Source organism: Plectropomus leopardus, chromosome 3 (assembly GCF_026936395.1).
Source record: "Plectropomus leopardus strain MGB_pleo_1.0 chromosome 3, ASM2693639v1, whole genome shotgun sequence".
NCBI lineage: Eukaryota > Metazoa > Chordata > Actinopteri > Perciformes > Serranidae > Plectropomus > Plectropomus leopardus.
This window is the reverse complement of record NC_142178.1, coordinates 20,912,388-20,984,476: the sequence shown is the minus strand read 5'-3', so window position 1 is coordinate 20,984,476 and position 72,089 is coordinate 20,912,388. Positions and strand designations below refer to the sequence as shown.

The 72,089-nt window shown below is 39.3% G+C and overlaps 2 protein-coding genes across 4 annotated transcripts; both read right to left on the bottom strand.

The window, feature by feature from the left end:
• Positions 1-42,606: 42,606 nt before the first annotated feature.
• cyp4v2a (cytochrome P450, family 4, subfamily V, member 2a) lies at positions 42,607-49,111 on the bottom strand. Of its 2 annotated transcripts, XM_042485541.2 has the most exons (11): positions 48,786-49,111; positions 48,556-48,668; positions 48,128-48,213; positions 47,305-47,495; positions 47,098-47,167; positions 46,860-46,986; positions 46,568-46,741; positions 45,143-45,245; positions 44,403-44,537; positions 43,475-43,654; positions 42,607-43,354 (listed from the first exon to the last, which is right to left on the bottom strand). In XM_042485541.2, exons 1-11 carry the CDS (start codon positions 48,976-48,978, stop codon positions 43,185-43,187), a joined length of 1,542 nt encoding a protein of 513 aa, XP_042341475.2. In that variant the 5' UTR covers positions 48,979-49,111; the 3' UTR covers positions 42,607-43,184. The 2 variants fall into 2 exon arrangements, with proteins under 2 accessions (XP_042341475.2, XP_087931987.1); XM_088075861.1 differs by lacking the exons at positions 48,556-48,668; positions 48,786-49,111 and adding an exon at positions 48,473-48,491.
• Positions 49,112-51,750: 2,639 nt separating this feature from the next.
• On the bottom strand, positions 51,751-57,869 carry tlr3 (toll-like receptor 3). Of its 2 annotated transcripts, none has more exons than XM_042485658.2 (6): positions 57,567-57,869; positions 56,345-56,468; positions 55,064-55,531; positions 54,735-54,929; positions 52,734-54,583; positions 51,751-52,566 (listed from the first exon to the last, which is right to left on the bottom strand). In XM_042485658.2, the coding sequence occupies exons 3-6, from the start codon at positions 55,517-55,519 to the stop codon at positions 52,335-52,337; spliced, it is 2,733 nt and encodes a 910-aa protein (XP_042341592.2). In that variant the 5' UTR covers positions 55,520-55,531; positions 56,345-56,468; positions 57,567-57,869; the 3' UTR covers positions 51,751-52,334. The 2 variants fall into 2 exon arrangements, with proteins under 2 accessions (XP_042341592.2, XP_042341593.2); XM_042485659.2 differs by lacking the exon at positions 57,567-57,869 and adding an exon at positions 56,616-56,755.
• Between the last annotated feature and the right edge of the window lie 14,220 nt (positions 57,870-72,089).

The following is a 72,089-nucleotide window of genomic DNA, read 5'->3' as shown; positions in this document are numbered from 1 at the left end:
TGATAACTGCAGAATGAAACAAGGCTTGTGTCAGTGTTAAAGATATAATCGAACGCTTAATACATGCGCACGCTCAGTCTATTTTTATTACAAACTGCTGCACGTATGCAACAAGGTAATTATTGCATTTTATCTAATCATACAAAAACAGGTTGAGGCTGTTTACACATACATTTGCTCATCATTAGATCATCACAAAAGATCATGTTGTATTTCTATGTACTATTTTACATTACTGTCTGAGCCTTTTCTTCTTCTTCTCCTTTTTCTCCTTCCTCTTCTTCTTCTTCTCTTTCTTCTTCTTCTAATTGTTAGCTGTGGAAACAGCTCAGTGCATTGTCTCTGAAAGGCAAACTACTGCATGTCCCGGTAGCATGCTAGAAACATTTTTAAAAAAAAAAAACAAACAGAATCCACTGACACCAACCATTACTGCTCAAAATATCTGACCAGTATATAGATGAGAGCACCAAACACCACATAGAGCATTTTGGGGTTTTGACCACACAAGTAAATAGGAAATAGACAATATGATGGTGTTGTGTGATGCTGCTGAAGGCAGAGAAATTGGGATTAAAGCATAAACATTGGTCAAACACTTGAATGGCAGAGTGCATCTCAAATCGCACATATGCTCTCTGTTAGATCAGCCCTAGGAATTCTGTTTGTGTTGGATGATTCAGCAGCACACAAATGCATGTCCAATGCCAACAGTCAGTGCCAATGTAGGAAGCATCTTTATGCAGTGGGGTGGAAAGTTAGGCCGTGGAGGTCGGGGTGGTGGAGGGGTGAGTGGAACGTCCAACTGTCATGCCAAAGAATGCAAATTGTGTCCCATCAAAAACAAACAGTTCATCCTCGCTTTTATTTTGTCCAACCTGTAGCTCTTGCTGATATGTGTCAGAAATTTGTATGCCTCCACGCTGACAGTAATGGCAGAGGCCAAGGGCGTTATGTTTTTGGGTTGTCCGTACGTACGTCTGGCATGTTCTTGTGAACGCCATATCTCAAGAAGTTCTTCAGGAATTTCTTAAGGAATTTCGTTAGATTTGACAAAAACATTCACTGCGACTACATGATGAGATGATTAGATTTTGATGGTCAAAGCTCAAGGTCCCTGTGACCTCATAAAAACATGTTTTTGGCCATAACTCAAGGACCTTGGGTACCATTTTGAAACTGTGCTGATTGTATAGATCTTCTGTGCTGCTGGACTGAAAATGTGTGTGAAGCATCCATGTTTTTTACAGACATGGATGTAAACTGCTAGTGTAACTTTTAACGTGACTGGTGCCCTGAGGCAAACATATATCTAGTTTTGTAAATAATTTCATCTGTGTCCTTTTCTATTTGTTTAGTTGGTATTTTGCCAATAATTGTGTTTTAATTTGACTTGTCAAGGGACTGCTCTGGGACAATACTTAAATTTTGATTATGTTTTTATGTATCTTGGACATAGTCTTGAAAAAAAGAAATTGATCTTTGCATGCCTTTCTTCATATTCAGCACAAGTGCTTGTAAAAGGCATCAACAAAATTGATTTCAATCCAAGTTCTAAGGGGTTGACCTTTTGAACGCATCCTACAAGGTACAAGGTAGATTTATTGTCATTTTTCTTAAACGTTGTTTAAGAAGAAACATAACCATCACATTAGACACTGCCACTTTTATGCAGCACCTACACTTGTGACACAAGAGGAAGTCTGACAGCATATCAGACATTGATATGATAACTTGGAAATGTGAAGTGGATAGTAATCAGGGTGGTCATTTTCTGCTAAGTTAAATTGGACGCACCCTTTGTTTCAACTTCCCTAACCCTTTGTTTGACCTTTCCCCATCCACGTAATGTACGAAAACTGTACAAATACTCTGAGAATTTGTTCTCTCTTCTACTGTCACGATCAGACCCCTGGTAATGCAGATGCCCTTTTACAAAAATCTGCTTTAACCCTTTAAAACCTTAGCAAATTTGCTTGATTTTGTTTTAAAAGATGAGGATGAAAGCAGTAAGGAACTTAAAAAGAAATTACCCCAAAATTAGCAAAAATGAATAAATAAAAGAATATACAAAAAAGCACAAGAAAATTTGATGAAAAATTAAAAAAAAAAAACAACAACAACAAAAAAGTAAAAAATAATTTTAAATCTATATTTATGAATAATAGAAGTACAACTATAGTTTTTTGGACATTTTTCCCTAGCTTAAAAGAAAGAATTCAAAGTATCCTAATTTTATGAAATTTGCAGAAAACGTCTTTCTAAGTTACTCAGATGTTTTTCCATGATTTATAAAGAAAGCAAACCAATTTGCTCAGGGTTCAAAGATTGAAATACTTGTGAAGGCATCTGAGTGCAGAACAAGAAAAGTGATGTCAATCCAGGTTTCAAAGGGTTATGAAAACTGACAAAGACATTTTCTGCTTTCTCACTTTCTTGATCTCTCCTTATAAATATATTCCTACAACTGTCAATACTGGAGGGAGTACCAGTCCACATGATGACTCTCTGTAAATCTGTGGTTGGAGTTGGAAACACATCAGGCTGTATCACTGTAGAGGCTCCTTGTGCAAAACTTAACACATTTCCCCTCAGCCACAAAAATATTCATTCCTCTTCTGTGCCTGTTTTAGTTTGTTTTTTCTCACACTTTTCACAAAAGTACCAGAGGGGTTATTAGTGGGTGTATCACAACCATGTTAACAGGATAATTGCCGGGGTTGTTTAGTTTGTGCACCTGTGTACAAGTATCACATACAGATAATCGCTGTGCTGAGAGTTGGACATTTGTACATGCAGACATGGCAACATAATTAATCACCGGAATACATTTTTAGTATTTTTTCTGTTGTGATCTAATGTAAGTCGTGGTTATTGTGTGGATAATTACATTTTACTGCTTCAACAAAAAACTGCAGTTACGGAATCATGAGCACTAATTATAAGCTTTACAAAGTAATTAGAAAAACAGACTACTAAACAACAAAGTTGAGTGCAGCTCACTGTTCTGCTTTGGCAGAATTGTCACTATATGCTCCTAATAACAGGCACTCACCATGCATGGACTGGCTGGAATATTTTCTGCAGTCTGCTGCTGTGAGGCTGCATGATATCACTTCAGATGTGACCTGCTCAGGTCTGCTTTTATGTACTGCAGCAGGATATAATTTACTCCCTCCTGTGGCCTGCACACACATTTGTGTACTGAAGGTAAAGAACATCAATTTACTTGTGAAACAAGGTTATATTGTTATGTCATCTTCTTCCATGAACATTTTAAATTAAAAGTGTTGACATAGTGTTTACTCCACGTACACCCTAAGTACAAAGTGCATCTTTGGTCTTTTAAACGTGCACCATAAACTTAATTAAACACTGTAGTAGTGTTAAAGATTAAGATGAATGTGGTTACAGTATTTGTGAATGGCGCTATGATGTATTAAAGTGTGGCTCATTGCACACCAGTAACAAAGTAATATCTCTAATGTATTAACGGGCATAATGCATCATCAGCTTTAGCTTAGAAACATCTGCCACACTTCCACTGTATGCCCTGATTGCTATCGTCTGTTGTCCATCTCACACACACACACACCTAACAGCAACCATTGCATAATGTGTTAGGTAACAAGCAGTGCCAGGCTTTTTTTTTTCATTATAGTTCATGCCAGTTTACCAAATCACTGTGGCTGTTATCTCATCTTGACTTATTGAAATGAATGACTCTTTTGTACACAAAATGCAATATCCAGCTATATAAACCTCACCTTATACAAATTACACAGTCTAAACTGGTCGGCGACAGTCTTATACTGTGTCTGTGACAGATGTGGTGAGCTAAGGGGAGACACTGCCTTCCATTCATTTTCTATGAGGAGCAGCGAATTACTGAAGCAAATCATGATGGGATTTTCACTGGTACAGTTGGGCTGGGCAGGAGGTAATGTTTAATTCAATAAACTGTGACCCCTGGGAGAAATGTGGCATGGTAACCAATTACACCTGAGATATGACATGTATTTTTTTTTTTTTTTTGGCATTTTAGCCTTTATTAGACAGGACAGATCAGCGGGCGTGAAAAGGGGAGAGAAAGGGAACAACATGCAGCAAACGGCCCAGAGCGGGAGTCGAACCCGAGGCAGCTGCGGCAAGGACACTGCCTTTATTCATGGGGCGCCCACCCCATGAGCTTACAGTATAGTAAGTGTTTCCTGTAGAAAAAGTGCTGGGAAAAACAATAGTAGCATTGCGAGGACAGAGGGAATTGGAGGAAAATGTGTGAGTTGTTAAATGAGGCTGAATTAATTTTTATGGATCTAGCCGTGGCCAGAGGCAGTTGTCTTTGGATTGTCCGTCCCATTCATATGCAGGCGATATCTCAAAAATTCCTTGAACACATTTCTTCAAATTTGGCACAAAGTTCCACTTGGACTCAACGATAACGGATTATATTTTGGTGGTCAAAGGTCAAGGTCACTGTGACCTTGCATCAGTGCCAGTTTTGTGAATGAGATATCTCAAGAACACTTTTGGAAAATTTCTTCAAACATCCACTTGGACTCAAGGATGAGCTCATTAGATTTTGGTGGTCAAAGGTCACTGTCACTCACATAACGCCTTTCGGCTGTAACTCAAAAATTATATGCTAACTAAAACAAAATTTCACACAAATGTCCAATAGAATAACATAATGATGTGATGATTATATGCAAAAGGTAAAAGGTCAACTTCATTCTGACATTATAATGTCTTTTGGCCAATATTCACAGACATTTTGCCAGATACTGAATTGATGACACTAACGTTGAAATTATGCTGATTGTGAAGTGCTTTTGTGCTGTGGGGTTGAAGATGTGTATGAAGTATCCATGTTTAGAATTTTCCATATTTCCAGTTCATGTTTGAGTTGAATTTTGGTTGTAGGCTGGCACAAAGTTGCAGATGTTTTATTTTACAAACGTTGTTTTTCGTTTTGTTTGCACTTGCAGGACACTGTTGAATTGACAAAAACATGGATCACTGTGCTCAAGCAGCTAGAGTGGAGTGGGAGGCTTGTTTGGTGATGAACCAAATGTACCGTCATCACTCATGGTGTTAGTTATGCTGACTAATACAGATTTATCTAAACAAGAATAAATCATTCAACTAAGCTTCAGCCTTCATGCATATCTGACTCGTCCATGTGAAAGATCACAGTGTGCTGACAGGAGGTCATTATATCAATTATAAGTATTTGTCCGTGTGCATACCGTGTTGTATGAGGTCATCGGATCATCTTCTGCATGTGAACCTCGGGGCCTAAATACTAATGCCGCTGGTTGAATTCCAGCTGTCAAAACATGATGTCACGCGCCTGTGCTCTGCAGTTAACACTCGGGCGCTTTCCCAAAACGGCTTCTGAGCCACAGACCCTTCACTATGGAGTGTTACTCAGTATGAAGTCAGACTTGCAGGTAGACTGTGGGATGAACTTGTCACGCTCTGTCACCAGGAAGAAACTCCTTGGATACCGTTACCCAATTTAACAAAAGTCAGCTTTTTCAGCTACTTTAGTTCATTTGCTTAAAAGTTTGAGCCCAAAAATCATCCAAAACTTTTGGCATGTGCAAAAATAGATTCTTTTATAAATGATTGATGGACTGAATAAGTATATTTTTGGTCTTGGCAACAGCAGCTGAAAAAACAATCTCACCTCATGCTTTTTTTTGTAAATTCTGAAATTTATTTTTGACAAGTCACAAACAGGAGTCATGGAAATACCTGTCCCGTTTTACTCTCTTCTCTTCTTTAACTTGACATCTTCCTCCTGCACTCCAGATCCTCTCATTTCACACCTGTTCACCAGTTTCCCTCCTTTGCCACTCACCTGTTCCTGCTCCTCCTTACCCAGCTAGCCCCATAAACCTGCCTGTTGACTGCAGTCACTTGCCACATTGCCTTTGTTGTAATGTGTCAAAAGTTCAAGCATGTGGTTCAACTTTGCATAGCCCTCTTGTTTGCCTGTTTAAGCATGAGTGCCAACTGCAGATTGGCCTGTTGACTTAGACAATAAGGCTGGTGTAATTTTTTAGTTTATTTCTATTTTCAACAAATCCTGAAACAACAATGTGTCAGTTCATTTCTCAGTACTTTTCTTCCCACTGTCTGTGGCAAGCAGCTTCGATTTTCTACTGAGCATGTTAATCCGGAAAGTCACAAAAACACAAAAGGAAATTCTGTTTTTAAACAGGCTCAGTACTTTTCCAAAGCAGCTGGGCACTAGTTTTTTAGCAAACCATACTTAAAACCTGGAGTAAATAGTGATTTGCTGGGGACTGTATTCACTCGTTGATTAAACGCATTTGCTAAGCAGGTGCTTGCGGCAGCTCACTGTTGTTTGTGTGGTCGGTTTAAAATAAACTAGAGTGGCGCCATCCTTTATAATGACAAAGCTTGTCTCTTGACTCACTGATGTGTTTTTGATTGTTTTTAGAATCAGCAGAGTTCTATGGCACTGAGAAGTAATTTATATCAGACTTTAGCTGCACAATACTTGACAGTATAAATTGGAAGTTGATTTGGTCTTTTCAAGATATATGATGACACCATTGGGTCAGATTTAAATTTATGGTACTCCTCCATTATCTGTACAAGGATGTTGCCCTGTTCAGTCTCCCCAGACTTCGTCACACTTGGCGCACACACTTTCACAGTTTTAATTCTGTCTTTCTGTGTTAATTAATCATTCATCTCTTATTATACACCAAATGTATGTTTAAAAAAATAAATATCAGAGTGTTTTCATAGCGGAATTCCTGTTTTTTCTCTCTCTTTGTAAAACCCAGGCCTCCAAGAAAGCCGCTCAGGCTTGTTTCCAATTTTTCCCAGCGGTCACTTGCAGTATTGCAGAAAAAAAAGCATTTTCCCCATAGGCCACCATTGTAAAAGGAATGTCTGTAAACTTGATTTTTTTTGTGTATACAACTTTCCTCAAGCTGAGAAAAGCATATAATTGAATAGATTCTATCTATGACAATACGCTGGGTAAAATGGTTTGAAATGTTTGATGAGCGTTTCTAAGAGGTTGTTCAATCAAGGAATGTCGCAGATAGCAGAGCAAATATGGAGAGAGACATGAGTTTGGATATTGTCACATGTTGAAGCTTTGTCAGTGGACTTACAAATCTACATATTACGAGTGTCTGCATCTGTTTTTTATGCTCCAGGACGCTGCTACCGTGATGTCAACAAATGCACATGGTGGGATGACGTGGCACATGGTTGTGTTTAGGCAACAACAGCACGTGCAACAACATCACAGATGGTTAGTTTTAGGGCAAGGAGGCACGTGGTAAGGTGTAGAAAAAAACATCACATTCTAACAGAAAGCAAACACCGAACTCCTGCATCAGAGTCCGGGTTAGTGGGCTCCCCTCCCCTCCCGCCCACCCTATATGACGTCAGCACTACAACCTGACGCGGTGCTGACAGATTCCATCTGGCGGCGTTTTCAAGTGATGCTGCCCGTGTGCATATCAGTTGGATGCAGCAGGTGCGCTTAAGCTATCTGCCCTTGATAATAACACCGGGACCCATTCTATCCAGTCACATTCTCAGCTGGAGCCGCCAAATGGCATTCGAAAAGTGCCTTGCACTAATGCCAAAAGCACTGACCGGTCTGTGCTATTTGATGAGTTCAGAATGATAACAGGCTGGGATATCAGTGGGCAAACCTTTGTTTTCATTTTCAGAACAGTGTGGCTGAGGGATTATTCATTCATCTCTCCTCCTGATGTAACAGCAAGGGAGGACTGTAGTCAACAGTCTGCTCAGCGTATCGCGCTAAACTCAGTACCCATTTTTTAGTAGTTAATGCAAAGGATTTGATTTAAATCCTCCCGTTAACGGCATACTGTTTTACTGGGAAATATGTCATGGTACAGAAGCTGAAAATGCACAAACTTTTTTTTCTAGGCACAGCAAACTCTCCCCACCAAACAGGCGAAGTGAATAAGATGAGTGTGTAGGCTAAATTGAGACAGTGCTGCAGATACAGAACAAAAGACATGTGCGGTTGCTCAGAGAAATGCATATATTTATTTTAATTTATTTATATATATGAACAGTCTTATTATTTTGCCTCCTTGAACATCTGTTAGGAGAAGGAACACCGTGTGCAAAACAAAAAGTTTCATATTCATGTGTTGTGCAGGCTTCAAGGAACATGGCATATGCAGATGATATCAATTGTGTGGCAAAGACACAGAGTGAGTGGAATTGGTAATGCGCTCATTAGAAAACGGGTGGCAGAAATCTCATTAGTTTTGACCATTTCATAATTAGACAGGGGATTTATTATTAATCAGGCCATTAAGCATGGAGAGGCTCAGTCTTGTCCCGTGCCCCTTCCCAGTCTCCATGCCACAGCTCCTGTTCATGGGCTTGATTGACATTGCCAGGGGTGTGACTGTATGAAAATGAGACCTCAGCTGCTTGACCTTGGTATAGGCAGAATACTAAAAGGACAAAATGCATGCGTGGAAATCCAACTTCCCTCACAATGACAAAGGGGAGATATGCTTACAAGAAGTTTACCTGGAGGTTACCTGCCTGTTTTCAGAGCGAACAAGCTGTCAGCTCAGTTGCTGTCATCATATTTATATTTCAACACTCATGCAAGGACACATAAGCCGGCAGCTTTACAGCAGCCTGCCTCCTCAACTCTGTTTTAGGTCTTTATCCGAAGGCCTGTGCTGTTATCCAGTTACACCACATTATGAATTAATCCTCCTCAGCTGTCTGACCCAGAATCTTCCCTCCGCTGTGCCAGTGTGCACGCTGCTTTCTGAGCCTGGTCATTTGTTTTATCAGTGACCCTTATTAGCCTAAGTGGCCTTTCACTTTACAGGGATGCAAAAAATTCTCTCTCGCTTTTCCAAACATCCATCTATTGTAACTGTGCCACACTCCCGGGTCAGCAGCTCATGTAAGCAGACATACTTCCACTCCTTGCATTGTTTGGTCTTCTCTGCACCCTCTGAATAGATCTTTATTTTCCCTCCTTCAGCTTTGTTTACTCTTTCTGTCACTCAGTTACCCAGGCTGTTCTCTGGCGTACCTTTTTACAAATACACTCACTTCTCTTCACAGCAACATCTGCTCTTGAACTGCTGGATCGATAGATGACTTCAAGAAAATCCTGTGACCGCTGTACAGTTCAGCTTTGTTACAGCTTGTCTCAGTCAAGTGATCCCTGTTCTATTTGTTAATTCAGGGCAGTTCAGAGTCAACATTGTGGAGATTTAGCACCATCCAATTCCCGTGTGTTGTAGATTATAAAGTAACTGACACTGCCAGAATATAAAATGTTAATAGTGCAGTAAAAGCGCTGAACGAGCCCTGCGGACACACGCTCAGGAAGCCCAACAGTGGCAGTAGTCCCTGATGCTGGCTCAAATGCTGCATCATGTTAGTTGTACTATTTGTGTAGTTCAGCACCCTCGTGCAATATTTGCAATATTTTTGTCTTTTCTGTTATCTTCCTGGCTTTATTTCTTTATTACTTGAGAAAGCTCAAATGCTACAACACCCCTTATTTAAAACTGGAGGGTGCATCTTCTCTTTCAGTATAACGCCTGTCGCACAGCCTTTGTTTCGTCTTATTTACGTTGGTGAGTTGTCTCTAGTCTTGGACATGATGTAGGACGTTGAACAAGTAGTGATGTCGAGCAAGCGAAGTTCAAAAAAAGTATTGCGGTTCATTTGTCATTTCACCTATTTGAATCTCATATATTTTGTATTGATTTTTAACTGCCTTGTAATTCATCGTTACATCCTTACTTGAAAGAGATTTAAAATTACCACAAAGAGAGGAAAAATTACAACAAAGAAACATAAAATGACTTCAAACAGACAGAGACAGAAATACAAAAAAGAGATTTAAATTTATCACAAAGATATGAGATAAAACATCTGAATAGATTTAAAACAACTGTAAAAACACAAAGAAAATACCACAAATAAATTCAAAATGACTACAAAACAGAGGCAAAAAGATGGAAAGCAACCATAAAAAGTTGCTAATGATTACAAAAATAGGGGAAAAACCCATAAAAGACAAAACAGACCAAAAACCACACAGAGATGCATAACGGCTACAAAAAAAAAATGACAACAAAAAGAGGCTAGATAACTTTAAAAATCTGTTTGTCTTTGCTCAATAGTAGGAGAGGCGGTGGAGCCATCTGTATTTCTGACCATTTCTGACCATAAATCATGCATGCAAATAAGGTTTTGCTGTGTATAAGAACAAACTGTACAGAAGAAATTCAAGCAGAAACACGATTCATTTAGTTTCATTAAAATGTTCATGCTGTTTTCTTCATTTTCTTTCTTGCTTTCTTTTCTGATAACGTATAGAGTGCATTCATTACAGCTTCCTCCAGGGTCACATTGTTGTTTATGCCATGTTCACCAAAGCAAACATCCAGGCGCCTTCCTGATTGGGCATCAGTAATCAGATGCGCCATTAGCGCCGTTCATAAAATAAGGTCCCCTCAATGAAAATGAAAATTATGTGCATGTGCGTGACTGGACAAAGTAAATTAGTGAGGCTGTGCATTTGCCATGAATCAATTCCTGCAACAGTGTCATATGATATTACATCTCGGGGGCATTATAAACGTTTCCGTCCTACACAAAGTGGCTGCAAAAATCTCCTTTAAATAACAGTAAAAAAAAAAAAAAATGTTAAAGCTGGATTTCTGAAGATAAATGCACTTTATTTACTTTGAGGGATAATCAGCGCGTCATTTGCATTGCAGTTTCCCTTTCCATTTAATTTCCAGAAGCATTTCCTAAACTGTGCTTATCACAACAGGATGTTGTTTACTGTAAAAACTATGATGACCAGCCAGTTCTCAAAGCAGGAAAAGACAGCCTTTGTTTTTTTTTAAATGTGCAGTACTCATCGGAGAAGAAGCTCATCCTCTGCAGCTGCTGAATAGAGATCTGTATTAGTTGCCTTTGTGATCACCGCGGCTGTTTTTCAAGTGTTCTGTTTTTGTTTGTCTGTCAGCTTTTCAATGTATATAAAAGGACCTCCAATGACAAACTGTGTTCGAGTGGGGAGGCCATTACAATGGTACGTGTCAAAGGGTTACTGTGCTGCACTGAACCTTGTGCTGAGTGTTTTTTATTATCGGCATGTCATGTACTTTGGAGGATTCATGATATGCTGTTCTCTCATCAACATAAATACATGGGGGGGGGGGGGGTCTCAATGGGGCCACTGAAAATCTTGGAGTGAAACATCCAAACCAAAAACCATAACTGAATTTTAGGCTGTATATAGGCAATATTAGAGTCAATGAATCACATACTGATGTACTTTGGTGTCTATTTTTACAGTTAATGTTACTAATTATCTGATGTGCAGAGACTAATATAGGTGCGTGATAATCCTGTTTTAATGAGTTATGCATCTGAACATGTTGTGCAATTCATTGTTGTTCAGATAGGCCGGTTGTTCCTTTCCTCAAAAAGACAAATCCAGTCATACATTTAGAAAATGTAATCATTTGACAGCCTTATTATAAACCAATAAAAGTAGAATTAGAAAAAAGAGAAAATGATGATGACAGTTCTTTTCATGTGCACCAAAATACCATGTCAGTTTTGTCAGTGACTTTTCCAACTTTCAGCCAACTTGAATACTTTCTTTAAGAGTTAGCAAAAGGGCATTGTTGAACTATCTTGAAATGTTTTCCAAAAGAACCGTGACATTTGCATTTCCAAGAGATCATCACAGAAACAGCTCATTGTCATTGATTTTTACACCTTAGCGCTCAATGGAAGCCTGAAATTAAGTACACCTAAATTAGATGAAGAGCCATCAATGGTTAAGCCCCCTCATCACTTGATTGAGTAAACATAATCTAGGTTAGTGTTTTGTGGACCATCCTCCTCCTACACACACATGCACACATATGCATGCTCACACAATAGACCACACACACTCTCACTATCTAGCAGAGCTGTCTGACGAGGATTAGTGATTGAAAGGCCGAGGCGTGGGAACCACTTCTTCTCTCAGTGTTTTCATGCTGAAATCAGGTCTCCTGAGGGAAATGACATCAGTGCAGTTCAAAGAGTGATCGGTATTGAAACAAAGGGTGTGCAGCTCAGGGATTTGCAGCAGGTCGTTCCCTAAGCTTCCACGGGCTGGAGGTGCTCAGGTCTTCACTGATGAGAGCAACAAGACAAACTATTCAAAGAGTTTCAAATGGCCGTGTGTGTGTCTGAGTTTGTGTGTGTATGTGTGCTAATCCTAATCAATGACAAAGTTGAAGCTGGTATAAATTAGTTGTATGAATGTCTCATAGTTTTGTTTGTCTTTTGTTCTCCATTTCCACCTGGGCTGTTATTTCCCCACGCAGCAAAAAGTTTAAAAGGAAAGTTCAGATCTTTTGCAGTGGGGTTGTGTGAGGTACTTATCCATAGTCAGTTTATTACATACAGTATATTTCCGTTGGCATGCTCCAATTTTGGAGAAGCAGGCAAAAGAACTGACACAAAAGCTAAGCAACAAAATGTATTTTAGCCACTAAAATATCAATATTGGGGCAGGCGGTGGCCCGCAGATTCGATTCTGGCCTTAGCCCTTTGCTACATGTCGCCCCTTCTCCCTCTCCCCCTTTAATGCTAAAGCTTTCCGAACTGATAAAGGCATGAAAGCTGAAAAAAAATCTTTAAAATATCAATATCAGTTTAAGTGTATGCTATATTGAGAATATTCTTACTGCTCTATGAGCAAAACAGTGATTTAATATGGCTGCGCACAGGAGCTGCTAATCCACTGCTGCCTTGATAAATTAGTGTATGTGTGTTATCATGTGACTTTGACTTTAAAGTTGGATTCACAAAAGTTGATCAATTAGAGAAAACCATCAGATCAAGCAGCCCATTCTCATTCAGAACTCCTAAAATAGCAACACTTTGTCAGTGCTTTTGGCGTAAGTGCGCAACACCAAAAGGCACCTTTTATGTCTGCATGAAATGCTACTAAACAGTGTTATTATACGTCGCCGAACAGTGTTACTATACACTGCTGCGCAGCCGGACTGCACCTGACGTTTACGTATGATATGCGGGGCCACTTGAGAACACTGCTGGATGGAACCTGTTGCACGGGTATGGTGCCGGTAACAGCATGATATAAGGAGCACAAGGGTATTTACAGGGCAGGCAGCAAGGGAGGAGAATGGTTCCCAAATACCTGGACTTTGATGCGGGAGTCTGGTGTTCCCTTCCTGTTTGAATGTGATGTTTTTTTCTACCCTACCTAAGTTGCCTCCATGCCCTAACCCTAATCATCTGTGCTTTTTTTTTTGCCAAAACCTAACCATCCATGCCAGCATGTGTGTTTGTTGACGTTTTGGTATTGGTTGCCATGTGCAGTTGTTGGCTAAACACAACCACGAGCCACATAATCCCACGAGCCACGAGTCCTTTGTAGATGAAGAGACTAGCCTAAGTTTTCTAAGTGGATGATTCCAACAAACACACATTTCCAACAGTAACTTTTGGAGTGACCACTTGTGATCACAGAAATAGTTGGGTTTTTACTTCAGTAAGACCAAAATAAAAGTGAGCTTTTGCACCAAAATTATGCTTTGAATCGGGCATTGAAATTACTCTGATTTCATTATGTAAATCTGTTTGGAATTATCTGTATGCACGACACCTATCGCACGTCCCTTGACCGTCACTTCCTGAGGTTTCTACCATTTTTTCCCCCTTCTGTTGAAGGGTTTTTAGGGGGAGTTTTTCCTTAGTTACTGTGACTGTCAAAGGACAAGGGGTTGTCATATGCTGCAAAGCCGTTTGAGGCAAATTCTGATTTTTGATAATGGGCTTTATAAATAAAATTGCATTGAAATAAAATCGCTAGGAGAGGCAATTGTATGTACTGTGGTTGCGCTGGACCAAAGTGCAGTGTCAGGTCTGAAGTAGTTTGGATGGGTTGTTCTTGAGAAAGCTGCGGGCAGCAATACCAGAGGCCAAGCAATCACATCTTGAACAGGCACTGCACTAGTTTCCTAAAAGAACAACTTCTGTGCTAAACATCTCAACCCTCTTTATCACAGTGGGGTTCCTCGATTGGTTGTTAACCCTTATCATCAACAACATGCGACTCTTTGACATATCAGTTAAATAAAACAGTGAGCAAGGCACACCCTGGATCTGTCTGAATGGGTGCACAAAGAAGAAACTAATAATGATTTGTGAGTGAGGAGTTGTTAGAAAACAAGTATTTTTCCCAAACTGTCTTACTTTTCCTTTACCTTCCTCAAAGTTTAAAATCTAAGTTCTAAGTTCTTGGTAGCTGAGAGAAAGTGTAACAAATGAAACTTGTCTATGAACCCTTGGGTCTCCTCTATCTTCTCATCCATTAGTCACTAAATCAACCTGCCATTTCAAATCTAATCTCCTGCTTTGAAACACTAGAAAACATTTGTGTTTATATTTCTCTCCTTTGCACCCTCCACCTGTTTCTGTCGTCCTCCTGAGGATTTTGTGACCTACTTTGAGAAGGTGTCAGAGTTGTTTTAACCGTCTAGCCTCTGATATAACCACTCACTATCTCCTCCTTTAACCCTACAGACTTTGACTCAACATGTCATTCACTAACTACGATGAAAAACCTTCTGCTAATTTCCCCCAGTATGGTTTCTGTCTGTTCCTTCAGCCCTCTCAGATAGTTGCCTGTGATGCTCCCACTGTTCCTGCCTGTTGCCAAATGCACCGGTCCAACATGGCAAGCACAAGCTGTGATACATCTTCCCACACAGTGTCAGCACGTAAATAAAATGAAACAGAAATTCATCAAACACCTTTCTGGATGTATAACATCTTGTTAATTTGACAAATCTTTGCTTTTTTCTCATTGCTCTGGTTTATGTGACTAACTGCCTCAGTTTGTTCAGATCTATTTTCAAGTCACTCTGGCTTTGATCCTTTTTGCCTCTGATATAAAGGAATTTAAATTTGCTCTACTGCTACCCTCATTAAAGGTAGTCTTAATGAGAGCAAAAGACATTAACTCTAAAGGTAAACTTATCTTAATGTACTGCAAAAACGGCTAAGCAGAAACCTAATGTTCTTAATCGATAACCACAACCAGTGCAGTTCTCTGCTTTAGTTCCTTCTTTTCTGCAGCCTTGACATCGATTTCTGCAGCTCTGTCTTTCAATTACTCACAGCGTATCTTGTTTACCTTTTGAGAAGTTATCTCAACAAAGAAAATAAAAGGAAAGCTGACAAAGAGCAGCTTCAGGATAATGCTTGTAAGCTCTGTTCAATCTTGGCTTGTCACTAAGAAACGAGCCAAGGAAGGAAAACAGAGGAGGGAGGAGAAAGTGGAAACTGGGACAGGGACACAAGAGAGAACAGATCAAGACAGATATGCCACTAGAAAGAAAACTCTCCGAACTAGCAAAGGATATTTATCTGTTTTGAGTCAATCTGCCAGTATCAAGAAGCCAGCAGAGAAACAGGGAAAGCCTGACTCAAGTGTGACCTATTGATCATGCCTCAGAACGCCGCCCTGGGCGGAGCTTAGATGACGGGTTTAAGCAGAGCAAGAGCAGAGAGACGAAGCATCTACTGATGGCAGACAGTGAGTCACTGGGGAAAACGTGACAATGGCTATGACTTGCAATTACAGTGGTAACCAGCCAGAGGAGTCCAAAGCTCTGAGGGGTGTTCAGAGCAGTAGAAGAGAATGAGCGTGCACCCTCTGGTCCACCGACAGACAGCACAGCAGCAAACCTACAGGATGTACTAGCAGACAGGAAGATGCGGAGGAGAGATTTTCCCATGTGGTGTCGCACATCTGCTGTCAGCCTCATTAGTGTTAATGACATGTATACGTGCAGTGCTGTTTGTGCTGCTATGTGATGATATATTTTAGATGCACTGATTACTTTTATTATCGTGACAGCAAAGGTTACAGTATTTCATCGTATAGTACAAATACTAATTCTGGGAACTGTGCCCATGTTTTTGTAATAATGGCTGTGGCACTTAAAACAGTGCAGACAACAGCATAGATTATTGTTGGTTTATTGCTCAAAGCTCTCACTAAATTGAAACTAATCAAATAGTTATTAGTTAAGAATTATAGAATTATATTATTATATTGTAGAATAATATGAAATTATTGTTTAGATTAACATTTGTGGTTTAAAAAAGGGGCAAAATGAGCATTAGATGAGACACTTAAATAAACAATATGTTCTCAACCCAAGCTGTCATATCACTGCTTTGTCAGTGAACTCTCATGTCTTTATTACTCTCTGGGTATCCCTCTGCATCTGCTGTTGATGCTCTGAGATGCCGCAACCAATGCCAGGATGTCAAAAAGAGGTTAGGATTAGGCAACAAAAGCATGTGGTTATATTTAGTCAACAAAAGCACATGGCAACCAATGCCAGGACGTTAACAAAAGCATATGGTTAGGATTAGGCAACAAAGGCACAGGTGGTTAGGTCTGGCAACAGGAGCACACTGTTACTTTTAGGAAAAAACATCATGGTTTGGCTCTACACTCATATGGTTGAAACGACCCATCACCCTTCCAACCTCTTATAGGGACCGTCCAGCTCCATATGATGTAGTTACTGGCAGCATTTTCAACCTAATGCCGTCCAGCGGCGTATCATACAGCTGCTAAAGGTTCCGTCCGGCTGCGTTATCAGCTGATGCTGCCCATCTGCATATCATACAGCCGTGTCAGGTGCCTTCCACCTGACCAGCTGTGTATCATAACACCCCGAAAGGTTCAGTCCGGCGACATTACAAATGGACTCTGCCTGGCAGCATATCATACCGCCATGAAAGGCAGCTTTTGATGTCAGTATGTTATGCCGAAATCACTGACAAACCGGCGGTGTTTTACAACTTATGAATAAGAGAGCAGCCTGAAATAAACAGTATCACACAACAAGGTTAATGTAGGCATGGACTTTCCAGTCGCTTTTCCATCAGCTTCTCTAAATTTGTGCTAAATTTATGCTCCTGTTGGTGGTGCTTGTTGTGGTTGGCTTTGGATGGTGGTGGTTTGTGGCTGCAAATCACTTTTCAAGTTGAAGAAATTATCTCATAGGCTGTAAACTCTCATCCTGTTGATCTCTAACTATCTAGCTGGTTGCTAGTATCTAGCTGGTTTTTTTGAACATTTTTTTTTTAACATTGAAGAGAGATGAAACATGAGCCCCAGCCGAACTTGCATCCTGCTAGCCACGGTACAGGCATTAAATGATTAAATGGACGAACTCCATTCTGCATGAGTTTCTGATAGGATATGTTCTGCCAGACTTAAATCCTGGACTGCACCATTGAACCAGGTCAGACAGATTTGAAAGAGCAGAGGACTCTAGCAGGAGAAGGATATAGGCAATTGCTTTATGGTGGTTAGTGTTATAGTGGAAATGTGAGGTGCTGTCCCTTTCCTGCTCTGCATCACTGCTACGCGCTGTTCAGAGACAGCTGCAGAGCAAAGTCACTGCCGATGTTTTGGAGGAGTGACCATGCATCCATCTTGCTGAGGTCAAGATATGTAAACAGATTATGACATATAGTGACGCAAGAGATGGAGCCAATCACAGTCTGGAGCACGTTTGCGGACACCACTGTCGACGTCACCAATGACATCAATGAATTTACTGAGTCAGTGGTGGATTTAATCTGTAAAACAAGCAACTGTACCCAAAATTACAACCAGAAACCATCCATTTCCAGAACCATCCAGGATGCTTTCAGCAGTGAAGTCTGTCAGAAAACAGTTATACAATGCAGCCTACAATGTAAGGAGAGGCAAAGAAGGACGAAAATACAATGTTCAGGTTGTAGGAGCTGACATGATTTCTCCATTATACTGAAATGGTACCTTATGATTTCATGTGACAAATAAATAAATGGTTGATGATATACCAAAAATATCAGGCAAGTTGGAGGTGTTTCTCTTGACAGGATGGTCTTTTACTATGTCAAGACACTTTTGGAGTGTGTGTTTTACTTTGGAATTTACCACTGGAAAAAAAATATGTAAAAAGAAAATTGTGTTTAACTTTTCTGTTTTGTGTTTAACTTTTCTTCCTACATATTTATCTTTGACTGGTATTCTGCAGCAGCAGTATTGTTGCTATGGTTACCTTAAGTTTAAAAGATCTGTGCACCAATTTTGAGAGGTGATTTCATCTAAGCTTAGAGGAACACTGTTGCACAGTGCTCCATATTTGGCAAATTTTGTCAGCATTAAAGGTCAAGTGACGCACACTGGCTCACAAAATACTTTTCTCCAAAGGCCTACATCCCCACACTGAACTGATATAAACATTAATACACCTTTCTGAATCTCATTAAAATCCCTGAAGACTCTGTATTATTATTTTGAGCAGTTGGGTCCAAAGAAAATCTTAAACAGTATCTGTGAATGATTTTCATAACATTTATATGTGTGGAGCCAACAGGAAGCCAGCCTAGCTTAGCCAGAGAATGACTCTCATGTATGAAATGTATGAGCTCAAAAACTCAAGTACCAGGATTCCTAAAAAAAAAAAAACAACAAAACAAAACATTAAGGCATACACACTAAGTAACTTTAGTCAGCATGAGGGACGCACCATTTGGGGACATCCAGTTCCCTGAAGAATCTAAGTGTTGACCTTTGTCCTCTGGTGTTAACAACTCCCAGCCGATCAGTAACAACTTTTCTTATGATACATGATACAGAGATCTTTAGCAGTCTTTAATCATCTTTAAACAATGAACAAGTTAATGAAGTTTTAAACTTGCCATTCCATTGCGCGCCTTTGTCTTATATTCAGCCATACAATGAGTTTGTTTTCTTCTTTAATTTTACAGTTTGAATTCCATCTAATGCTTACAAGGCTGAAGTTGATGGATGTGCTTGAACGCAGTAACTTTGATCCAGCGTCTGCCATCTAGTCTGAGGGATAATCATCAGAGAGTAGCAGCTTAGTCTGAAGTTATATGTCATACATTTCTGATAAGTGCTATATTATTGTTGGCCTGGTTGATTATCAGTTCTTCAATGGAGGCTCATGGGACATTTTGACCTTGGTAAAACTACATCAGCTGTGATTCGATATAAAGAAAAATATAGCTTTGGACAGTCTCTTGAATGTTAATATTTTAGGCAGGTTTAAGAAATGGAAAATTGTGTACTGAGTTAATAAATACATCTGTTGTTGTAAACCTGAATTGAATCGTCTTTATGAGCAGGTGATTTTGAGGTTCCTGTTTGGTGGCCACGTTTGTTTGACTGGTTGGTGCAAATGTAATCAGAGATGGTCGTATTGATTGTCAGTCAGTGCACAGTTGATCATAACTATCTAACTAAATACTATGACAAGCCTTCGTCTGGATTGAAACAAAACAGCATTACAGCCAGGCCAGCCCATTCTCATTCTGCAGTCGTCAAATACTGCCGCTTTGTCAGTGATGTCAGCGTAAGAGGTCTGTGCCAAAAGCCCCCTTTCACAGCGGCATGATACGCCGCAAGATGGCGTCAGTTTTTAACGGTGTTGGATGGAACCTTTCTCTGTGTTATGATATGCTGCTGGTCAACGTCAGGTTGAAATGCTGCAGTTAACAACATAATGTAAGGAGTTGGACTGTCACTGTAGGGTGGGTGGGAGGGGTGCTGAATGGGTCTAACTAATCATGGATTTTCCCTTTCTTTTACACAAAAGTTTCAAATGTGAACCTCATTAATCATTTCATGGGTTGTTTCTGTAAGTTAAGTAATTAATTGTGATTAACTACTGAAAATGCCACATGTTGCCTCCTCTTAACTAATAACTATTTGATTAGTTTCAATTAAGTGAGAGCTTTGGGCAACAAACCAACAATAATCTATACTGTTGTTTGCACTGTTTTAAGTGCCACAGCCATTACTAAAATAAATGGACACAGTTCCCATTGAATCAGTATTCAGTGCTATATGATGAAATATTGTAACCTTTTCTGTAATAAAGGTAATTAGTGCATCCAAAATATATCATCATATAGCAGCACAAATAACACTGTACACTGTATGTTTGTACTAATGAGGCAAACAGCAGATGTGCACCATCACGTGGGATAATCTGCTGCAGCCATACAATGTGCTGCTGGACAACATCAGGTTGAACTGTGCTGGTAGTGGCATATTATAAGGAGTATGAAGATCCCTACAAAGGGGTGGAAGGGGTGGTGTATGGGTCATACTAACCCCGGACTTTCACCCGAGAGCCCAGTGGTCGCTTCCCATATGTAAACGTAGAACCAAACCATGATATTTTTTTCTAAACCTAACTACGGGCTTCTGTTGCCTAAACCTAATCACCAGTGCCTAATCCTGACCATGTGCTTTGAGTGACCTTGTAAAATGTAGATCTTAAAGTCCACTGACAAAGCAACATTTTGTGAGGAATTGGGATGAGATCATTTTGGCCATTCATAAACAGATATAACCCACCTCTTTAATATTTGGCCTTACTGAATGCACGAAAGAGTCTCTCACATAAGTCCTTCATATCATTCAAGTCCATCCAGTTTCATAGCACCAGTACTGTCCAGCAAAACTGCATGTAATCAGCCGTGAAATGTGAAACATCTCCAGTACATACTTGATCCATCACATGACCGTGTTCAGTGCCCTTGAAGTGAAAAGGTAAAGAGGTGAGTGGATAGGAGCTGAATTTAAGGGGCAGTGTATTCCCCTATTAATAACCTGGGTGAGACCTCATATCAGACACAGTGTCATGGGCTAATCCTCTTCACTTAGCTTATAAAGAAACCCAATGAATATAACCTCCGCAATTCCACTCTGTTATACATGTCCCCTTGTCCATGTGTGTATTATAAATCCCAGAAGCAACTGTGACATTTATATAGTGACTGCAATTATCGAGTCATACCACCACTGGGGGAAGCAGGAGCAAGAGGAGATAACATGACCTGGCCCCAGTTTCCCAAAAGCATCTTAAACCTGAGATGATCTCAGTCTAAGGGGATAAGATCATCTCAGCCTTAAGATGCTTTTGGGGAGGAGGGCCCCAGTCAGCATGGGAAGATGTCAGAGCCAGACAGGTTGGCTTGCATTGTGGGATCAAGACCACAAGGGGCTTAGCATCAAGTAAAACCAATCATTTTTTGGGGAGTGCTCCTGCTGACTCAGCAGCAATTACCTTGCACCGCTTCAAAAAAAAAAAAAACAACTTAAGGCCATGAAGCTCAGATTTAAAAAATTTTTTTAGACTTGCGGATGACCTTCTATGGCCTTGTCTCTCTTACCTAAATGACAGAATAGGCCAATTTCCACTGATTTGATTGACTGATATGACCGTTCCCTAAACGGCACATTATAGTTCTAATAGTTATGGTTTGAAACACATCCATAACATCATGAGACGTTCAGTTCCTCTTCAAACTACCTGCTTAAGTTTAAGCCTTTGAAACCTGAGTAAATTGGCTTGATTTCTTTCAAAATATGGGAAGTTGGCAATTAGCAACATAAGAAGAATTTACAAAGAATTAGCAAGAAATTCTTAAAAAAAAAATACTAGAAAATGACTTGTGGAACCTGCGTCAGAGGGTTAAGCAACAAAACTTTGTGGTTAGGTCTGGGAAAATCATCAGGGTTAAGATTTAAATCAGCACTTTTTTCACTAATGTAATGTCACCTATGCCACGCAACATATGTAAAATGTCACAACATCATTAGCATAGTATGGTACACACACCATACACATACAAGCATACTACACTAAAAGAAGTCAACGCAGACTTCAGGGCACAAACCAATCTCCTGGGGGAAAGTCCTGTTCTTCCCGGCCGCTGATAAGGCTGCTATATTATATTTGTAAGACACTACGTGTAAAAGTATAACGTAACTAGTCAGCAAAATGACCACATACAAGATGGTTGAAATATTGTGGTGATAAAAGCATTGTTAAAGCTTTTTGAAATGGTTTCCACTTAAAATGCATTTGCATTCATGTGTGTGAATACAGACAGCCTTTCATGTTTAAGGATGCACGAATTGTGCTCACGTCAATTGCCATACTGATTGTCTGTGTTATTCATTTGCTGGAGGACGAGCTCATATATTTCTGCAAGATCACATTCTAGTGAATGAAGTGGCATCATAAAGGCTGGCGCTTTGACAAGCTAAGAATAAATGTGGTGCTAGTTTAACCACAGAAAGATGTTTTGTTTTTGTACCTTGTTGTCCTTGTCTGAGGTTTTGTCCTCACGACTATTCATATTCTAATGCAGTCTAATCAGTTTTTTGCAAAATGAGGATTTTCTGAAATACATTTGTTGTGGTTACAGAAGTATTATTGTCATGTTTGACAGCGACAGCACACATTAATAAACATTTCTGTAAATTTGCCAGTTGGCTCCGGACATATGTTAAACTTAAACGGTGTTGAACGGTGTTGAACTTTTTAGCGTCTTCTTGAATGTTACACTCTACAATTACAAATTTGATTGTATAACAGCTTCACTAAAAACCATAAAATCAGAAAACCTTTAAGATAAAAACAAGTAAAAACAAAACAACTTAATAAAGAATGCAACAGATCCCACAGAAAGACATCCTACGATACCAGTAAGCTGCAATATTAAAACCCCTGAAATGCAAAGTGAATAACATTGGTCATCTCAGTACAATACAATGTCTTACTGGGAGACGTGACACAGAGCTCGAGTTCTCGACCTGGCCACCAAATTCTGCAGGTTCCATTCTGATCGACAGTCTGTGGGAACGCGCCACTACAAGGAGCCAAGTGTAATCCACTGTGAAGCCTCCTTGGAGTGGACGTGGCTGTGACTTGTAGAGGCAAGGACACGACCTCCGGCAGATGTCCTGTGGTGTCTGGCACCAGGGAGTTAGCGCCTTAAGAGTCCTGTGGGTGGTGAGGTGCAGTACAGTCATGTCCTCATAGGTGCTTCATCAGATCAGGATCTGCGGATTGTGGAGCCTTTTGCTCTTTGCCACATTTCTCTGCCCTTCACTTAATAGTTTTTGCAGTGTGGCATTGTGCATGTCCTGCTGAGTGGGCCACTGCATTCAGGGTGTACCAATCTCCTGGTGTCATGCACAGTATTTTGTCTGTAATGGATGGGTGGTGCGTGTCAGCTGGCATCCACATGCCAGAACTGAAGGTTTCCCAAGATAACTTTGCATCGATCAGTGTTATTCACTTCACGTGTTGGTGGTTTTAATGTTGCGGTTGATCGATGTACATCTGCATGCAGAGATTTTCACAATTAAGTTGAAGCATTGTGAGTGTTTGACATTAGAAACAGAGATGTTTGTTAGAGTTTGCCAAATTCTGACCCCAGCAGCTACGCAGGGACATGTTAATATGATCGTATTAACCGTGTCATCAGCGTTCAGTAGGTGCAGAGTCAACCAGAGCTCATACTGAATAGCTTTAGGTATTATTGGGACTGTGTGGCACCTCTTATTGTTCCTGTAGACTGGTTGTTTTTTGAATTTCTTTCAGAAACATGGCGAAAAGGCAACAAGCAACTTAACAAAAATATAAAAATAAAAAAAGAAGAAAAATATTTAAAAATTAAAATGACCTAGAAAAAGTGTTGGAAAAATATGTATTCCTTTTTTATTTTATAATTATTATTATTATTATTATTATTATTATTATAAGTTCATTTTTTTCTATATTTTGGATCATTTTATAATAACCCCTTTTTTTAATGCTAATTTTTGGGGTAATTTTCTTGTCACCTTTTACTAATTTCGTCAATTTGTGGGGTATTTCTTGCCCGGTTTGTCGTTGCCTTTTTTTCCCCATTTTCGAAAGAAATCAAACACATTTGCTCAGATATCAAAAGGTCAAATATCTTGTGAAAAGTTTCTGAACGCAGCACAAGAAAACTGATATTGATCCAGGTTTCACGAGGTAAAATCATAAACACGCGTCAAACAAACACGTCAGAGCCCTTAAACTCTCTCTGCTGCTCTGTTAGGAGCTAAACCGTAGTGTAGTGTATTTGCAGGCTCAAAGGAAACATATTTTCTGAAACACGTCACACAGTACTTCACCGCAATAAAAGATAGCAGGAAAATAAAACCAGGATATTATAATAAAAGTATTAAACTTATCAACAACGCTCTCTACTGAGTTATTTCACTCCACTATTCTAGTCCTAATTCCTTTACATAATCCTTTCATGTTGAAGATTTGCTAAGACATTGTGCTCATTTCACAAAAAATATAGCCTCTGCCGATGAGTAAAACTACTCACCAGTTTAACTTAAAAGGAAAGAGTGCTCTGTGACTTAAACAATATAACTCTTACTTGTCTCTTTATACTTCCAAAGGCTTTATTTGTCCAAAGTTCCTCAAACTTTCAAGCAAATTACATAGAAAATCATGTCCACACACACACACACACACACACACACACACATTTGTCTGTACATTTTGAAGCCTGTGCGTTGTTTGTTGAGGGAGTGCGGGGGAAGTGGAGGACCAATCGGTTGTGTTGCTAATTTTAGGTTCTCCTGAAGTCTCACTTCATCAAAGCGCACAGATCAAAGCAGCCAGCTGTCTAATTCACCTTTTAGGAATACATTGCTTCTCCATGACTCTCCTCAGAGATTATTGACACTATAAAGTGCTGAATAACAGCGGTTAAACAGTTCCATGAATAGATTTTCTTAAATCTGGTATCCCATTAGGATTTACTGTTGTTGAATGGGAACATCTGTGTTTGTCTAATGCTCGGTTAATAAACATAAATACTGTGGTGTGTTGTCAGTATGGGAGGAATGGCTGACCTTGAAGCTAAAACTCTCTGACTGACTGTGGAGATGCGTATCACGTATGGATTTCTGTGAGGCCCTGCAGTCTTATTGGAAAGTGAGATCATCCTCAGTGAGGAGCGTCTGCTTCATCATAACTTTAGGCTTGAGTTCCCATGCGGTAAATCAGATATGGGCTCATACATTCAACCCTGAAGTGATCAATGTGGGTCACGTGACAACAGCTTGTGTCTCACCTCTCCCAAAAACTGCACATAAAACACAACCGGTGCAAGATATTATGCATACATGAGTAGATTTTAATTTGAGGTGCAAATGTGTGTTCACTTAACAGTTTATATTCCATCAGCAGGTCCCTTCTCATTGCAAATGTAGCCAGCTTTGCCTCACAGATTTAGGCAACACTTAAGAATATGACCCACAATGTACAACGTCATTTTACCCAATATAAAGTGTAACTGTTTGTACTTTTTCTGTATCAGTACAGTACATGCAGACAGTGGCAGTTCCAGCACGTTTAGTTCCCGTGGCGAGGTGAGCACCACTTTTGAAATTCTGGGCTGATAACAGCTGATGGCAGATATTGTTTAACATAACAATTTAGCCAATAGTCGATATGTTATTATATTGTTATTTATGTTGTATATTGTTGTTATCTATTCCACCTTTGTGGAAGGGAAACACAGAAATCTAAACTTTAAAAATAACTGAGCTGTTTTAAAGTAATTAAATCCCTATTTACACTAATGAGCACATATTCAGTGATACACATTTATAAAACAACCTTTAAATAACCTTCTTTTGCATAAAAAAAACATATTTTTAAAAGAAATAAGAAAAAAGCCTTTTTACTAGCTATGTCATAATTCCCTCTAATAGCTGTTTTATATTGCTGTGAAAACATTAACAAATGTATCCTTCAAACAGCCGTATTTATGCAAGTGTCTCGCTAAAAATTACAATTTTCATTTCATCAAGAGAACGTTATAGTTGACCTTCGCCCAATGCTCATTTTTAATTAATAGAGCTTGAACACATCACAGTGCAATTCAATGAAACCTCTTGTGAACTGTTTGTTGTGGTCACCAATAAATTAGAGGTAATGTTTATTTGCTCTTTTCCTGCTGATTGCAGCCCAGATTTTTTTCTTCATTTTCTTCACCTCATACACTCCTTTCAGTGGTGTAGCAGTAATTGATGAGGATGGAGTATGACTAGGTAGATGGGTGGGTTACAGAGGAGGAAGTAGATATACTCTTCTATATTGACCACTTGACTTGCCCGTCTTGCATTCTTTAGACTGTGATGACTCACTTGATTTTTTTGGTTTTTTTGGGGGGTTTTTTGGCGCCCTAGGCAGCTGCCTGTGTCACCTATGGCAAATGCCACTACTGCATACAGATAGGTTAGAGGGAACATGATGTGAAGTGAGGGAATAGGTCATTTCTATAAACTGGAAACTGCATATGTCTGCAGAAACTGGAGGGAACAGGACAAGATTTTGGTTTTGGAGGCCAATTTTCCATTTGTGGTCTGTTTTGAACTTCAGGTAAATAGTTTGTGTGGCAAAGTGAAACACATTGGCCAAAATGCAATTTTTGACTAATTTATGAAACAGATATCTGCATATGAATGCAGATATCTGTTTAATAAATTAGTCAAAATCGTTGGCACACGGAAGAGAAAGTCTTGGCTAGAATATCCACTCGATACACTGGATCTCCCGAAACATTAGCTGTTGCCCAAGAGTCATATCTTCATCAGACCGATTGGGAAGAATGGGAAATAAGGGGTAACAATGTTAGAACTTGAAAATATTTTATACGAGTACCTATTCTGTTACTTCATCACAGGGGACAGTATGATCATTAAGGATCAGCAAGGACTGAAGCAAAATTAGAAAACAAAGTCCATTACAGAAATGCTGCATGCAACTTGTTTCCTAGGGGACATGCTTCCTGTCCCACCAAAAAAAACTACAGCACTTTCAGATGTCTGACTTCAATAACTAGCTGCATTTATTACCTTTTAGCGTCCCCTGGAAACAGTTTCCGTTGTTGTCTGCTCTACTTGCAGCATTTCTAAATATGGTTGTGTTTTCTCGATCTGCATGTTTTATCAAATTGGGAACCATATTTAGGCTGCTCAATTTCTTTTGTGTTTGACTCTTTAGATTTAGATTTAGTTTTCTGAAGTTGAGCACCCAAGGTCATCTTATTTTAAAAGTCCTGTTAACATCATTTGCCATCAAAAATCTATGTGATTGCATGTACATGGCAAAAGAGGAAAAAAAAGTGTTTAGTTCCTCTTTAAGGCGAGTGGAGCTCCATAGCCATGGTTACAATAATAAACAGATGTTTAAAGTTATGGAATGATCGTGGTCATGCTCGAAAAACGTGTCTCTGAGTGAGACAGCGTGAGAGCGAATGCATGCGTGTAAGAGTGAAAAGAGGATAAAGTCTGTTTTCTCAGCCAATTCTCTCTTCAGACCCTAAAAGACCAGGTCTGGTCTTATGGGAAAGTGCACTCAGATCTATGATTCCTAATCTTTTTTGGCTTTTGACCCCATAGATAAATTAATATCTACTCATCTAATGTCCATTCCCACTGGTTTCATTTTGAATAATTTCTTTGGAATAAATTCTGTAGGGCAAAAAAGGTCAAACTAACCAGGATTTAACTGACTGTTTTATTGTCAATAAAACCAATAAAAAGACCAAAACTACAATGTGTTGGTCCATGTCTCAATACTTTCTGACCATCCTGTCTGTAGAACTCATCCCTGAGGACATTTATTCCTCTAAAGACGGAAATCTTTAAAATTGGGTCACCAAAATATAATTTCATTCATACAAAATACCATTCTATTAAAAACAGATGAGCATATATTATACAACAAGGAATATATTGTTTATTTGTTGGGGACTGGTTTGAGCCCCAGATTAATGCAAATTTTGTTCAGTGGGGTTCAATGGAATTGAACTGCGGCACCAATTTTCATTATAATGCAGTAGGTCTTTTGATGGGATTTATTGACAGTAATTAAAATATAGACTATGACCAGTCTTTTCTTTTAATGAAAAATAAGAAAATATGTTATTTTTTAAATATTTTGTTTAACATTTCACAGTCCCTTAAATTTATCCCATGACTGAATGGGGGATCCAAGACATTGAATAGTCAACCCTAAACTAGGACCAGTACTATAAAGGCTTGATTTCGTCTTTTTTCAACAGCAGTTAAGGCACTGCCACCATAATCCAGTGACTGACTGTTGTTGACTGTTGTTTTTTTCACTCTTTCAATAACTGCCGTCTCCTCGCTACTCTTTACTCTTTAGGCCTGTGGTGGCGGTAGTTTTCCAAAATAAATCTCACAACGAGCCTGTCCGTTGCAGGCCTCACTCTAGCCTCTGTTGTGGCTCTATAACCGACATCCATAGAAAATATCACTTCTCTTTTTCACGTCTCTTTTTAAACATCAGCAGGTTAATTCCAAGTTAGACATGATATAAGGTGAATAAATCTCCATTTTTATCTTCTTCACCACCACCTTTCCTGTACGGGTGCCGGGAGGAGCAAGTCCATTGAGCCCAGCTGAAGCTCAGGACTTGACTAAATGCACTTTTCTAGATCAACAGTGTGTTCTGACAGTGGACCATATCAGTATATTTTTGTTTAGTGGACTGTTGCATTTTCTAAATTTTATTAAACGTGACTGTAAGTTATAAAATGTTACACTGCTGTGTTACTGTTAACAATATAGTAATTATAGTCCTATAGTACTAATTGTAAATACTCAGACACAGTAGATGGTGAAAAATGTTTAAATGTTATGTTAGATAAATCTACAGGTATGTGATCCAGTAAGTCACAAGTCTTGTGGGGTGTAATTTACAAAGTGCAGAGGCCTACTGTGACAGCTGTTTTTCAGCGAGGAGCAATCTGAGTGTGGGTGTCTGTCTCCTCTGATGTTTTGATTGGTGTCACGTTGAATCGTGCAAGTTCCTGTGAGATCAGAAGTTCTGACGTCAGAGGAGTCAGCAGGATAATCTCAGTTATTATGTGTGAAAGCCCATCTTCGCCTAATCTTCTGCTGTGAGCATATTTATAACTGGGAGACATAATCAGTCAGATCCACAGCATGTGTGTATGTGTGTGTATGTGTTTGTGTGTGTGTGTGTGTGTGTGTGTGTTTGATACGGAACATGTTTGCATTCAGATAGGTTAGCACTGTAACACTGGTAACTCCCATTGACATCTGTCCATAATTACACATGCATGTTGTGTAGACTTGCAAATGGCCACAGAACTAAAGTTTAAATTCTTGTCAGGATTCGCATAGATAGAGCGTGCATGAAGTCAAAAAAAACTTTCTACATAAACATCTTAATAAGGACAAAAAATAACTGTGACGGAAGAAAGAAATAGTGATATATGAGCAGAACAGTGTGAACATCTGTTTTAAATGGTTCAGTTTTATGAATTAAAAGACTGGGGGTAAAAAAACGCCATTTCTTTAATTAACTGAAATTCCAAGGAAAAGGTGGTGGTGATGAGACCAAATGCAAAAGTAAAACATTTTAACTATTTTTTAATTAAAAACTGAGAGTGCTTAATTAAATGAAAAAAAAAGAAGAAAAAAACAACATTGAAAAATAATGGCAAGGGTGTCTTTAATTGAAGCAGCAGAGGGCCATAAAGGGATCACACGATTAATTAAGGTGGACCAAAAAAAAAAATCAATGAAAAATGCATAAATATGGCAGCAAATGATGCAAATGTACTTCCACATATTTAAATCATATAAATCGTTGCGTGGGTGAAATCAAATTTAAAATAAGGGTAGTTCACCATAAAGCTGCACTGTTGTACAAAGGAAGAAAGATATATTTAGAAAACACAATTAATAGGACTAAATGAGCTTAATGTGGCTTAACATGCGTGAATCAGTCAGAATTGAATTTTATTAATAACAGGATATGATATGGGGTCAGCATGAGGCTACGCTGGGATGATGACAGCATGTGTAAGGCGTAACGAGAAAAAGGTCCATTTTTAATCTGGCGAATGTTGTTAAAAAACTTCATGATACCCTTCTTATATTTGAGCAAGCAGTTTCTTGTGCTGCTCCCACACCCTTGTTGCGTGTTTGTGTGGTTTCTGTTCTGCTGCCACTTTTCAGGTGTGAGTGACATCCCATTCAGGGGCCAGTTAAATCACCACTCTCTCTTTATGGATGGCTATATCAAACTGAGGACAACTCCAGAGCAAGGAAAAGGGTTAGGGGGAGTTTCAGGACAAGGCCTTGGTCTTCCTATCAGACTACTTGTGAGAGTTCAGTGGTGCCTAATTTAGCTGAGTGAGAAGTGAGATTGCAACTATGGAAACACACATGCTTATGCTGCTCTGTATTTGTTGGATGTGTAAATAGAAAATAGGCTGTACATTTTTGAATGCCCTTAAACTGCTTTTTGTGGCTTTTATTCTGTGTTGTGTTTGTGTCACTTTATTTATTAACCCCTTAAGACCTGAGCAAACTGGCTTGATTTCTCCCAAAAACATGGAAAAAAGGCTATAAGTAACTTAACAAGAAATGTTGCCCAAAAAATGGCAAGGAAATTACCTGTAAATTAATTAATAAAAATTAGCACAAAAAAGAAAAGTACAAGGAGTAAAACTTTGATAAAATGAAAAATAATAAATATAAATAAAATATAAAGACTAAAAGCAACCAATTTTTTGTAACCTAATTTTAAATAATTAATTATAACAATGATAAATATATCTTCTGGATACTTTCCCCTAATTAGTTGATAATTTTCTAATGATTCTCTCTCTATTTTGAAAGTTGATTTTTTGTTATCTTTCACAATTTTTATAGAAATTTGTGGGACATTTCATGCCAAGTTTCTTATTGCCTTTTTTTTTTTTTTTAACAAAATCAAACTAGTCTGTTCACGTTTCAAAGCTTTCAATGCCAGTGAAAGGTGTTTGAATGCAGTTTAAGAAAACTATTGTTGATTCACATTTAGGAAACATCCCGTCTGCGCCCTCGCATTGCTTATATTACCTTGTAACCAGAAGCATTTCAACCTGATGCCGTCCTGCTGCATTTTATGTGGAAGCATCAGGTTTTGTCTAGCCGTGTTCTCAGGTGACACGTCAGGTGCCATGTGGCCCTCTGCCAGGGTACAATAACACTGCCAGTGGTTCTGTCCAGCCACACTCTCACCTGATGCCATCCAGTGGCGTTTCATGCAGATGCAATAGGTGGCTTTTGTCAAAGCAGCAGTAACTTACAAGTTCGGAATGAGAACGAACTGGAGTGAAACTAGTCTGGGAGTGGCCAACTTTCAGTCTTCAGTGATCTTCAGAGTATACCTTTAATGGGTAACACATGTGGAATTAATATTCAATTTTCTGTGAATAACTGTCAAAGGATATTAGCGGCTTTGTTGATTTTGTATCAGACTGTGATTCGGTAAAAAGCATTGCCTTTTATGGGAAGTTGACTGGTGCACTGAAAAGCTGGAGAGAGAAGTTGAGATGGACACGATGTTAGGAATGGAGTAATTGAAGTTCTGTATTATTGCATTGGCATAATGTTTCATGGCATATTTCTTTTTCGCTGTCTCAATATATCTAATATCTTAGTAATAGATATTAGCAAGTGGAGTAATTTGAGATGAGTATTACTTCGGCTTCAGTTAAGGTCACTTTGATTTTGTCTACACAAGGTGAGGATGAGTCCGCCATTACAAATATACACACGTCTGTTTCAATCCAGATGAACAGGACACATTTGCCTCTCCATCATGCACAGTTAATATTTGGGTAAACATGGCTGCCAGAATAAATATTCTGAGGCAGTTTTGGTTGTTTGGTCGTGCATCTCTCCCTGCCATGTGCTGTCACATTTCCTCTCAAATACAGGCAAGAAAAACAGAATGGATACTGTGTTATTTTATTATTGAATTATTTGTGTTAACCCAAATCAAACCTTTCCAAGGTCCAGCATGGGCCGCAAATAATGTAAGTAAGCTCAACAGAGCGTGAAAGGGCTGGAGGACAAGAACATGGGAGCAGTTTTTTTTTTTTTAAATTCAACCTCTGTGATTAAAGAAAAACAAATTGCTTGGCAGAGAAACAAAGTCACTGGTTAGGAGGACCCTGAAGCTGAAGTTTTAATATCCATCTTTGGAGAACATGTTCAGCTTTTGGACAAGAATGTGTTGGAGGGAAGAGGAGTGGAGTTTTTCTTTGTGATACTTGAATGATCGCTTAAAGTCTTCTTCATATATGGAGCTGCTAAGGATTCAGTCCTGCTGTAACCTTGGCGAGGCTTTAACCTTGTTCCTCTTGTGCATGTCAGGCCCCACTAATGATTATGCCACTTTGCTTCTCTTAACACACTCACTCCTCTGCCCTCAAAATGGTAATCACTCACTGCTCTCTAGTGCAGGGCAATTTTGGATGCAGCACTATCCATTCTGCATGCACTTCATCACTTTCTTCCCCTCTTTCTTAAGCCCACTGGGCACCCCGGGGGCTCGTGGAGAAGCTGGTCATGGAGAGTCTGATAAGGTGCTGACTTTGAGGAGCATGTAAAACCCCTCTCTTTCTCTCTGTCTGTCTGTTTCTCTCTGCCGCTACAGTGGGGAGAACTCGCACAGAGGTCACTTATCAGATGTCCCTCTGTATTTGTCCTATTCTGTATTCAGCTGCATGGCTGGTCTGACTGATAGCTACACAGACTGAGCTTTTGTAACAGTACTGGGACATTTTCAACACAGTGCTGATTACTTCTTTTAACCTTGAAAGATAAAAAACTTGGAAAGAGGTGAATGTTCTTTCCATGTCATATCATTAAACTGGCCTTGGTATGTCACATGTTGTCAGTGCACAAACCACTATGTGCTGTACAGTGCATAACACACCTTTATATCTCACAACAGATGTACAGATAGGTGACAGATAAAGAGGAATGACCTGTATCACTGAATGGTTTGATCATATGAATCATAGGGTCAGGGGTCTCGGTTAGGCAATACGTTTTTTATCCCAAGTTTTTGTTTGCGAGTGTACTCCTGCTCTACATCTGCTCTTGATGTTCTGGGATGCTGCAGTCAATGTCGCGACATCCCCAAACCACATGGTTAGGTTTACATTAAAACATCATGGTTTGGCTCTATATTGCATGTCTAGGCCACCCCTTAAATCTGATTGGCCACCCCAGGTGAGACCCCATCATGACTGGCTAAATGCCCAGTCTGTTCCAACTGACATATAAACTGATATTTTGTGTATAGGTGCAATTCAGTCGTAAACTTGAGTGGCAGTAATGTGCCAGAGTATTGTCAGGCCTACCAGAAAGCTACAGACGAGGAGGAAGAGCTGGTTTTAGCCTCATTCCCTCTGCACCAAAGCCTGCTAAAGCCCGCTAACATGTTGCCTTTTAATGCAATAAGAATGTGTGTGATTGGTATTCACACCCGGGTCAAATGACTCTGTAGTAGGCACGAGTATTTATCGCCTCCAGCTCCAGTTGGCATTGATGGGAACACAACAAACAGGTGAAGCACTTATTTCAGCTCCTCAACAGGTGAGATGCAATGGCACGCCATCACTTACTGCGGTCCGTCTGCTCCTAAGCAGCGTTAAAACACCAATTCAGATTAGCCTGCAAAGAGTTTAAAAGAGAGACTGAATAAGTAAGAAATATATAACGAGGAGTAACGACAGTTAAGTTTTCACAGACCTCTGTCCATGCTACTGTCTACTGTTTACCAGTTCTCAGGCTTGTCGCTGACATCACATGGACACACCAACAACACAACACACACACATAAACACAAGCTGACATAAAGGCAGACTCGTCGGTTTAACCATATTTGAAAAACCTGCATGCGTACACAAATTTTGGTGGGACCAAGGCATTGACTTCCCCTGTTATCATTTAAGTTGTGCAATATGAGAATGGGAAGCCTGACAGGTGTAGTAACAGTGAAGAAGGGGAGCAGGCATCCCTTGAAGTCTCTCTGACCGACCTTCAATTGTGTGGACGAGATGCACATCTAAACAAGCTTCAAACACATCTACAATGAACATAAAACAGTAATTATCTGTAAAATCACAGTGCAACGCCAAATTGATGATGATCTAATAAGTAAGCTGATAAAAAATACAAATAAGAAAAAGTAAAAAGAGAGTTATTTGACATTCAGTTGCACAAACGTTTCATCAAAGAGCCTGATCCTTCCCATCAGCAGCCTCTACAAATTGTTTTGACCCCAATCCTACACCTTTGTTTACCCCCGGCTACTTATAATTGAAACTTAACACGAAGCATGTCCAGAAACTCTTCTGCCTAATGAGAAATGAATGAAGAAAGATTATTTTGGAGTCAAGGTACAAGAGGGACTAAGCACTGATATATTGAGCTGTGGCTGTTTTTTAAGTCATACCCCACTGTAGTAAAATTGGAGCCATGACCTACATTTCAAACAATTTAGCTGTGAGATTAAGTATTGGTGTACTTCAAAGGAAGTGAAGAATGCGTGGCCTCTGCGCCTTGAGCAATGCGCACCCGTCCACCTCAAAGTTTGTGGCGAACTGGCTCGTATGTTTCTATGGTAACAGTAAAGATGGCAGGCGGATGGCTTCATTTTAACCCCATGAAATCTGTCCGTTGCTGCCACTGTATACCCTCGGTTGATGGTTCAGATTATCCAGTTTGTGCGATCATTGCCTCTCACTGATCCTCATTTTGCATTTGTCCTTCCTTCAGACTCACGTTTTCTCTCCGCCTGACACCTCATGTGCTTCCCTTCTATCTAATCTCAGTCACTTCCTGTTCCCCTCTTTGTTTCTCTGTTTCTCCTTCACTCTCTCTGCACATGTTTCCCTGCCTCCTTCCATATTGGACGACACAGTCGTGATTTGAGTTTGGGCTCTAATAGGGGCATTCATTTGATGTGAAAATAGACTGAATCGAGGCTGGCGGAGAGCAACAGGGAGAGGGGCTGGGAATGAGTGGGTGGTTTAACCGTGAGTGCTGGTGTGGTGTTTATGTGTGTATGCATGCATGTGTGCAGGAGAGAGACTAAAAGCAACCAATAGAGATAGCAGTGTGTCGTGAAGCTCCAGCATGGTGCTCAGTCAGATCCAGGGATACTGTCACATCCTATCCTCCTCAACAATGGTCTCTGTGCTCTGTGGGCCGGCGAGGTCTATAAGACATCACAGAGATGTAGATATAAATACTACACCGTCCCAGCTACACCTTCTCCTACACTGTAAAATCTGACAAGTTGATCTTACTTTAAAAAAATCTAGGAAACTGATTGTCTTGATGAAGGTAAGTAGATATAACTATGTTATGTTTACTCTATATCTATTTGTAAGGTTTACTTAAAATGCTGATTTATTTACTTTATTTCAGGAGGTTGACTGAAAAATGACAAATAAAAATAACCTGTTCTTTCTAAGTAAAAGCAGCTTCGATTTAACTGAACGGCTGTGTTTTGATCGCAGTGACTGCGTTTGATAAATAAAGAAAGAGCACAGAAAATAATTAGTTTGCAGGATTATTTTCAATATAACAAAACACACATCCAGTGTTTTGTATGAAACAAATTTATACAATCAAAACAAATCCTCAGTAAAGGCTTATAACAATCTTTTTAAAAAAATAGAAATATTCATAGTAAATCTTCCTCCTTTTTTTTTAATTTGCCATTTTGTCACAAATCTCAATACTCAGTCAAGCTTCAGCCAGCTTGCAAAATACATAAAACCATTCACTTCAGTCCAACTAATTGGTTAACTTAAAAACTGAAGTTGCTATCACTCCCAAGGAACAAGTTAATTAACTTTCCATTTTCAAGTTGCAACATCTTCACAAAATCAAGTAAATAGATCTAAACTTTTACAGTATGAAATACACATAAATTACATTCGTAGTTATATTTACTTCCCTTTATTTCCCAGATTCATTGTGTGTTTTACCATGTGAAGTGTCAGTTCATGTGTTTGTGTCCAGTTCCTGTTTTATTTTGAAATGTGTTCTCATTGTGCCTTCACTTCCTGAGTTTTCCCACCTGTGCTGATGACCTGATGTGCTTCACCTGTGTCTTGTTTCACTCACCTGTGTGTAGTTTTGCTATGTAGCTTGCTATTTAAGCACAGTGTTAGCTCTGTTTGGTTTGCCGTTGTTGTGTGTTCATGCCCTCCAGCCTTTTCCTCATGTTTGATTACCTGCTCTTTGACTCTGCTTGGATTTATAGACTTTGTTTCTTTGAGAAACCTTGACTACCTTCACGTGTTTGACCCCTGATCATCTAAAAAGATTTGGATCTGATTAACTGTTTTCGGTGTTTAGTGCTTTTCGCTGCAACTGTGTGTGATTGTTACTTTTTTTTTTTATTAATTAGCAAAACATGAATGTAGGGAGGTGGAGATAAAGTCTATAACCACAAAATCATACAAAAAGAGCAATTGGATTTAATTAATGGTGAAAAGGCAACCATGTGACGTGGTGGGAGGGAAATAAAGAAGGAACAGAATGAAACAGATAAGAATTAAAAGGCAATAGACTATCCGGTGATATTATTTGTATATTTTATTAACATCAATATGTCATTTTTAAATATCATGGTTATTAACACAAGTATACTGCAAAATCTCCACTTGTTAGTAACTTCTGTTCATTGTTTTTTATGTTGCCGTGGGTTTAACAATAATTACCATGCAGTAAATCACTAGCCTTATCCTTCAGTTTTTCATTTGATCTTTTAACTTAAATCTTGTTAAAATAACCCTCCATACACAACAGAGCTCAAGGAGCAAGGAGGGAAATCCAACATGAACCACACAAGAAACCCATCAGCACGTGATGAGCATGTGACCTGGCTTAGAAGTTCTTTAACTTTTTTTTTTCAAGGACCCCTAAATTGCCTCATTTGATAAGATTTAGCTTCGGCGCCGCCATCTGAAAAGATTTTTGTTGTTCAGTAGGATTAAGACCAGAATTCTATAGCTGTAAATGACAGTTGAGGAAATAACTGTGGACAAAGTTAAACCTTTGATCAAGTCAGTCACTCATATGACTCACATTGGGTTTGCTTCTACATTAAATCAATGAGTGAAAATAAACTACTCCCCATTTTTGGGAGGACCCTCTGGAACTCCCTCAGGGGCCCCTGAAGGTGTCTGAACCTATGGTGGAGAACCACTGATCTACATGATTGCATACTGTGAGTCTGAGGCTGTGAAAAAATGAAATCTATTCTTACGGGGGATGAGATAATTCTTTACGGCTCTATTCTGACCTGAGAAAATCCAGTGAGTCACTTCAGATCTGCTTCTTTAAGACGACACGAGTTTCTTAAGACAGTCTACAGCCAATTTTGCAAATCTACAAAAGACAGCCAGTGGGCTCCTTTTTGTTTACACTGAGTTTGTCTCACGGGTGAATTGATTTTGTCAAATGTAAATCAGTGTCAATTTTAAGATTTCTCTAAGCCCGATGAGAGAGTCTGTTTCTGCAGAAAACGTGATCGAATCAGAGCAGCAACATTCCTAAGACTGGACACGTGTTAATTAACCATTTTTAAAGGAACATTGCACATTTATCATGTGTCATTCAAGTGTCAGAGTGCTGAGAATCTGAGGCTCACAGGCTATAAACTGTACACATGCTGAATACAGCTGTCACTCACATCAACATGAAGCTGCCGGGCACTGAGAGAGAGAAAAAAAAAACCATTCTGCTGTTTGTGCTGTTCTTCCACCCCCCTCACTCACTGTCTGACACAAACACACATACACACACACACACACACACTGTACAACACACAGTGGCTTGTGCATACACTCTGTTTATACACACTCAGAAAAGCATACACTGCTGCCTCTCTCTGGACATCGATTTGAACTACACCTTATTTAAAAGCAGCGCCGTTTAATGATGGTCATTTTATAATCTGCGACTTCCTCTCTTGTACATCGAGACCTTATTGTGTCCTCAGAGCATATGGTTTAGTTTTATCTCTGGGGACTCATGATCTGTTTGACAAAATTTTAATTTTGAAAGTGAAATGGGAAATCTATCATCATTTGGCAACTTGAAGTGGTTTCATTCAATTTCATCACAGAGCCCAAGGGCGAATGTGTGTCTCGGATAGAACAAGCTGACATGAAAGTCTGATTGAAGCCTTTTCATGTTGTCTTTATTGTTATTTCATAGTGTTTCACATTTGTCTTAAAGGAGTACAACACTGTAATGACAGAAATCTTTCATTGTTAACACTGCAACGTTTTGCTGTTGAGCAATGCTGTTGTTGTAGAGATTTAACCACACAGAGGTCATAGCCTTCTTCTCCTGGGGATATGAACAATATGAATCTGTAGAATAGTTTATATTTTATAATATAGTGTTACATAGTCAGCTTTTAAAATGCAGATTTCAACATCTTGTCAACTGAGTGTCCTTAAAAATACACAATGCAGGATTTTCTAAATAATTATAATAATAATAATAATAATAATAAAGCCATGTATAGACTTACACAGACGTTATCCCTCTCAGTAATCCCTCATGTCTCACTAGAAGTGTATGGTGGTGATGTATTTTCTTGCAGGGACTCTGCCCTCTGCCTGTAGATTTTTTTCTAAAACATTTTCATCGTTATCATCTTTATTTTCTGTGTTTGGGACATTATGTGGTATTATTATTATTATTATATTATACATTATTATGGCCATGTACCTCCACAGTGCAGATCAGGTCCAGGCTTAAAAAGATAGCGACCAGCTGCCAGACTATAGCAGCAGGCACCCAAGAGACACAACACCAAAGAAACCCTAATATGTCCGGTGAAACACCAAAGGAGAAATCTGGGGTCAGTTTTTACTTTCACTTTTACTTGCAACAGTGTTAACAGACAGTAACCAGCAATCCTGTCTAATATACCTTTTAACGAGTAACAAAACCCTCCACTTCTGGTTTGAGTGCTTCCTCACTAGAATGAGAAAAACATCCCCAAAAAGGGGCAGGGCTGGAAAGGGGGCTAAGACACGCCCAGTCACCCAATCGAGACGCCTCTCAAAACAAAAAACCAAAGATCCTCCCAAATTTTGAGAAACGCAAAACGTAAAACATAAAATGTTTTTAAATGAATCAATAAAAACATGGGGAAAAATATCTAAATTAAAACAACTGTTGACATAATTTTACCCAGCTGACCATCGTGTTACGACAAAATTGATATATGGTTGAATTTAGGTTGTCGGTTGTTATTTTGTTGATTTTCAGTTGTGTTGTTAAGTTACCAAAAATTCAGCGTCTAATGGCAACATTATCTTAAAGTACAACGATATTTAGTCATAAGGTATGGAGAACAAAACCCACAGTCATCAAAACGTTATAATGTTGACGTCCTCACAGCGTGAGATTCTAATGTTTTAGACATTTAAAATATTGTCAACCTGATTTTCATTCCAACCAGAATTTAATGTCTGTCCGATGTCGTATTGACATCTGCTTCCAGCTGGGTAAGATCTCTTCAAAATGATAATGGGGTCATTCGTAAAACTCTTGGTTCGGGGCCTGTCTGTGAGCTGTGAGCAGTTTTACTTTTTTTTCCCCTCTCAAACTGTTTCATTTGAATGATTTTGTTATGGCTAAAGAGCCTCAATTATCTAGGACTGTACAAAAACAAAAATGAAATGTTTCATAGCAATATTGAGCATATTTCTCATTTTTCCATTCCTTGTTAATCATCTCATGACCCCTCGGATTTATCTCGAGACCCTTGGTGGGACCTGACCCCGAGGTTGGGAAGCAGCTTTATAGTATCTGTTTTGGAATCTGAAACTGCACACGGACTTTGAACGAGCTGCTGTCAGGCCAAACTTTCCCTGCCTCTCCTGCCAAATGCAAAATTTGCACTGATAAGAGTGTCAAAATTACAAATGAACTAATGCTTTGTACACATTTATCCTTGTGAATAAGTATTCTGAATTTCTTGTATAACTGTCGTCCTGCTGCTACATGGCGCTTTCTCACTGGTGCTGCAAGGAACTAAAATGTTATTGAAAATGATTACATAACTGCGATGCACAGTGAAATAAAACCAGCAGGCATGGGAGAGTTGAGAGACCTTCAGCAAACTAATTGGGTCATTCTTGTGCACTCTCAGCTTTTTCCATTTGTTGCTTTTACACTAAAAAAATATTCAACAAATCAAAAAAGTGAGAACAAAGAGGAAATGACTTCGACAGCCTTTGCAAATAATAGGCTCCTTACAAACAAAACTAAGCACACAGTCATTAAATATTTACTCTAAAGCAGGGATACTCAACTTGCTTTGCTTTGGGGGCCGCTTTTGCAATATGACAGAAGGCCAGGGGCCCATTGCAGCAGCCCCATACATGTTTCTAGGACTTCAGGATGTTTCAAGGATTTTAAGACATATCTCAGATTTTAGCACATTTTTAGGATTTTTGTATATTTCTAGATTTTAAAAAGGTTTCCCAGATTTTGAGAAGTTTCGATGATTTCAGGACGTTTTCAGGATTTTTGGACTTTCGCAGCTTAGCTAGGACCTCAGGCACTTTGTTTTTGGTAAACAAGCTCTATTTTGAAGCTGATCTATATAGTCTGGAACCTTATGTGTACTGAAAGTACAAAAACAGTTCCCAGTGTGAGTCATTTTATTTTTTATTGTGAATCAGAAAATGGTTTTGGGGCCACATGGAAGTCTATCAGGGGCCAGATTTGTATCATACATATTTAACTGACACAGAAAAATAATTCTGGTACATCCTCACACTGTTTTAAAGGGATGTTTAGATACTTGGCACTTTGGATTGATTCTACAAAGTCAAAAACTGTCTTAGCACATGCACAGTGTCCTGAAATCCACCTCCTGCAACCACTGCAACTGAACAGGAGCTCCTTTATCCAAGCCAGTTATCAGAGATCCTCAGATGTATGAACTCTTCCTCCTTCATTTGGCGCTCAGGCGCCTCAGCTCCATCCAGCCATTGATTAGAGATGTGTTCAATAATTCAAATAATAGCATTGGAGAAGAGCAATCAATTCATCATCGGTCATGTCGTTTTGGTGTTAGGCAATGACCCTTGCAGGCATGCCAGCTAAATCATCTTATGACATTATGGATGGGGTCATTTGTAACTGTGTCATGTGGTGATTACTACTTTGTTACAATGGATCCCTCTGACCTCAATGTGATTCAGGAAAGAGCTTTTCTCATTAAGGTCATAAACCTGAATGTATTCTCATAAGGCTTCCAGCCAGCAGGGTGATGAGAGGTCAGGAGTTTTACCAAAACCTTTACAAGTTAAGAGTGAGTAGTTTTGTTCCTGAAAAACTTAAAATAATAACTACGGTGGCCCTGAGTGTCAAAACCCTACAACATTTCCCCAAACACGTCAACATTTCCCAAAACAGAACATTTCAGAAAACAAAATATTATAAAAGTATAGGAAATGTTACCAAAATGTTAGCGTTCTCTTAAATGTTGTGGTGTTGTTTTTTTAAATATTGTATATTGTTTTATTTTCTGAAATGTTGTTGTCTTTTGACCCTCAGGGCATCGGTTAAAAACAAACACAACAAAACCCGCTGAGTTTTAAAGTTGCATTGAAGGAGTATTTCACTGTTACACATGAAGGTCAGAACCTCGTTATGGGGAGTAATACTGTGGAAACACTTATATAATGTCTTTTGCGGCTCTAGGGGAGCTTTGTCAACCTGACAAAATAATCCTGATGATGTCATAGTGATGTCATTAGGGTTATTATTTAGATCTTGATTTCAGGTTTTAACAGAGATTCTGTGTGACAGACTGAGGAGTGTGCTGTTAGTGTTTTTGAAGTTTGACCCATGGAATGATAGAGGTATAAAAATGGATGTCATCGCAACTCCCCAAAAATGAAGATGAAATGTCTCGTTCGCCCCCTGGTGGCTGGCTGCATTATGGATCATAAACTCTCCCCCCTCTGTGGTCATGGGCCAAACTTAAAACACAAAATACACATCAAATACATTTTTTCCCAAAGATGTTTTCTCTCATTTTAGCTTCTCATCAGGCTGATGTATGTTTAAGTATTCATTTTTCTGATAATTTCCCTTTTTGTTTATTATTTGATGCTATAAAAAGAGGGTGGGACATCATGATGGACAGCAGTGTGTGTCAGCTGGTATGTTTGTGATTAGGTCAGACGGGTGTAGGGCGCGACTTCAGTACCGATGCTTTTTCAAATCACTGCTGTGCGCACTCTGATTCCTAAAGGCATCATTGTGCAAGATAACAGCTGTGGTATCTGGGATATTTTGTCTACATTTTTGTTTTTATAACTCTGAGTCCACCAGTTTTCTGAAGCAGCAATGCTCAACTCATTCACTGGAGTATCCATATATGTAACAATACCGGCTGTTTTACAGCAAACATGTTTAGCTGAACAAAAACACATTACAGGCCCAGCTTCAAATGGCAGAAAGATGCAGGAAAAGTTCTTTAAAGACCCAGATATTGTGTTTCCACAGGTCAACTGAATATAGGTATCAGATTGCGGATGTGTCTAGGAGAACTTTAATGGGATGAAAATGCTGCTCTGTGTTTGTTTTTGCCAACACATCAGCCATAGCATCTTTATAAGCCAATAGCTGGATAATTTCTACCCATTTGTAGTTACTGATGCAGCTTCAAATTAAATTGAAAAGCAATAACATTTAATATTATGGAGTATGTTTTTATTATTGAGAGAATTTGTTTCTTCAGCATCACAGTACTTCAGTTACACAAAGTGTCCTCCCCAGTCACACTGAAACAAGACAAAATGAATCAAAAAAGATCATTTTGGAAACACACAGCAACAAACATTAGAAAGTGCTCATAAAAGGGAAAAACTGCAACCAGGTGTTTTAATATTAACAGCTGCACAAATGAAAAAGACTTTGTTGTGTTTGTAAATATAATTAATAAGTACAAACAGTGTTATTAAGCCTTGTTCTGCACCTCTGAGTTTGAGGGTTTAGGCATTTCATCACCCTCATATGTATAGTCTCATATTTATCCATTTATCATACACTCAGCAAAAAAAAAACAAACAGAACTTCTCTATCATTTGAAGCATGATGTTGTTTCTTTTACAATTGTGGCTTGGAGACAAAAACCTCTCACTGAGTATTTAGAAATCATCACAGCGACCACCAACATTAGAATTAGGAAGGATGAGCTGTAAATAAACCACAAAGAAAGATAAATTCAGAGCAAAGCCTCTGTAAACTGGAGCAGGTGCTAGTTTGACTAAAGCTCGGGTTTCCTCTTCTCCAGTTTGATCCAGATGCCCTTCTCTGGTCGTAGGATCAGCTCTCCCATCGGCCGCAGCTCTTCACGTGTCTGACAAGCTTCAACGTGAAAATTGCGCAGGATGGACGCCAAGACCACCTTTTCTTCCATCAGTGCGAAACGTTGACCTGAGGAGGATTACAGTTGAACACACACAGAAGTTACTCTGGAGGGAGTCTCTCTGAGGAAACTGTGGCAAGTATGCATGCAGACGCATGAATTACAGATCAAATCCACCCTCTTCTTACCGATACAGTTGCGGAGTCCAGCGGAGAAGGGGATGTACGCATATGGAGGTCTTCCTACTGAATTCTCAGGCAGGAAACGTTCAGGCCTGAACTCCTCGGGCTCAGGGAAGTATCGCTGGTCACGGTGCAGAGCGTAGGTAATGACGATGGCATTGGTATCTTTGGGCACCTTGAAACCATCTGCAGGTACAAAGAAAGTTAGTTACTGGAGAAAAACATGTTTTGTTTCAGATAAGATAATTATGAATTTCTCTGCCTCAGCTTAAGATAAGGGGAATCACGGCAGACAGATAAGAGCAGTGCTAAAGAAAGGAAAGCTAAATCATTAAAAGATAAATCTGGTGTATTACAATTCAGACTTTATTGATGTAGTTTGACCATAATCCCTGATGCCTACCACAAACTAGAAGACTTTTATCTAATGATGAGATGAGATGAGAGTTTTTTTTTAACTCACTATAAAATTTTGCAAAGAGGAGGGATCTTGCAGGGTCACTGTTTGCATTACTACTACTACTACTGATTACTTTTGAGATTATTTCCAATCCACACCTCCTATCCTTTACTCCTATAGAAACTACATTGCTTTTCAATCACAGAATGGCAGATTTTCTTGGCTTTCCATTACCAGGCTGAACATCTACCATAAAGCCATCATTCACTCTTTTACCACACAAACTGACTGTCCATGTCCATAGAGGCCTTGTCTGATAAATTTGATGAAACTGTAAAAACTAAGGGAGAGACAGCTGCAACAACAACACACAAAAAATAAATGTTATGTGACAAAGAACCCTATTTTTCACATGAAAATGACCGAGGAAGCCCGGCCTCCCCCGGGTTCTCATAAAAAATACCACTGCCTTGGGGGATTTGCACTCAGCAAATGAATGTTTCATTCAAGTGTCATCGCTCATCTGTAACTCACTGATATGGCAGTCTTCACCGAGGTTGCGGGCGAAGAAAGGCACAGAGGGAAACAGTCGCAGGGCCTCTTTGATCACGCACTCAAGGTATTTGAGCTTCTTCAGGTCGTCTGTGTTTATGGGCCGCTTAGATTCACCTTAAAACATTAAACAGGAAACACCATTAAACTCTTTAGTACAAAATGCAGATAAACTGAAGGGAGAGTGATATACTTCTTAAGATTGTGCTTCAGATTCCTGCTGTTGCACTGTCGCCTTCATTGATATCCTTGACATATCTACTTTTCCCGACTTCTACACTAGATAAGAGTTTGCTTGCACAATATTGGTTAAGTGACACACCCCATGAAGGGGGATATTGATAAGACATATGATAAAACTATAAGTTAAAAGGGTAAACTGGCACAAAATGAATGCCTCTATGTTTGAGGAAAAGTTTAGAGTGCAAATGTAGCGTGTTTTTTCACAACAAGGCCACCAAGCTCACGTCATGGAAAAAAAATCCACGAAGGGCACGATACTGTAAATCCACACAGCAGTGAAAATAATTTAATTATGTTTCTCTATGTATTTTGGCAAGGATTTCCACAGCTATTATCCCTGTGTAAGCTTCCCCTCGACTTGCAAAGTGCAAATGAATCTGAGCAAAGATGAGTCAATGGGCCTTTCAGGCAGGAAAACAAGTGATGTCATGAAAGCGAGAAGGCGTGTGGTGACAGGGGAGAGGGCATGTTACTGTTACCTAACACCTCCTGAAGCTCTTGTTGAACTTTGCGGAGCACCTCAGGGTGAGAGCCCAGCAGATGTATGGCCCAGTTCATGGAGGCTGCTGTAGTATCATGTCCCTGCAAAACAAGAGCAGTTAAATACAGAATAAAAATAACAACATAATTCATGACTGTAGAGCTGCATTCATTGCTTTTTTTTCTTCCTTTTTTGCCACTTGAGGGTGCAGGGAAAAAGCTGCTAGTTTACAAATGTATGCCTATTTACAGTGCACATCAAGCGGAGCAATGTTAGCACTGATTTTGCATATGGTTTCTGGCCACCTAATAAATTAAAATCTCAAACACTCGTTTTTTTCCTAAAGGAAAAATCTGGCCCATTAGGTGCTGAATGTGTCATTATGTTTTGGTTTGGTTTTTTTTAAGTGCAGCTTTAAGGGTTTTTTTTGTTTGTTTGTTTTTTTTGCTCACACTTTGAGTTGTGAGGCTGCAATTAACCAAAGAAAAATTCGGAATAGTCAAAATTCCACCTACTCGTCAAACAGTCAGTTGGTCGGTGGGAAAAAAATCTGCAGGTTACTGTATCTGTAGATTAACTAAATCGGCCAAAGCGCACTGAGTGCACATTACGTGGTAGCCTATTTTGCATCCACTAAAGCATTTTTTGTTTGTTTTTCTACTCAGAAAGCTTTTCTTTGTTTGGATTCTCCATAATAGGAATGCTGTGTGTCTGCAATATGCTAACTGGCATATTTTTCTTGTCGCACAGAGTTGAAAAATGTTCAGCTTTGGATAAAAAACTGCACTCATCGCTGTCTCTTTTTCAACTAGCTGTCAGATCAAAATAGAGCGGGGACAGGATAAAATCCACAAAGCCTAACTGTCACTCTTGACATGTGCATGTGCTACCGACAACAATAGAGGAGAAATTCATACCGCCGGCCACGCAGACCTGCATGTCCATCTTCTTTCTTTCATGGCATCTAGATGCAACCAAAGCATCTAAGCTTTTTTTTTTTTTTTTTTAAAATAACCACTGTGCGACCAAAGTGCTTTTCAGAGGAGCACCTGGCATCTTTAACTGGGTAAAAAAAAAAAAAGTTAAAAATGCTTTGGTGGGCACACAGCCTTGAAAGTAACACAAGTGATTGTCCAACCAATGAAAATTTCTCTAAAAAAGAGCTCTTTGACCAAACAGCTGCAGGTCTTGGCCCTTGTGAGTGGTATTTCCTTTTTTTTCTCTCTCAGTGTGACATTGTACAAACACACCACGTGTTACAATGTCATGGATAGGTGTAACAAAATATACATACATTAACATAATACATTAAACTGATAGTCAGTTATGATTTGAGTATGATGTGTGTCATATATTCGTAGTTGCCAAAATGTGTAAGTAAATGAATAAACAGTTAAGGTGAGTCTAGTTTCTAACCACCAACCCTAAACATAAAGGTGTCCACTTCTTCCTGGATGTCCTGATGGCTCATCTTGTTGCCGTCCTCATATGAGGTCTTCAAAAGCATGTCCAGAAATGCTTGTCTTTTCCTCGGGCCATCCTCAGAGTCCTTGTCTGATTCAGTACTGGAAATATTCTCCGCTCTTTCACGAATCACCTGAGACAAAGTGATGGTTGAGACCAAATGTTGTCTCTTCTTTGTGGATTCTGCTTCATTTAAATGTAATTAACACTGAACGTCCAGTGATTTTCAAACCACTGCTCCCATTACTCACTTTGTATGTGAAGGAGTGCAGGATCTTCAGTGTCTTGTCATGCTCTTTGCCTGCACCAAAGTAGTTATACACAAAGTCAGGCCAAAACCATGGTGTCCTCTGCCTGCGGCTGATAATGTCACTCATTCTACGGATAAAATGTAGGGAGAAGACAAAAACATAAAACAATGGATCAGATAATTACTCACTTATTATTGTGTTTATTTGTGTGATAGAAAAGAAAATTAAATAAACTCACTTGTACACACTCTTAACATACTCTGAATCCGAATTACTCTGGGCATAAATTTTCTTTCCCATTGCAGTTTCTGAAAAAAACAAAAACGTTGCTGGAGATATGTCTTATTGTATATGGATACGTTAGAAAATTTAATTGCATACAGAGGTGAAAGGCTCATCCACACATGCACTTATTCACATTCACATTGAATGCCCAAATACTCACCACAGATAATGTCCAGGGCACATAGTGTTATGTGATTGTAGCAGTCAAATGGACCCTTCCCCGCCTGCTTCTCCAGATTCTCCACCAGGATCTCTGCCTGCTCGTTCATCACTTCCAAGAAGTCCGTCAGGATGGAGAAGTGAAAGGTGGGAGTCAGCATCTTCCGCCGCTGACGCCATTTATTCCCAGTGCTGATAAAAAGAAGGAGACAATCAAAAAGGGTTTAGGGTGAAGGTGTGTTCAAACACGTAGCTCATGTACTTTCACGAATACTGCTGAAGTGTTTCTTGAAGTTTTTCTTTTGCAACCCACAAATATTAACAACAAATGGGGGTATTCAGAAAAACAGATAACACTAACAGTTGTATACTTGGACTATGATTTTTTTCCTCTTTATTAATGAAACATTCTTGATGTTTTTGTCTTTTCTGATCATCATTGATAGATTTTGCATATTGAGCAGATGAGAGCAACACAGAGCTGGCCCCTTGAGATTTCCCACAAACTCAAATGCCGACACAAAACAATGAGGTGTCCCCTCACTTGCACTACTCTACCCCTGACTGGACAGTACTAATAGGTCAGCCAGGAGGAGTGAGTTTTGTAAGGGGCCGGGTACGAGTGCCAGCCAATCAGAAGCAGAGTAAGGCAGAGTGGAGCTACAAATCAAGGTGCAGAGTAGCACTTTAGATTACCTTTGGGTATAAAATTTGTTATATAAAAACATTTGCTTTGCCTTGCCTTCGCTATCCTAGGAGTCCATAAACCGATGGGTAATGCAACTGTAGCTATGTCCATTATTTGTACAGTCTATGGTAAATACCTGGTAAGAAGGCCAGTTCCAAGCCAGGGGTGAAGGAAGCTGTATGGATAAGCTTTCTCCATATGAACACTGTTGGTCAAAACTGTCTAGAAAAGACAATTAATAGCAAACAAAAATGTAAGAAAGAATAAAAAATCATACAGAAGAGTTGTTATGTAATAGATAGTGAGAATTGTGAGCAGAAGTTATGCAATGACAGTGGCAGTGTGTAAAAGTGCAATGACATCCTCATCCTATACATGGATATATGGTTCATATATATATATATATATATATATAACTATATAAAAAAACATTTAGGATTCATGTTAATGATAACATTTGTTACATCAAAGGCCTATTTACCTAAGGCATATTGGAGTTTGAAATTAAACGAGTTACTGTATGCATCCTTGGAGTTGTAACTGTGGAGTTGTCGGTCAATGTACCTCAACCGTTTCTGCATGATATAGAACCACATACGGGACTGGTCCAACCCAGAGTTTAAACAGCGGTGCATCACTGAACTCATGAGTAAAATCATGAATTTGATGAAAGAAATCTGAAACAAAGAAAAACATAATCTATAAATACAGTTAGGTAGCATTAAATAGGCAATAAACATGTACTCTATCAGCCTATGTGGCCTCCTGTAGCAGCATGCTGATTGTTTTCATACCTCCTGCATTGGTTTTGAACTGCAGTGCATTTCCAATAAAGAGATACGTCCCCTCCGCTTGTGGAATAGGCTTCAGTGTAAACCATTTGTGCAGGTAACCGCATAGCAGCTTGTAGGTGATGTAGGTCAGGGCAGCGATGAAGATGCTGATTCCAATTAAAGGTGTCGAGAAGCTACCAAGTAAAACTGCCATCTTTCATGCGGTGTGCTTGCACTGTTTGTGTTTCTGCGTTCAAATGGTAATGGAAGGTTGTCCTGCTGCGACTGAACTACGAATGGGACTCATGCCCCTCCTTTCAGTCAGTCCACTGACAGTAACTGGGTAAAAGGTTGTATATGTTGACAATTATTGCTTCAAGACATTTTAAAGATGGCTTGAAAAGGAAATCTGAGATACACTGGATGTGGATGAACAAGAGTATTAAAGGTATAAAAGAAAAACAAAAGATGAAGCTGGTAAGTTAAGTACAAATTCTGTGATAAAGATGTTAATTATTTACCTTATGGTATTTGACTTGCCCTAAAGGCCTCTGCTAACTGCCAACACTGCATCATGTTAGATCCAGCCTGAGTCGTCAGGTCCAACCTGATTGGTTAATAAATGACAACCTTATCTTTGTCCCAGATATATTTGATGGTTAAAACATATTCCAGTAAAATTAATTGAAATAATAACATTATATCACTTAAAGTTTTCCCAGAATCTCTCTTGGTTTTAATTAGATTTGCTTTTTTTAAAAAAAAACAAAACAAAAAAAACTTAAATACTAAGTAATTGCTCACTATTTATAAATTCATTATGTGTATTTTTCATTCTTACACATTTTACAAGCTGATTCAAGTATTTTTAGACATGTTTTGATTTGACAGCAGTTAGGCCAGTAACTTGATACATAAAAACTTCAGCATCCCTCATCTGTAACTCTACTCTGACAATGTAGAGAAGACCTAAAAAAAAAAACCATTAAAGCCTACTTTTTAGGACATAGACTCAAAGTACAATTAAACAGTTAAGTGGACTTTAGCTTTTAACAAAAGCATTTAACTTTTCTGTGGAAATTGTGAGTTCAGTATTTATAAAATATTGACAAAGATGCTGTCATGTGATGTGGAGCAGAAGGACCCAAACACAAGAGACTGCGGGCGACAGCAATTCAATAGGTCACTCTGTATTCAAGGCTGATGCAATAAAAAAGCAAAGTGAGGATCACAAACCAAACAAAAAAGGATCCAACAAAGACTGAGCTGAAACTACAGCCTAAGGGGGGTGAAGTGCAGGTGGAGAAGCTCAGGTGAGGGTAATAGAGGTGATTAGGCAGAATAGCAGGCAGGGAGCTGATTGGCTTGGAAAAACTCAGGAGCAATGAGGGACTGATGAAGCTGACGCAGCGCAGGTGTATAAAAGGACAAGTGAAAGAAAGGCACCACAGGAACACAGGAGGGAAGGAACACAGTAAACAGCAACCCCAAAAAACAAGAAACTAAATCTTTCTATTAAGAAACTGACTGAATGAAAACAAAGACAGACCATCTAATATCAGAAGCCTAAATTAGTCTATTACACATACTTGGTGCAGACTTTCCAAAAAGTTTGAAGGCACAAGGTCACATCAGCCCGTTACAGGTCAGTTTTGCTCTGGCTCTTTCCTTTATCTTGCATTTGGATTTGTGTTGTACATTTGAAGTTTTGCACAATTTTGTCAATCAAATAGTTTGTCTGCACAGGCTTATTTTATTGATTTGTATGGTAACTTTGGAGGAATTCCCATATATTATTTCCATAGGCTGTAGTATTAAAGTATTAAATCTGAAGCTGCTCCAGTGATGAATGGGGGACTGATTTTGTGGACTGATAGACTGTTTTTTTTTTTATACCCAAATGAACTTTATTTTACTGTAGTGTTCTCAGCACTGAAACAGAAAATGTTCCCATATAGTCAGACTGCCCCCTTGCTGCGCTCAGTGTTCTCTACAACATCTCTCCCATAATGGAGTATCTAATACTTGATGACAAAGTTTTAAGTTCTCTGATTTTAGGATTTGGAAGAGAGTCGTATTTATTAATAATGTCAAACTGTCTTAGACCATAGGAATAACATTTATTATTTTTTGAAATGGGTGTACTTCCCCTTTAAATTATTGATGCTTTATGTTACCATTGTATGGTGCCACACTGATTGGCTGTGATGTCAAATTCAGATTTTAAATCAAGGAATGTCAAAAACTGTAATGTTAGTAATGAAATATGGAGACAGATATGGTAAATTATTATTCAAAAATTTCCTGTATGTGTGTGCACACGCACTTCATGCCACCCTGGCATAAGTCAGTGCCCAGCTTGGGCCTACCCTGCCAAAAAAAGTCTAGATGTGACACTGAGACAGAAAGCACATACAAATGTCTTGACAAGTCTCTCAGTAATATTTGGAGTCTTAGAAAACCCCACCACTGTTAGCTTTAAACTCATAATATACAGCAAACAGAAAGACAGCTGCAATTATATCTTGCCCCAAAGTTTCCTTTCAAGTTTCTAATTAATAACTTAGTACAATGTGTATATAAGAAATTGTGCTATATATCTGTCAATCAACACCAAGCTCAGTATTGTTCTTCATTGTATGGTCAAATGGAAGATGTGTTTAGTATTTCAATCATAATGGTGTAGTTTCCTACTACGGCCACTAGATGTTATTATGACACAATATTTGAGCAGGTTGTGAAGAAATTCATTCTTTTCTCTAACAAAAAATGAAGTGTTTTCTTCTAAAATTGACTAAGATTACTATGCAAAAATAGACAAATAGTTTTTCAGCTAAATTGTACATTTTAAAGTCACAGTCTACCACCACATAACAAAGACACAAAACTTATTTGCTTAAAACTTAAGAGTTGTTTACACTTTTTAGATACAAGAGCCAACCTTTTAGCAAACATGTTATGAAGAGATTAAAACATTAAAACTGCATTGAACTTACACTGCACAGTTTATTGTAGATATTTTATCCCATATATAGCATACACAGTAAATGTCTGTTCGTTTAAAGCATTGGAGAACAGGATAATTTTTTCCACAACACATGTATTTTTAAATACATTTTTACTTTTTGCTCATTACCATTTCAGCATCAGTATACAAGCCTGTGATTGTGTAGTCATAATAAACTGTTTAATAATCAAAGAGGTATTTCACTGCAGGAAAGGTGGTCTTTTCATAAAACGAAAATGTTTCTGCAGTAAAGAGAGGCAAAGATTTTTGAAATTGGTGCTACATGACGAGAGAAAACAGAGGAAAAAGGACCGCTATACTCAAAAGGTAGAAAACTACCAAAATGCATTGCGCTGTACTGGACCAAAAGCTCCCTCTGGTGGGTGACATAATGTGAGCTTGGCTGTTTTGAGACCGCTGGCTGGTAACAATCTTAAATTACTGTTACATGCAAAGCTAAAATATTTTTCTGAAAACATTTTTGGCTAGAAATAGCCTCACTAACATACAATGGTAATTAATATTACAGAGGGAATTTTCCCATTGCTACCAAAGGAATGCAGTCATTTCTGCAATCGATTAGTCATGCCAAGTGCTATGAGGAGCTTCTGGTGGAAAGCCGGCACCCTCTCCTTATGGACAGGCCAGTCCAGGATGCAGCATGAACGCAACATGCCCCTGCGAAGGAAGAGTGAGCTGAATAACTTGTAGTCATGGACGTCCTGCAAGAAGACCAGAACCACAGAGTCTCTGCTGGCTTCAATGACCTGGTGAAGTGCATGATGGGCTTTAAATCTGGATAAGGAGCAAGATAAGGGCAGGAGGGCAGAGAGAGAAAAAGAATTCATTTATCCCAAATATACATCTTAAATACCTACAGGATGTAAGCCAGCCTAACTGTAACTTAACCTGATGTATAATCTGTCATGAAGTATGAATTAAGCAGTGTATATTTGATTTACCGTGTACACCAGGGATCTTTGAGAAGCCTTTCAGTGACGACAAACAAGATTTTTCTGGACCTTCTCATATTATCCATGATGGACTCAAGCAGTGACATGCCAGGGACTGCATCTCGATCCTCCAAACAAAACCTGCAGTTGTTATTCTCTAAGGGGACCACCCTTCTCTCCACCCAATCGCTGTCTTCCTCTGCATATATGACATAAGCATCGTACTCAAACTCCCTTCCCTCTTCAACTGTAGCGTCGCTAAATCCTAATGTGCGATTGATCATTATGTTCCAGTAAAACTGAATCCTCCAGCCCTGGAATCGCACCAGAAGCGCAGTAACCATTAGCATGATTACAGCCGTGCTACTCACTATATAAAGAGCCTGAAACGGGGTCATATCTTTGCAAGAGAGGGGGTCAAACTTCAAGATAGAGTGGTTAAAGTAAGCCCGCGGGGTGTTGCATATGTACTGATCCCTGATGCCGGGCACGCTGGTCATATTTGTACTATTCAACCACATCACAAACCATAAAATGCTCTCACAGGTACAGTCAAATGGATTTTTGTCCATGACAAGCAGGCTGAGGTTGCTCAGAGGGGTTTTAAACACTTCGGGCCTCACAGTTGTGATCAGATTCTTTTGTAGATACAATTTCTGCAGTGACTTCAGATCATCAAAAATGGAGTCCTGAAGACTATTAAGGAGGTTAGTAGCAAGGCTGAGGTAACGTAGATCACTCAGCCCTCTCAGAGCTCCTGCTGGGATCTCATCCAGCCCGTTTCTATCCATCTGTAAGGTTACTAACCTCTGGGTGTGTTTGAGGAACAACACTGGTCCACCTAGGTTGGCACTCTTCCACAAAACGGCTAAGTTATTGTGTTGGAGCTTCAGGACCTTTAGGTTCACAAGCCCCTCCAACGTATTCTCTCGGAAGTTAGCAATGTTGTTGTTGCTAAGATCTAGGTAGGTGAGGTTAAGAAGGGGACTGAATGGAGAGACATCCAAGTTAACAGCTTCGCTTATAAGACTTTTTCCCAAAGTCAGGACCCTAAGGTTGTTCATATTCACAAATGACTTGGAGCTTAGATTGACTGTCTGGTGGTTATTGGACATGTAAAGCTCTTCAACTTGGCCCAGGCCTTCAAACTCTTTGCCAGTGAGATTCTGGTTGATAAAATTGTTGTCTAGCAGAAGAGTAGTGAGGTTTCTGAAAATGGAGAAGCTTCCAGGACTAATCTTTGCTATAGCTGTTCCTGTGAGATTTAGCTTTCTGAGAGGTGACCCCGCAAGTGAGATAAACGTCTTGCTGGTGATGTTTCTGAGTGACGTATATTTGCTCCAGCTCATATCAAGTTCCTTAAGTCTTGTCAAGCCTGTGAATGTGTGCGCTGTGATTTCCCGGACTGCAGTTCGCTGTAAAATCAAACTCTCCAGGGCGCTCAGTGGTTGAAAGGAGAAATCATCGATAGTGGGCATGGGATGACTGCTCACAAGAGCGTTTGACAACTGGAGTTTTTTCAGGCTTACAAGTCCCTGAAATGTGTCCTTGTTCAGGCGCTTGATGTTGTTGTCTACCAAAATTAGCGTCTGTAGTTTAGAGAGCCACCGAAATGAGCCTTCTTCAATTTTAACCATGCCGTTACGGGAAAGCTCCAGAAAGGTTAGATTTGTTTTTTGTAGCCCTGTAAAGGTTTTGTTTGTGAGTGTGACCAGCTTCATATTCCGGAGAAAAAGAGCACTGATGGCTGTCTCCGAAAGCTCTGTGCAGAGTTTAGAAAGATCCTGTATGCCCATTTTGCTTCCATCCATGATTAAAGTATGTAGACTTGAAATGGGCTTAAAGCAACCAGGCTCCAACTGCAACAAAACATGACAAAGACATCTCATAGTGAGTCAAAAAAGGGAAATAAAATAGATAACTGAAAGCAAGGTCCTACAATGACTTTCTAATGCTAGTAACAATTTTTACAACACAGTTTCATTTCCCAATTCGACATAAGTTTCTTACCATTTTCAGAGACAGAAATGACATGTTAAGAACTTTTAGAAAAGATGACTGGTTCAGAAAAGAAAAGTCATCTTTCTTCAGAGTGGTGAAGTCATTCAATGCCAGATTGAGGCTCACAAGGCTGGGCAGCTGAGGCTGAGAACCAAGCTTAGCGGACTTCAGTTTGTTCATGGAAACATCAAGAACTTCCAGGCTCTGTGAATGGTAAAAGGAGAAAAAAAATACTATTACCTCCATTGTCTCAGTTCTGTCATCACCTTTATTATTATTGTTCAGTTTCTCGCCAGGTAATTACTGATCCAACTAATCAAAGTAACTGACATCTGTACCTGTAGTGCTGAGAAGGGCTCTCCTTGCAGCTTCAGCTTATTACTAGCCATAAACAACCATGTCAGATTAGTGCAGTACCTCACGTCCTCCTTCTTCAGTACATACACTTGGTTGTGTTCTATGTTCAGTGTTTTCAGCAGAGGCAGAGTCTGGCACAATCCCTGGTCCAGCTGGGTAATACTGTTGTAGCTGACATCAAGGTGGAGGAGCCCTGGGTATGGGGCTAGTGACACAGGAGGAATCCCCATAAATCTGTTGTGAGAAATATCCAGGCTGGTGATGTTCCTGCTAAGGTTTTGAGGGACTGCACTGAGGCTGAGGTGGCTGCAGTCAGCTCTACCATTTTGCACATTGCAGGAGGTCTTCTTTGGGGGGGCTGCACAATTGCGCAGTCCCATCATAAAATAACATATGATGATCACCCCTTGAAGGAGTAGGGATCGGGGGGCATGCATCTTTTAAAAAACCTTTAAGAAAGAGAGATTAGAAACATTTTTTCAGCTTTGGGAGCAGTACCATCCGCCCACTCCTGCTGAGATTGAATCAAAAACAGGAAAGTCGCTGGTTGCTAAATCAAAACTATGTGCTAAAAGACACTAAAACACTCAGCAAGCTAACCCTGGTTGGCAAATGACATCAGAAAGACATTGGACTCCTATGTCATGCAGACATTACATTTTGCTTTCCAGCTACATTTGACACATTTTACATGTTTAAAGTTCACATTTTTGGATGTTACCATCATGATTTGCACATGTTGGGTTTTATACATATCTTATGACAAAATATTGTTATTCTAGATCAAGATGTTGGCATGAGATGTTTGGAAAACATTGGATTTCATAGACTTAACAACACAACAAACAATAATAAAATATCTTCTGTTGACAGTATTCTATGTCACACTGACGTTTGGTCAGAATTTTGGTCACCTGATGTCACAACCTAAATTCAATCAAGCATCAGCATCTAACGATACTGTTTATAGAAAATAGATTGTTCATTTCAAATATTGATTGGATTTGAAACATCAATTGATGGTAAGGAAAAATATTAAAACTCTGTACTTTTTCTGACATTACAACAGTACAATTGACATATGATATGAATTATATTGAAAGCTTTCCACAGAAATCTCTCTTCCAAAGTATATATTAGTATTACTACTACACTACAGTAATATGAATATCAATGCATTGTATGCTAATCATATCACGTGCACAATGCACACACTTTAAGTCTGGCTAATATTTTGGATATGATACCTGCAGAGTTCTTACCAGATGATGTTGCCTTTGAATGCTATCTGTTGCATTTAGACATAATATTCTTCAAACCGAAGACATTCACTTCCAGCACAGTTATTTATCCTTCTGGGGCGCAGACATGAGTCTCAGTAGGAGCCTATGAGGCAAAGCACGAAAATACGGAAATGAGAAATTTGGGACTCAGGTTTCACTTCCGCAACACAGTCTAGAGCCACTGGGTAATTTAACTGTTTCATACAGGAGTACAGAGTTGTTGGGACGTTTGAATGAAATTCATACTCACTTCCTGCAAACCAGACTGGATTATGTGCGATTAAATTGGCCTATTTCCGATTTTGAAACACTTCAAGTGTCAGATGAAATATGGCTCTAGACACTGGTGGCGTTATAGTTTGATAAGGCGTGGTGTAAAAAGCTGAAATCCTATCAGACAGGTACAAGGAGGTGCGGACATGTACGTAGAAATACAACGCTGAGCCCTTACCGTAATGTCTGTATGTGAGTGTAACTGCTGGACGAATTGTGTTGACACAATACTCAACGCTGTGTGGGATAAATACCGTAACGTGCGAAGATGTGCGAAGACATGTAACGTGGAGGAGCAAAGCTGGCTGCAAATTAACTGTATATAGTGTCATTTAGCTATAAAACCACTGACGTGTTTGAAATAAAAAATATGAATTTACCAATCTGACGCATCCCTATTTTTTATGTATGTCTGTCTTATAGGCTATGGGTTGTATTTAGATGTTTTTTAGGCTTTTTTTCCCCCAGACTTTTCAGGATATGTGTGTTCTGGAAACAGAGCATGATTGTATATTGCACCTAATTTCTGTCATGTTATCTGTATTCTGTGTCACCCTTTTTGAAAGATGTGTAGGCCCAGTCTTACTCTGAAATTCTAGTTACTCCAGTCCACTCAATCAAACTCATTTTAAAGACCTATAAGACAAATAGCACAAATGAGTCTGCCTATAAATTGCAGATACAATATTTGGATCTGCATCTGAAGTGACACATATTTTTACAAGGTTTCTAAGGCTGCAAGAATTCACTATTTATCACTTTATTTGTGTTTTCCAAAGTTCAGCTATTAGGTGACACTGACAAATAATGCACACATTTACTATAGTCACACAGGGAGATGAGTGTGGGCATTAAACTATCCAAATCCTACCCAAAAGTATATCTCAATATCTTTAAACTAGCAGATGGAAGTGAATGATTATTTTACCTTTGGTATGTGGCTCCCTAAAATAGACTCCAAAAGTCCAAAAGCAGAAGGGAATCCTATAGAAGATGGCTTTTGTGCCCAGGTAGTAGAATCCACATATGGGCGTAGACACAGTAAGCAACTCCACTTACTGAAGATTTGCAAGCTGCCCAGTGCCAACGCAGTCTCCAAGACACTTAAAAAGTTCTGAGGCAGTGGAGGGTTTTATCCATTCACTTGCTCCTTTCCTCTAAATCAAACAAGTAGGACTCTTTCTCATCATATGATGGTGTTTAATTCTTCACAGTTTGACCCCATTACATAAATTCAAATGACCTCATTCAGAGCACCAGAGAAGTGAAACTTAATGTTGGTAAACTTCAACAAAAAACAAGTGGGTTAATTTAAAAAAAAAAAACCCACTAGAGGGCAGTAAAATACTGATATTGAATCACTCAACACCCAGTTGTTTCACAGTGTAATTCTTGGTGCTTATCTTCCTTGTAGTTACAGCATGTTTCAAACTTTAAAGGTTTTGTTACAAAAAGACGCCACAGAACAACATTCTTTGATACTGTATACATAATGTGGCATTTGGTGGAATATGTTGTTGTTCACCTGTACCGAGTTTCTCTGCCTTTGTTTCTCTGTCTTATTCTGGCTAATTAGTCTTTTCATCAGCTGTGAAGGCACAGTAAGTGATCAATGTTTTGGGAGGTATGAGAAGACAAAGAGGAAATGCCTTTAAATGATGGCAGATGATAGAGACATTAAACACCCCTCTTTTGTGCATGTCACTCTTCTCTAGTGACATTTAGTCCTCATCTATATGATCCCACATTGCCAGAATACAGAATGTTATTATAACTGTTCAATATGGACATAAATGAACATTCAGTGTGGTCTCATGTCTAGCGTGTCAAAAAACACTGCTAGGCCAGTGTCCCTGGTGTCACTATAATGTCACCAGGCTAGGCAATCACATTGAGCTTTGCATCTAATGGAAACCCAGCTGCATCATTATTACACACTCAGAGTAAAGGACATGGTTTAAAGCTCAGGGTGGACTGGTCTATCGAACATCAGACTTTGACCCAGGAGCGCAGTATTCTAGACCAACACACAACAACACTGGCTGTGCTGTTTGTGCCACTCAAAGCGGGGTGGGTTTTTTTTAGCAACTTGCCACAATCTTTTCCTAACCATAAATAAGTAATTTTGTTGCATTATACTTACCGCTGACCCCTTCTTATTGCCTCATGTGTGCCAGGTCTTTTTTCTGGCAACACCTTCAGTCTTCCTAACCCTTATTTTGTTGCCAAACCATCAGCGCCAACACCCTTCTTACCGCCATGTGTGCTACTCTAAGCCAACATTCACATTCATAAACCTAACCAAGCAGTTTTCTTGCCTAAACCTCATGGCAAACCCCTTCTGTGTCAAGATACAACACAAAGGGCTACCCCAGGTGGCATTTTAGTGATACCTGGGGCTTTTGCCCAAGTTGCAAAATCTGACAAGCATGGATAAGATCATGTTAAAAATTTGACTTAATCCATGACACTGACTTTCCTGGTGGCCTGGCTTGTGACACCCCTGATTTGTGTCCAGCTGATGACCTTTGTGACATGTCTCCCCTCCTTAGATGACTCATGATCAAAAATTGTAAATATTATTTAATTTGAGCTGTTTCGCAAATTAATCTACGCCACATGGGACTAGAAATCTTTTATTTCTCATTGTTTTTTAATTTCTCCTTATATATTTAAAATGATAAATTAGTTATATAAAAGAATGAATCTATACATTCTACCTTAGGTATACATTGCAAGTAAATGGGTTGAAGCTAATTTATTGCACAGTGTACATATCACAACAGTTCAAGGCTGAAAGTAAGTGCATTACAGAGATAGTCCAAACACCAATAAATCTTAACATAATCACATGGCCAAACCCATTTTGAAAGGTCAGCAGTAATGTAAAAGCAGAGATGACCTGCTGCTGGTGTTAAATGGGGCATAAATTGGAACCACAGCAAACTCTGCACTACTGAAAGCAAAAGCAATTAACGTCTTATAATTGATGGGTAAAAGATGTGTCATTTCATCCTTTAGATTCAATCTTTTCAGTTTAAGTAAATTTCACTTCAAATGGAAATACTTCTTTTTCTTAAATAATTGCTTTAATATCCTGTTGACAGTTCACTCGCTGAACACATCTTTCACTGGAATATACTCAGTGTCATTTTAATCATACCATACAAACAGCCACTTTGAACCACAGTGTGTTAATTAGCTTGACATCAGCTGTCACGCAACAGAGCACATGTCCCATCATTCCCAAGTATGCCATTAATCCAAACACTGCTATGAGTCAAAGACATACTACGTCAAAGTGCTGCTGACATTATTATTTATTTAAACTCTGATTATGAGTCTTTCTGTATTTCTAGAGTGAAAAAAAATGTTGTTCAGTAAACTGTAAACAGGATGATTTGAAAATCTCTTTGAAGACAAGCTAGTGGGTTTATGAATTTATCGCAACAAAAATCAGATGGATTGCTTTGAAATTTGATACAGACATTTATGTTCCCCAGAGGATAAACTCTTATGACTGTGGTGATCCTTCAAGTTTTCCTCTAGGACCATAAGTGTGACATTTGTAATTCAAAGTGAATTATCTTCACAACCACTGGATTAACTTGCATGATGTTTGCAACATATATTCAAGGTCTCAAGAGGTGGATATCCCCTTCTGGTGCCGCCATTAGGTTGATACTTTTTGTTTTAATTTATCTCAACAATAGTGAGAACACCTTTGCTTCTGTTTAATTGGAAGAATTGTTAAACATATGTTTGTGAAAAATGTCTCCACCACTATTAAATGAATTTCCTAGAAATTTGGTACAAACATTCTTGCTCCTTAAATAATGCAAAACCCCATCATCAGGTCAAAAAATAAATTTGTCCAAAACTTGACAAAAAAATATGTGTAAAACCAATGACATTGTCATCTGTTTTATACATGACCACAACCATCCACTTAAATTAAATGATGCTGTGTACATATATTTGTGATTGAATTCTGGATCCCTTCCCTTCACCAACAAAATCTCTAACATGCGCCTGTTTAACCAAACGTTACAACAACATGTGTTTAATGTCTTTATCCAGTTACCTAAGAGAGAAAACATGCTGCGATGAAAGGTCACAGTGTCAGAGCCCTCCCTCCCTTCATAAATCTACAAATAATCAATCATCAATTAGCAAAGAGAGTGTGCAGGAGAGCGAGAAAACAAGGGAAAAAGCTGACATACCACATGCTAGAGTTAATTGTGTGGATGAGGACATTTTTATTGCATGTCTTTGTAATTCTACAATGTCAAAATCAGGAAACATTGCATCGCCCCAAGAAAAACAAATCTGCAATAAGCTCCCCTGTCATCCACCACAGTCAAACAAATACACCTTTCTAACCCTTCTCTTCTCTTCTCTATCCTGTCCTCAGATTAATAAAGCAGGTCCTTCCTGGGATAGACTTCAGGCCACCTGATTGGTTTAGCCTGACGCTAAGCCAAGGCAGCTTACAGGGCTTTGTGCCAATAGCTGGATTGCTAAAGACCTGTAAAAAGTGGGGAGAGCTGGCATAGTCAGCAGTGTGGCGACGGCGGTCAAGTTAGTAATGTGATAAATAAACAGGAGAGATCAGATTCAGGGGTTTTCTGCAGAAAACACAGCCAGAAAATGAACAGAGAGCAAAAGGCGAATAGACAGAAAGGACCGTGATGAGAACCAGAGCAAATGATGCTGCAGGGAATTGTTACAGCTCCATTAATACTGGCTAAAATCATGACGTGCACTGTCAACAGCTCTAGAGGGGAAGGAGGCAAATACAGGCATGAAAGCTGACAGGAATTAGATGCACATCAGAGTCTCTCAGGACAAAGAACTTGGCACTGGAATGAGGGATTAAAGTAAGAAGAAACGCCCCTGCCGTACTGTGGACTGAGTGACAGGCATTGCCGTACATGTTTGACTTACCCTGAGAATGGCCAGAGCGTGTCATGCGTACGTGTGATTGAATGCACTCATGCAAGAGGGATAACTCCTTGGGGGGGTGGGGGGGCAGCGGCTCCATCAGTCCATCAGTGGTAGTGTGTGTATGCCACATTCTTCATCTTACAAGCTTGGGTAAATCTCCTCTCCCTCATTTGCAGTCTGAATCTGAGGAGTGGTGGAGTGCCTCGAAATCAAAGGTGAGTTCACACTCTTCTTTACATGGTGGATGTTAACCTATGTTATGTAATCTTATACATTCACTTACACAGTGATTTCATGATCAGTGTGTTCAAACCCTCACTACACATTGATATACACCAGAGAAAATTGAGCACAACGTATTGTGTGTGAGTTTAGGTGTGTATTTTTCTCTAACTAAGTTAGTTGCAGTCTCACAGCAGCGAACTGTAACTGTCTGATGTAATGGGTATCTTTTTGTGCAGCTCAAGTGGGAGAAACAAAAGCAAGATCAAGAATTCCTGAAAAGTAGGGAGGAGTGGTAATTGAAGCCTTTGTTGGCTTGACTCAGGAGTGATATTTTAAAAAGAAGGGGGATAAAATCCCTGTTTCATCCCCACATGAGGCTGGCGAGGACGAAACAGGGAAACTAGGGTAAGTGAGATGAAGAGCTTTTAGGTGTGGAGGAGAGAAAGGGGAATGTGCATACAAGGAGCGGTGCAGGCAGCAATGTTGTAGCATGTTCTCTCTGCCCTCTGCAGAAAAAAAGACACTGCAGTATATCTCCCCCTCCCCAGTTTGCTGACCAATGATGTTTGGAGGTCAGACGCCGAGCTCTGCTACTGGTGTCAGCCACTGACACACAGCTTGTTCATGAGCACTGTGGTTATTACACCTCAGAGGGAGGGAGGGGCAAATAGTTAAAAAGTAATGTATGTGCATTTTGATTTCAATCACATGCCAGAGAGAATACAGAGCAGGACATGGATGTATAACTCTCAGTGCTCTTTATCAGATTCTGTACTTTATTGAGGCCATGAGAACACATTTTTTGTGATCAATGAAATCCACATGAAAGAAAAAACATAACTGCAAATTATATAATTTCCTAATTTCAGTGAAAACCTACACTGTCAGTTGCCTCTGTTGAGCAATTATTGACACATTCAAAGTTTTTTTTTTTATTTGAGCATTAGCTGATGGTATGTGCTTCTCATCACTGGCTAGTGCCCACTAAGTGCTGACTCAGTTCTCCTCTCACTATAAGTGGTCCCCAGGGGTGACAGGACATCAATACTGAACTGGAATCAGCAGCATGGATCTACTACTGTGCTGTTAACGCTCTGCAGTGCAGCTCGGTAAAATGCAAAGACAGACAATCCAGCATGTGGGGAGTGTGACTGGAAATATGGCAGATTCAATAAAAACCTTATTAGGGCTATAACTTTTACCAGTTATTTGATTAAACACACAATGTAGCCCAAAGAGAAGCCTGAAAACCGTCTTTTATTTTTCAGTAAAATTAAAAGAAATAACGTATTCAATTTATACAGTTATATGATACAGAGAGAAAGAGGGAGGGAGGGAGAGAGAGAGAGAGAGCGAGAGAGAGAGAGAGAGAAATACCACATACATATCGGTTATTTCAGCGCTAAGCCTTTTCATAATAATGCACTGCATAAAAACAGGGATGTGTTCTATGTATTATATGTAATCCTAGTAAGTTTTCATTAAAAAAAACCGACTTTTGCTTTTATTAATTCAGCAAAACAAGAATTTGCGAGAAAACAACCTTGTTAATAATTAAAAAAAACGGGAGCAGAATATATTATCCATGAAAACCTTTCTCAGAATTCAGAGTTAATTGAATTTTTAATTAAAAATAACATTCAACTATTCCTGAATGCATTGTGCTTCCATAGGTAGTATATTAATTTGTTAAGAAACAGTGAACATCTAGAGCACAGACTGAATCCACTGAGAAGACAGAGTTGTGTGTTTTGCTCCCTGGCAAATGTAAGTCAAATATTCACTCTTTTTTAACTTTGTTTTTGTCTCTACTAACTCCTGAAATATCTGGTCTTTAACTGCTAAATGCTCAACTGTGTTTGTCAGCTAGTTGCTAATACTGTCTTTGTGCTGTTTGATGACAGGTATTGTACAATGGGCTTGTGCCCATAGACTGTATAAAATAATGGACTGGCCGGTCTGGCAAACACGAGATGGGCCGGTCCACCTTGTGGGCCACGGGGCTGCCACCAGCAACGTTGAAAAAAATTGTAATGAGAAAAAAACCCTAGACCCATTTGATGCTGGGGCAACCCATCTAATTAGTTGTTATACGGCCCTAAAAATGTATATAGTCTACCTGTGTAAGGCAGGTGCAGTGGTACCGGCCGTTGTCACCGCCCCCCATAGCTTCAAGTAGATTGGTCCACATGGAATGTCAGAGGTCAAGCAAGGAAGTAAATAAAAACTAAGCAGAGACTTCCTTATAATACATCCATGAGATAGATCCATGAGATCGACTCGGCGTAATTTTAATAAAAAACACAAGTTAGATGGAAAAAAAAGGAGCCCAAAAACGAATAGGTGGCGCACAGAAGGTTCGCGAAAAAAACAGGAAAAATACTCGAGGCTGAGGCAGCGGGATATTTCAAAAGTTCAGACTTATTTAAAAATAGCATCGAAATGCCAACAATCTTCCAGCCATGGGTGTATTAAGAGCACCGGGGAACAGGGTCGAGCGGAGGCCGATGATCTACCAGCAGGTGACGCATGTGGTGACAGAGCTAATGAAGCTGGCTAAGCGAACGTCAAACAATGACAAAGAAAGAGTCTGGACTGAATGGGCAGGACCAGACTGATACCAGTAACGTTACAGGCCAGGGGCAAGAGGAGGAGGACGAGCGACATGACAACTTCTCAACAGGTGAGACCGCCATTGCTAAGCAAGCTCATGACATGGTAGCTAACCGAGACAGCCAGCTTGCAGCAGTACTGCCGTTGCCAGTGCTGCTCACTGAAGTGTCTTACCCGCGTCTCCTTTTAAGTGTATTTGCGCTGTATATTCTGTTTTAAATAAATAACATTGCTATTTGCTATATTGCTATTTGTTATTTCCGAAGAGAGGACCGTTGCCATGGGCAACAGGCCGTTGCTATGGATTCAGTTCTGATCGTAGACGTTAAAGCTATATAATTATTTTTCCACAGCTTTCAAGGAAAGGTAGAAAGAGGAGTGTGCAAATAAAAAAATAAAAATATTTCAAATATTTGCTACTTGTAACATCATAATAAATTATATCTGTAAAGGTGAAATCATGTGTGACGTTTTATAAATCATTCTTAAATCAGTGTGAACCCTGGGGTGATGCAGGACCTCTTCCTGAATCATCCTTTTTGGGGTTCATTTCGCAGCGCATTATCCCCTGGTTACTGTGCTGTTAGCTCTGAGTGTCCTGTAAATCCTGTTGAGATGCAGGTGAACATCTGTGCTGTGTTATTTTGGCGTTACTTTAGTGAACTTGGGTCCTGTGTTGTAAACCCTGTGTTGATTTGATACAGGTGAGATGCAGGTCGAGTCGTTGTGTAGCAGTGGGCCGGTCCACAGGAAAAATGCCATGGCTGAATTTTGCTCCCAGAGCGATCCTGGACATTGCTATTGTGCTGTCACTCACCAGAGTTGGAAATTAACACCAGCCACTAGCCAAATAGCCAGTAAAGCTATGGTCATCTATTGAGTGGCTGGTAGATTTTGGAATCCACCAGTCACAGTTGCAGGTGGACAAAAAACTTAATTTTCATCCCTGGTCGTCACCCATTTGTTTGTGGACTGCTGTTTTCAAGTCTTGTATTCTGGAACCAGAAGTGACCACATTTGGAGGAGAGAGTAAGGGTTGTAAAGGAGGAAGGGACAGATCTGGCCCATTGACCGTACTGATGCTTTAAAGACAACCTGTCACTCAAGCTGCACTGCCCTTGCATAATTTAGGATTATTAATAATAATCTTAATAAAATGTAAGCTGATGAGATATGTAAAAATTCATCATGCATTTTGCAATCAGTTCTAGAGTCTGAAACTGTTTTTTGTACCATGCTGTAAATGTGCTCATTTCTGCTGTAAAGTTGGGCATTTTAACATGGGAGTCTATGGGGATTGACTCTGTTTTGAAGCCAGCCGAAAGTGATCAGCCGTTGAACTGCAGTTTTTAGCACTTCCTCGTTGCTTTCATTTTTCAGCCTCAGAGGTTGCCACTTGGTTGGATAGTGGATAAGTGCAGTGGGCATGAACCAAAGCAGCAAAGCATTTCACATTACACATATCTCATTGCTAATATTATAATATTGTTTGGAGCTGCTTTCTTTATCCATTCAGTCATAACTGAAATAGTTATTTTCTTGTTTTATCCTTATAAATGGTCTTGTGTGTTAGATTGAGTGGCATCTAGTGGTGAAGTTGCAGATTTCAACACACTAAAACTTCTGAGTGCCAAACATGTAGGAGAACCACTACGGCTATGCAATAATACAAATGGCCGTATCTAGAGCCACTTTTTGGTTTTCCATTCTGGCTTACTGTAGAAACAACATGGCACACTTTGCAGAAGAGCACTTGTTCCATATATAGATATAAACGGCTCATCCTAAGGTAACACAAACACAAAGATTCTTAGTTTCAGGTGATTATACATTGATGAAAACATAATTATGAATATTATTTTTAATTTATTATAGTTTTTATTTTATGATAATTTATGACCGTCAATAAATCAATAACAAATAGTCAGTTGCCTTGGCCTTTGTGTATTTATGTTGGCATGCTGTAAACACAAACAGACTGCAATTTTTCAACTATCATGTTAACTCAACTTTAGCTTAAGTGATCTCATGTAAATCAATTTTAGCTTTTCACATCTTTGAGAGCGCTGTAAGTGATGATAAGTGAAAATTTATGCCTACAGTTTACAGATGGTAGCTTGAGCATTATCCCCCGCTTTTGCAGGGACATCTTGTGTGAGGAGTTGACACTGCAAAGCTTTGGACCATGTGCTAAAAGCTGTGAGACAAGTGGCCTATTCAGAGGGAGATTACACTTTTCTAACACCAAACAGAGTGTAATGAAGGCAGGCAGAGCTGTGTGCCAGCACCTTAAGCTTCGGCTACAACAGTCTGGCAGCACCAACAGCCTGTCAGTGATAGTTAGCAGATGGGACTTAACGTTGTCTTGATTTAAAAAGCCATGTGGTTTGAGGGAATGTTTGAGGTGTAATGGTTCCTTTGAACATACAAATAGGATAATTAGAAGAACCACACACAGTACAGTGCTATATGTGGTTCAAAATCATGTACAGTATTAGCTGTCTCATCATCTCTATTCAACCGTGTCATTATGTGGCAGAGAGCTCAGACACACTATTTTAATTGCAGCAGACTTTTACCATTTTCTCACGTGTTGGTTAAATATCACTATTTCCCAAATAGAGCACAGGGTCTTCAATCAGCCAAACAAAGAAACAAACCAAAAAGACAATATGCATAGATGTGACCAAAGCAAATAAACCAACTAAGATCTATTATTTTGATGGGATTTAGTGGAATTTTTGGATAAATAAACACCCATGACATTTTTCTTCTGTTCACTCCTCTATAATAAGTTCATCCCTCTTTGGCTGAATACACAAATATTTCTCTGGGTCATGTGGTCAAAACTGATTTAGCGATTTAGGTCTCTTTTGATGTAACGGAGCAGCTCTGTTACCAAAGATGGAAGAGGGAGAATCATGGGTCACATTCCTCATCCTAAAAAATTCTCAGCCTGGACAGATTGCTTTGCCCCCAAAGATAGCAGGACAATTTGCTGCTTGTATATCACCATTATTCCAATATCCTGTGAAGTGTTTGTGCTAAAAAATGTCCTGGCTGTGACACAACACACTGAAGCTGAGAGGTGAGGCCTGCGATGGCTTTGCGACTGTGACAGCAGGATTTTCTCTGCTGCTCATCCTGTTTGGAGGAAGTAAAGAGTAAATAGTTCAGTATTATTTAAGCCCATTTTTTCCTCATTTCTAAATGTCACTATTTGCACCATCACGTGCACAATTGTGTCCCACAACATTGTATGTTTGGCCTGCATTAATCTCCTCCTGTTGCCTCCTAATGAATGTTCCCTGCACTCCCCTCTGGCACTGCAGGTCTGATAGGATTAATTGTGCCATTACTTAATTACAAGCCCAAGAAGAAACTGAAAATCTATGAAGAGGATTTAAAGCTTTAACAATAAATCAAGGACAGAATTCTGAAGCAGATCTTTCCTTTCATAAACACTTTCCCCAAACAGGCTCATTAGCGAGTAGATGATGGAAAGAGCTGGTAATGCAGTTGGTTCTGCCAGCTCTGTATAAGCAACCCCAGCTGGTTTCTCTACTGCCGAGCAGAGACAAGCAAAAATATATCAGAAATATGTGTCCCTGTGAGTTATAACCTCTTGTTAAAATTAGACAAAATAAATGTCAAATTTTTGGAGACAAGAAATGTGTTCAATCATGAATTGTGTATCCTAAAGACAGAAAACCTGGGTCAGAACTTGAAACTCCATATACCTCAAGGACGGACTGTCCCTACTTATGAAACGGTGGCAAATTCAGCTGAAATAACTGAGAGTGCTGACACAGCACATCCAAAACTGTTGGGACTCTCTGTATGTTCTCCAAGATAAACAAACATGCTATCCACTAGAATACTTTTTTTTTTTCTTTTTTCGGTGGTGTCACTAGTTGGTTGTGCCGAGTGTGGAAGCTACCCACAGACTGAAAGAACATCCCCACCTCCAAGTAAAATGTCTCAGCTTTTTATTAGGGTATCATGCATAATGTTCAAGTCGAATTTATGTATTGTAGATTTTTACTCTTGTGACTTTTTATAGGCTGAGGAACATTTCATTCACAGCATCTGCTTAATGATGCTTTAAAACATTGTCATTGGCCATGCATCATAAATTCAGGTGAATTTAGTGGGGCAGAGATACTAGACTGAATTGTCACTGTGATTCACGAATCATGGTCAGGGGTACTTTCTCAAAACATTATGTTTTTTTAATAGGGTACATGAAGTGGATATGATTCAGAACTAACAGCATTGTGTATTTGCAGTACTGTCAAAATGTCTTTTCTGAGTTTTTTTTTTATTCACAGGACTTTGTCAGAGAGAGGTTAATGCAAATCCATGGTGATTTATGGGGGTTTTTATGGTATTGTTGCACTGCAGTTGTTTATTTTCTATAGATGCGCTAGTCTTCAAGCATTCACCTCCTCTGATTTTGTTGTCTTGGGATATAAACACATAGATAAGCTGAACATGCAATTCCTTAAACTCAAATCCTTTTGAATTTAAATCAAGATTCAGTGTTAAACGATTAAATGTCAAAGAAACAATGAATAAGTATTGTAAAAAGACTCATGTGATAGCACCCTGATATTCTGAATACACCATCAAGACAGAAAAATAAAATCAATGAGACCCTTAAACACCTCTCTCCTTAGCTGAGAATGTGTGTATTTTCTAACTTAACACCTGACAGTGTGACCATGACAGTCAGGTTCATGTGACAATGTCTCAGCCAGCTGGCATATCCGTGAGTGAACTGGCATCACATCACATACTCTCGGTCACGTCACTTTTCATTGTTCTCTGCCTACTGTTTTCACTGTACGCACTCTTGTTTCACTTCCTTGCAGTCCATTGTGTTCTCTCTCATTTTTCTTCTTCAGATCTTACTCCTCGTATTTTATGTCTAAATACCGTCTTTTCTATGTTGGTTGAGTCTTGTCTTCCATCCTGCTCTTGTAGCGAGCGTTCTGGCAGACATCGCATCAGCATCCAGCTATGCAACATTTCATCAGCCACAACACCACTTATCAGTCCACTCAGCAGTCACACAGGACAGGCCTGGCTTACCAACATCAGTGAAGGGGACTGAGGTAGATGAAGTGCAGAGTAATATTAGAAATGTGTTCCAGAAGGAATGTCTATTAGTGATTGTGTTTGGAGGACACACGTTGGAAATATCAAGAGGTATGTTGCATAACGAGTGTAAGCCGCTCTGCTGTGCTTCATGCCCTGATAAGGAAAAGCAGAGAGGTGTGCGAGGTTATGAGTTCCAAGAGACGGAGCAGATGTTTCAGTATCAGGGGTTGCGGTAGAAACAAATTATACCCCATAGTGGTATCACAATGATCCCGATATGTATTAAAAACATTAAATATACATATGCAACATGTTCGACACATATTGCTGCTTTGTAGTGGACTTCTGTGTCTACATTTTACGCTGTAGGTACCCTTCTGCGGTTGCTATTTATGTTCCGCGATGCAGCTACTGTGATGTCAATATGGTGGGAATACACTGCACATGGTTATGTTTAGGAACCAAAAGCGCATGGCAACCAACACCGAGACTCCCACATGAAAGTCCGCGTTTTGTTGGATCCATTCACCACCCCTCCCACCTACCCTATCAGCAACCTCACACTCCTTATATTACACCGCTACTGGCAGGGTTTCAACCTGACACCGTCTTGCCACTAATCATACGGACGTGACAGGTTCCATCCGGCCACGTTCTCACGTGACACCACTCATCCATGTATCATGCGGACATTGCAGATGCCGTCCGCTGGCGTGTAATAACATCACGACTGGTTTTGTCCAGCTGCTTTCTCAGCTGATGTCATCCAGCATGCCTATCATGCAGATGTCAAAGGTGGCTTTTGGCCTTGAGATGTTATGCTAAAAGCATTTCAAAAGCGTATTTGAAGACTTTGGAATGACTATAATTGTTGAGACGTTTTACTTAAATCTCATGATGGCCCTGGAGGGATCAAAGTCATTCTCTGGGAACCATGAATGTCTGTATGAAGTTTAATGGCAATTTCTCCAAATTCTGTTATCTAATAGTCTTATATGTCTATGTGTGTGTATGCCAATAATCTTGGGGATATTCAAAAGGATGTGCGAAATGTTGTCAAGGAAACTGTCGGACAGTTTGTTTGGTAATTATTTTATCAAGCTTGCTAATTGCTATAATTGAATTATAGCAAGACAGATACCATTTAAACTGGAATTTCATTGGCATGTTAGAGTCCCGGGGTCTGAATACTTTGGAAATTGCAGAAGGGAGAGACAGGGAGAGAAATTATGGTGCCTAAAATCATCCTCATGTTCCGCTGATGTAATTATAGTGTTTGACTCATTATACAACTACAGCCTCTGTTGTTGTGAGCTGCCTCTGGATGTTGGACAGCTGCTGACTCTTCATCTGAGGAGAGAAAAACAGCAAGGCCTGCTATATAGTGTGCCGTGCAGATGTGCTGAACATGAAATGTTGTCACTTATTTGAAAGTAACAGACACTGTCACCATGACAACTTGAAAACAAGAGACTACTCAAAATGGGAAAACTGGATTCACAATTAAACTTTTGTCTGGTTTATTGAATTATTCAATTCAATTCAATTCAAATTCAAAAAACTTTATTTGTCCCCAGGGGGCAATTCATATTTATTCATATTTATATGTAGTTTTACATGCAGGGAGTATTACCCATAGTGTCTGTGGGTTTTTTTCTACATGACTCTGGGAGACCATGTTGTTTGGGATTGTTGTCACTGCATTATTGATTTATGGCCACATGGGGGAAGAAAAACTGTGAAAAACACAACTCTCACACCTTCTGTAGCTGTAATGGCTAACAAAGTACAGTCTTTTTGCATACTTACTCCTGAGAGAAAATTGGTTTTTGCTAGCTGTTAAATTTGGTCCTCCCCTTAGCGCTATACTATTTGTCTGTCTGCACTTTGGTGCTGGACAGGTGGGTATATTATAGTTTTTTTCTTGCTGAAAACTGCTGCATGTTGTGACTGAAAAGCAGGTTTATGAGATTGGAATTTAAAGTAATAAATAATTAGCCAAAAGACTGTAAAAAGTTGTGATGCAAGAGTTTTTTGTCTGTAACTGTCAGTAAAAGCAACCTTTTAGCATTAACCATAGCCTTATCTTTTTTTAAAATAGGGAAATGGGACTTTAAAAAAATAATAAAATAAAAAGAATAAATTAACACATAAAATTCTCCCTTGACCAAGCTGTCTCGACCTGACCCAGATCCAATCCTGTGCCTCTTAGTCCTTAGGGACCAAACAGTAATGCCCTCCAAGAGCATGTTTTTTTCTCTCTCTCTTTACATATATCTCTTTCTATTTTCACTTTGATCAATACGGTCTCTTCCTTTCGCTCTCTCTCCTTTTTATTTCTTTTACACATCCACACAGACACACCTAAATATGTGTTCTACAATAAGAAAAACTAACCCAACCTTTTCATTTTATTATTTATTTGGTTTTGTGTTTCTTTGGTTTGTTTGACTGTAGTTCCTTCATCTTTCTTGTGCTTTGTCATATGTTTTATGTGTGTCCTTTCATGACGGTCACTTTTATTGCACTATTTGTTTTCATGTTGCTGAAATACATTACACAT

Excerpts from the sequence above, each read along its gene's own strand:
- tlr3 (XM_042485658.2), bottom strand. The coding sequence starts at position 55,519 with ATGCATGCCCCCCGATCCCTACTCCTTCAAGGGGTGATCATCATATGT. Across the intron at positions 54,584-54,734 it reads CATTTCTGTCTCTGAAAATG|TTGGAGCCTGGTTGCTTTAA; the intron begins GTAAGAAACTTA and ends GTTTTGTTGCAG. Across the intron at positions 52,567-52,733 it reads AAAGATCCCTGGTGTACACG|ATTTAAAGCCCATCATGCAC; the intron begins GTAAATCAAATA and ends CTCCTTATCCAG.
- cyp4v2a (XM_042485541.2), bottom strand. The coding sequence starts at position 48,978 with ATGGCAGTTTTACTTGGTAGCTTCTCGACACCTTTAATTGGAATCAGC. Across the intron at positions 44,538-45,142 it reads AGAGCTTCAGGAGGTGTTAG|GTGAATCTAAGCGGCCCATA; the intron begins GTAACAGTAACA and ends TAATGTTTTAAG. Across the intron at positions 43,355-43,474 it reads TGGACTCCGCAACTGTATCG|GTCAACGTTTCGCACTGATG; the intron begins GTAAGAAGAGGG and ends AATCCTCCTCAG.